Source organism: Palaemon carinicauda, chromosome 19 (genome assembly GCF_036898095.1).
Source record: "Palaemon carinicauda isolate YSFRI2023 chromosome 19, ASM3689809v2, whole genome shotgun sequence".
NCBI classification, from domain to species: Eukaryota; Metazoa; Arthropoda; class Malacostraca; order Decapoda; family Palaemonidae; genus Palaemon; species Palaemon carinicauda.
The window spans coordinates 1847451-1910404 of record NC_090743.1 but is presented as its reverse complement, the minus strand read 5'-3'; the positions used below and the strand labels follow the sequence as shown (position 1 = coordinate 1910404).

General features: G+C 37.3%; 2 protein-coding genes across 3 annotated transcripts; both read left to right on the top strand.

Annotated features, from left to right (window-relative positions):
- The first annotated feature begins 16572 nt into the window (after positions 1–16572).
- LOC137658105 (uncharacterized) lies at positions 16573–26277 on the top strand. 2 transcript variants are annotated; one of them, XM_068392798.1, is made up of 9 exons: positions 16573–16611; positions 17059–17211; positions 17964–18101; positions 18737–18913; positions 19502–19750; positions 21231–21314; positions 24388–24597; positions 24820–25453; positions 25499–26277. In XM_068392798.1, exons 1-7 carry the CDS (start codon positions 16588–16590, stop codon positions 24535–24537), a joined length of 975 nt encoding a protein of 324 aa, XP_068248899.1. In that variant the 5' UTR covers positions 16573–16587; the 3' UTR covers positions 24538–24597; positions 24820–25453; positions 25499–26277. The 2 variants fall into 2 exon arrangements, with proteins under 2 accessions (XP_068248899.1, XP_068248898.1); XM_068392797.1 differs by having other exon boundaries at positions 24820–26277.
- Positions 26278–33093: 6816 nt separating this feature from the next.
- LOC137658104 (probable methyltransferase-like protein 24) lies at positions 33094–45957 on the top strand. The gene is made up of 5 exons (XM_068392795.1): positions 33094–33308; positions 36423–36624; positions 42707–42877; positions 44514–44609; positions 45676–45957. Exons 1-5 carry the CDS (start codon positions 33205–33207, stop codon positions 45886–45888), a joined length of 786 nt encoding a protein of 261 aa, XP_068248896.1. The 5' UTR covers positions 33094–33204; the 3' UTR covers positions 45889–45957.
- The last annotated feature ends 16997 nt before the right edge of the window (positions 45958–62954 follow it).

Sequence of the window (62954 nt, the reverse complement as noted above, 5' to 3'; positions counted from 1 at the left end):
GACTGGGGTTCGAGTCCCACTCAAACTCGTTGTGAGATAAGGTTGAAGGTTGTGGTGGCCTGTTGGTAACGTCCTTGCCTTGAGTTTCCCAGACTGGGGTTCGAGTCCCACTCAAACCCGTTGTGATATAAGGTTGAGGGTATGGGGGAGCCTATAGGTCTATCTGCTGAGTCATCAGCAGCCATTGTGTGGCTCCCCTTGGTACTAGCTTTGGTGGAGAGGGGGCTTGGGCGTTGATCATATGTATATATTAATTGTCTCTAGGGCCTTTTCCTGCTTGCTAAGGCAATGTCACTGTCCCTTAACCTCTGCCATTCATGAGTGGCCTTTATCAACCTTTAATATTTATCTCTGTATTTATTCATTTACGTTTTGGGGGGCAAAAACCTCACTAAAAATTAAGATTTTTTGTGACAAGCAATAAAATGATTAGAGTTTGGGAGAGCTAGGAATGGAACTACTGATCAGGAGAGACTAATGGAGAATAATAGAGAATCTATCACAGTCAGGAATCAAAGATAGATTTACCCTGGAAGATAACCATCTTCTTATAAAAACTGCCTAAAATCTTAACACCTGTTTAAGTATTACCCTGAAAGATAATCATCCTCTTAAAAGAGCTGCCTAAATAATTAATTAGATAATTAATAATTAATAATAAGTTGCATAGATCTCAAATGTTGAAAGTATGATTCGTATGATTCTCTTATAGATTGATAAGGACATAAACTGTCTCTCTGTTTGTGTGTTTATCAGTCCAGGATGTGTAAGAGAATAAGTTGTGATTACTTGATGATTTATCCAGTCTCATAATTAAGAATTTTATAATAACCTACGTATTGGAACTAGCGAGAACTCGGCGTCAGCCTTCCAGCTAGAATGTCAGGAATGACTTAATGCCTCGTCATTCCAGCCACACACAAAGCGAGTCTGGAACAGAGAGTCGAGAATGGAATCTCTTCCAGGGACACTAACGCCGGCTGACATTCACTTTGGTATATCTCATTTTCATCCAGGAATCTAGAGTTCCAGTAGGAGAGAGAGAGAGAGAGAGAGAGAGAGAGAGAGAGAGAGAGAGAGAGAGAGAGAGAGAGAGAGAGAGATTTTCTTTCCTTTTCCTCATGGAATCTGTTTATGAACTCATCATGCCATTACATTTTATAATATATATATATATATATATATATATATATATATATATATATATATATAATGTGTGTATATATGTATGTATATATATTAATATATGTTTATATATACATATATTATATGTATATATATATGTATATATATGTGTATATATATATATATATATATATATATATATATATATATATATATATATATAATGTGTGAGTATTTATATACAGTATGTATGTATATATATATATGCCCATTAAATTGGTGATTTCTACTTCTTTAAATATACATCAATACATTCAACATATGGATACATATGGATACATGTGTTTTTTACTTAATACACATGTGTTGCTGTGCTTTAGAATGATGAAATCTGCCAAATCATTCGTGGTTAAAAATATCATTACTTATCACGAAAAATACAGTATTTTTCATTCCCTTTAAGAACTGGAATTAAAAAAAAATAGTCAGCGTCATTTTTTTTTTTAGAATCTTCCTGGAACATTTTAATGCCAGTCAATTAACCTAATATTGGTTATTTTTCTCTAATTACCTTCAATGGACTTGTAATTTCATGAAAAAAAAGTAGAGACAGTTATTGAACTGAAATATGAAAAATTATGTATTGTTAAATAGAAGCAGTTTCATACTCTTGTGCTTCTGAATCCAGAGTTTCATAAATTCGAGCAATAATTGTCATAGGTTTGGCTGTTTCATTCGTTCACTTACGGCAGTGAGTCAAGTGAAATGGAAATGTATGGTATTTAAAGGAATATTGAAGGACTTTAATCAAGGAACTCTAATAAGGTGTTCTTTGAAGAAATAATCTCTGAGAAAGCCTCCTGTTTGACCATGGCTCCAGGAACGCCTTCCTTTTCTTTAAGCATAAGCGGCTAGCTGGCATACTACAGTGATTTAACCATATAGAAATTAATGGCTAATTTTACACACTGATGTGTAGGGGAGCGTTCATTGTTTTTTTACAAATTACTTCCTGATGGTCGCTTCTGTTCTTAGCTGCTCTCATTTTCAACCTGCTACTTTACCCTGGTTTGCATCCTCCTCCTTCCATCTTGCTCTATAAGCTATGCTAACTTCCATGTTCCCCATCTCCATATAACCAAAGGTGCAGGAATTGAATCCAAGTTTTAAGTATCAAACAGTGCCGTCAGTAAAATGCGCATCAACTCTATTCCATCTCTGTCACTAGGGTAGGCTACTCTGGTCTTCTTCAATAGATTGTTTGATCTGCTACATTTATAATCTTTTGGTTTTTCCAATTTTGATTGAGTGGAACTTGGTAGTTTCATCCTAATCTGATACTCTGTATGCATTTGTGCATGATAATTTATTTTCATCTACATTAGTCTGTTCATCTCTATTCTGGAATACGCATAGGCTAAGCCTAATTCCTCATAGTATGCTGTTGTGTGGATAAGTTGCAGATAGCTATATGGATAAAGGTGCCAGGCTCTGAATGAATCGCTGTCGGATATCTTCTTTTTGGAACTGTACCAACCGTGTGTCACTCCGGGGTCACCAATGTGACGAGCCGAGAGAAAGTTGCTTTCATCCTGTCTTTGAGTCACAACCTTCTCTTGGCCCGTCACATTGTCTCGTAACCGTAGGTGGGTATAGAACCCACCATATTGTAATATAAATAGACAACGCCATCGAATGATTTTTACGTAAGGATACCCCATCCACCTACTACATATCCCCATGGTTAGGGCCGTGAGCACACCTCACACGGTATAATGTAACTAATACAATACATATTGGTCTTTACTTGTGTCCCTCAGCACCTAGCTGCACCTTCTTTTTAACCTTCTACTTTTCATTCATTCCCGGTTCCTTTATTCTATCAATCAATCTTAAACTTTACTGCATGGTAAAAATGTCGGTTTTTCCACTAGTATTAAGTGTTGCTAGACCTCCTTCACCCCATGGCTGTTTTAATGCCCTGAATTCTAGGCGATGTCAGGCAGTGCAGCCAGTCGGGACTACGGTCCACACCGAAACCCAAAGTAAGGCCCTTCAAGGAAGGCAACCGTGTTATCCCATACGAATGGGAAAAAAATCACGCTAAAAGAAGAAGAATTCCTTTAACTGTTCAAGGTCTTATCAAGAAAACGATGATACGATGATGATGATTACGAGAGCCATTGTGAAGACTTTCATGGCTCCATTAGTTATACCTGACACAGGATCTGCGAATATTATTCGCTGGAGTTGCATAACAACAAAGATTCTCTGAGGAAAACGTGCATAAACGTTTATGTGATGTTCAGACAAGAGAGATAAGGTGACTTGGCAATTGTGAACGTTTTCATAGGACGTTAGTAAAGCATGAGAGACATATGAAGTGAGAAGATATTAACCTTTTTTAACACAGTTAAGTTGTTTATGAATTTGTTGCAATTAAGAAAATATATTTTGGGCAATTTAAATGCGCAATGAATATTTGTATGACTTGAGAATACTAGAGATATTTCTAATAATGATCTTAGACCATATTAACAGGAAGAACATTGAAAATTTCTTTCGATTCTCTCACTGGTAGATTGATAACTTCATATTTCCTTCTCTCTCTCTCTCTCTCTCTCTCTCTCTCTCTCTCTCTCTCTCTCTCTCTCTCTCTCTCTCTCTCTCTCTGTAACCTTGACTGGTGAACTCAGGGTTAACCACCTGACCAATCTTCCATTCCATTCACTTCTAATCTCATATTCCCCTCTCTCTCTCTCTCTCTCTCTCTCTCTCTCTCTCTCTCTCTCTCTCTCTCTCTCTCTGCAACCTTGACTGGTGAACTCAAGGGTTAACTACCTAACTAATCTTCCATTCCATTCACTTCTAGTCTTTGGAGCCAGATTCTATCAAGCGAGATTTTCAACAATCAAGAGATCGGTCATGTCTTGATGCAATAATTAAAGTATGAATGAGGGAGCGACTGTTCTCGTTTCTTCACTAGACAACGCACGGTTAGGAAAAAACTGTTAAAATTCATAGTTGACAGCCCAAAAATATTCACTATAAACATTTTACATAAATATTCATCCTTAAAATAACCTTGAAATAAAGGAAATCTTTACTAAAGACTTCGATAATATCTAGGTTGCCCAAAAATATTCACTATAAACATTTTACATAAATACTTATCCTTAAAATAACCTTGAAATAAAGGATATCTTTACTAAAGACTTCGATAATATCTAGGTTGCCCAAAAATATTCACTATAAACGTTTTACATAAATATTCATCCTTAAAATAACCTTGAAATAAAGGAAATCTTTACTAAAGACTTCGATAATATCTAGGTTGCCCAAAAATATTCACTATAAACATTTTACATAAATATTCATCCTTAAAATAACCTTGAAATAAAGGATATCTTTACTAAAGACTTCGATAATATCTAGGTTGCCCAAAAATATTCACTATAAACGTTTTACATAAATATTCATCCTTAAAATAACCTTGAAATAAAGGAAATCTTTACTAAAGACTTCGATAATATCTAGGTTGCCCAAAAATATTCACTATAAACGTTTTACATAAATATTCATCCTTAAAATAACCTTGAAATAAAGGAAATCTTTACTAAAGACTTCGATAATATCTAGGTTGCCCAAAAATATTCACTATAAACATTTTACATAAATATTCATCCTTAAAATAACCTTGAAATAAAGGATATCTTTACTAAAGACTTCGATAATATCTAGGTTGCCCAAAAATATTCACTATAAACATTTTACATAAATATTTATCCTTAAAATAACCTTGAAATAAAGGAAATCTTTACTAAAGACTTCGATAATATCCAGATTGCTAAGACGTATGTTAATAAACCTCTCTCTCTCTCTCTCTCTCTCTCTCTCTCTCTCTCTCTCTCTCTCTCTCTCTCTCTCGTGTTTTCTTTCTGATATTTTTGCCGGTGTATCCAAAAATAAATATCTTACAACGAATGTATTTCCATGTGAGTTTAATGCTTTCATGTTGTGTAACTTTAATGTCTTCAGCATCATATGGAAAGGGACTGCATTGGCAAATAACTATGAATATTCTGGCTTCTAAAGATCAGGGTCAGCCTCCGGAGAGAGAGAGAGAGAGAGAGAGAGAGAGAGAGAGAGAGAGAGAGAGAGAGAGAGAGAGAGAGAGAGAGAGAGAGAGAGAGAGAAAATGATTTGGGTTCCATGACCCATTGCAATTTAAGAGATGAAATGGTGGGGAGTGTTGATTTGTATATGAGAGAGAGAGAGAGAAAGAGAGAGAGAGAGAGAGAGAGAGAGAGAGAGAGAGAGAGAGAGAGTATCAGGGTCAGTCTCTGGAGAGAGAGAGAGAGAGAGAGAGAGAGAGAGAGAGAGAGAGAGAGAGAGAGGGTGGAGGGCTGTCAGGCAATTTACTCCAGAACACTTTTCCAGGCTTTTTAAGAGGCATGAGAGAGAGAGAGAGAGAGAGAGAGAGAGAGAGAGAGAGAGAGAGAGAGAGAGAGAGAGGGGGGGGGCGGCTTAGGCAATTTACTTCTGAACACTTTTCCAGGCTTTTTAAGAGGCATTTCTCGGTGGGAGGGACCTCAGCAGGGAATTCCATAGACTCCAGGAGTATTAAAAGGTCATAAATCACACAGTTCCAGGAATCGAGACTTCTCAGACGGTTCCAGTTCGTCGTTCTTTACAATTCTTAGGAATATGGGAAACTGGAATCTTTTCCTGATGGCAGAGGAAGTCTGGAAAATCAGGATTTGGCTTAAGTTTACATTTTCATTTTCTCTTATTGGTTCTTTTGGAATTTGATTTGTTTTTATGACGTGTTTTAAAAGTTCTTCAATATTATTTTCGTGTTATTACGTTTTTTTTAAAGTTCTTCGAATATTATTTTTGGTTTATTACGTTTTTTTTTAAAGTTCTTTGATATTATTTTTGTTTTATTGCGTTCTTTTAAAAGTTCTTCGATATTATTTTTCTTTTATTACGTTTTTTTTCAAATTCTTCGAGAATATTTTCGTTTTATCACGTTTTTATAAAAGTTCTTCGATATTATTTTCGCTTTACTGCGTTTCTATTTTAAGTTCTTCGATAATATTTTTGTTTTATTACGTTTTTTAAAAGTTTTTAGATATTACTTTAGTTTTTTACGTTTTTAAAAGTTCTTCGAATATTATTTTAGTTCCTATTCTTAATATTGTTTGTTTCCTTACAATTTTTCTAACTGATATTTAATGAAATTTCCTATACAAGCGAGTAGGTTAATGTTTTTTCCCTCAAAAAGACTTTTCGACTCTGACCTATTTCTTCAAAGTTTCAAGCGGATTTAAGGGTAAAAAATAAAACTTATTAATTCATATAATTTTTATTGTAACATTTTTCTTTCTAAACTATGATAAAAATAAGTATAAAATTTTCCTCTGATTTTGATGAAACTTTATTGAATGTTACTTTTTGAACTGATAAGTATTAAACCTAAATAATTTTACCTAAAATCTAACCCACCATCCTCTGAAAAATTCCCCTCCCCCCCGAAAAATTCTCCCTACAAAATTTCCACTCTATTAAATTCCCACCCCACCAAATTTTCAATCTTTAATTTTCACTACGCCAAAATTACACATTTCCCAGCCAATACATTTCAATGTTATGATAGTTTGCACAACGATTAATCCAACGAAGTAATAATAATAATAATAATAATAAAAATAATAATAATAATAATAATAATAATAATAATAATAATAATAATAATAATAATAATAATAATAATAATAATAATAATAAGGATAGGGAAGTGGGGAAAATGGGGAAAGGAAGAGTACCCCTGGATACAATCCAATTTATAGCTCAAAGGCAGGTACTCGGGATGGGAAAGATTAAGGAAATAGGGAGAAAGAGAAGTACAGGAGAAGAACAAAAGAGAGGGGCAGACCCTCTTGCGATATTAAGGAATTGGTATTATTATTTCAGTTATTCTAGTTTGCCCTGCTGGTTCTACTTTGAGTTGTTGTTACCTTTCTCTGCAATTAAAGTTAATGGTCTTAAAATGTTATTAAAGTACACTAATAGAAATTTTAAAATTCTTCCATTATATAACATCCCATAAAGAATTTACTTTTTTTTCTATAGCTACTTTATTTTTTATTTTTTTTTTATTTATTTATTTTTTTTTTGAGTATCCGAGCTTAATATGCGTAACTTTTGTGCCATAGTTTCATTCTAAATTATTTTAAAATGTTATTAAAGTATACTAATAAAAAAAATTAAAATTCTTCCATTTTATAATTTCCCATAAAGAATTTACTTCTTTTTCTATAGCTACGTTTTTTTTTTTCTTTCTTTTTTTTTTGAGTATCCGAACCTGATATGTGTAACTTTTGTGCCATAGTTTCATTCTTAGGCAGGTCCCACACAATTTCCATAGCTCACTTTGAAGTGAAGTGACAGATGACCGAATAGCATCCGGAGTTCTTCGCTTTGTCTCTCTGTTCACTTAATAGCCGATTATTATTATTATTATTATTATTATTATTATTATTATTATTATTGTTATTAATACTTGCTAAGCTACAACCCTAGTCTGAAAAGCAGGATGTTATAAGCCCAGGGGCTCCAACAGGGAAAATAGCCCAGTGAGGAAAGGAAAAAGGGATCAAGAATAAATTTTAAGAAGAGTAATAACATCAAAATAAATATCGCCTATATAAACTATATAAACTTTAACAAAACAAGAGGAAGAGAAATTAAATAGAAGTGTGTGCCCGAGTGTACCCTCAAGCAAGAGAAATCTAACCCAAGACAGTGGAAGACCATGGTACCGCTATGACACTACCCAAGACTAGAGAACAATGGTTAGATTTTGGAGTGTCCTTCTCATAGAAGAGCTGCTTACCATGGCTAAAGAGTCTCTTCTACCCTTACCAAGAGTTGTTAAGTGTATGAGGACACAGGAGAATCTATAAAGAATAGGCCAGACCATTCAGTGTATGTGTAGGCAAGGGGAAAGAACCGTAACCACAGAGAAGGATCCACTGTAGTACTGTCTGACCAGGCAAAGAACCCCATAACTCTCTAGCAGTAGTATCTCAACGGGCGGCTGTTGCCCTGGCCAACCTACATTGCATGTTCGTGCCTGAGGATTTATCATAAGTTATAAATGAAGCGTAATTGTGTCATCCGAAAATTTTACTACTTAATTTTCATTACCATAATATTAGAGTCTATTATAGATCGTAAGAAATCGAACAATAATGAAATCGTTAGAGTAATTGTTGTTTCGGGCTAAGATTATGATTGGACGCTGCAATTTATGACATGAATAATGATATTAAAGCATGAATAATCTCACATTGTCGACTCTCCAATCACTTCGTTATTTACAAATCAAACATAAGTGACTCGTTCGGTCACTTATCTTTTTTGTACTCAAATATTGGGAGATTATTTTTTCTCTGTCCTTTTGTCCTTGATCATATCACGACTGAACTAAGCATTCATTAACTGTATTGCAGTTTTAACTATACTCAATTTTTTTAATGAGGGGCATTTGCGCCGACTCGCAGCGGTGCCCTTTTAGCTCGGAAAAGTTTCCTGCTATCTGATTGGTTAGAATTATCTTGTCCAACCAATCAGCTGTTAGGAAACTTTTCCGAGCTAAAAGGGCACCGCTGCGAGTCGGTGCAAATCGGCCTCACTATAAAGAATCGACTCTAGTAGTAATCCCAAAACAGCACTAAAATAATATGTCTACTTGTTTACTTACTTACTTGTTTTGGGTTTAAATCCAACCCTCCACTGAAGTCGAGTGAACTACTTCTCGGGCGGGTCCATATTAATCATCTAACGAAACATTTTCATTATAACTTATACAATTCTTTGATTGTAGCATCTTCCAAATCATATGATCTTGTGAAAAGTAATGTCTTTTGGAAGGGGGAGGGAACCGGTTCATTTCTATCTATTCAAACTTAGCAGGTTGTTTTGATGATTCACTATCTGATTAGGCTGTTTTGATGATTTGCCATCTGATTAGGATTGGAATAACACCTTGTGGTGCTCTTTGATATAATCTGTTTGTGCTCAAGTCTGTAATATATAATATTGGACCATGTAAGTGTTTACAGGTTTAAAGGCCACTCGTGAACAGCAGAGGCAAGCGACAGTGGCAATGCCTTATCAAGCAGGACAATGATCTAGAGACTGACCACATATATGATCAGCGCACAAGCCCCCTCTACACCAAAGCTAGGACCATGGAGGGCCAGGCAATGGCTGCTGATAACCCAGCAGATAGATCTATAGGCTCCCCTAAAACCCCCATTTTAGCTCACAAGGATGGTGAGGTTACAGCAACCAAAGGAGCTAATCAGTTTGAGCGGGACTCGAACCCTAGTCTGGCGATCACCAGTTAGGGACGTTATCACATCGGCCACCACAGCCACGAAGCATTACTTTAGAGTCTTTCCACTTTGCTGTCACTCTCCTCTAACTTGATATATATTTTGATCATGTGTCATCCCCAGCACATTTCATCACCCGAATTTTCATCATCAATACATTAAATTATCACCCGAGGTTTCATCACTTTTGTCTGACCAGATTGGATTTTATGCAATGTATTATTAGAAGGCAAAAGACACAAGAATATTTTTCTAAGTACTATATGACAATAAATATAATTATGAATTTTCATTCTGAAATTCATAATACCATACTTATTATTATGATGATGATTATTATTATTATTATTATTATTATTATTATTATTATTATTATTATTATTATTATTATTATTATTATTATTATTATTATTCCTAATACTAATACTAATGCTAATACTATTACTATTACTATTACAACTACTACTACTACTATTACTATTACTATTACTATTACTATTACTAGCTAATCTACAACCCTAGTTGCTTAGAGCTTCGTCTTTTATCTTGTCATCCAAGAAATACACAGCAAATACTCTTATGCGTTTTTGAATATTTATAAATGCATAACCTTTTTTTTGGAGACGGATGAGTTCTCTTCAAATTTCGATTTCATAACATTATTTCCTTCTTAACCACATTCATTATTCATGAATGTGTTGATTATTTTATAGTAAATAATTTACGAATAATCCAATTTTATTAATTAAATAAGCTAATGGAATAAACTATATAATTCAAAACAATTCCTGAAAATTGGCTTTAATCCCACCAGCCAATAGGATAAGCGCTTTCGAAGCCTCTTGGCAGGTAACAAAGCTTTTAGCCAATAAGAAACGACTATAGAAAAGCCAGACAGTGGAGGTGACTGGCCAAAGCACTAATTTTCCTACTTAAAATTTCAAGAACGCATTGTGCTTCTGGAGCTGTGGACGAGCGGTGGGCCAGGTGAGCTAGTGGTTAAAAATACGATGTGTTTATTATTTTTCTTTATATTAGGGTCATGTTTTCGTTTTTATAAGTGGTAAAATGCTCGATTACAGTCTATAGAATTATCCGATAATATCGAAATATCCATTTTCGTCAAGGACGTAGTCTGGTAGACGGTGATGTCTCGAATGTTTTAGTCGGCCATGACACCTTGAAGCATTTTGACTCGTCATTTTTTTATTATTTTTCTTTATATTAGGGCCATGTTTTCGTTTTTATAAGTGGTAAAATTCTCGATTACAGTCTATAGAATTATCCGATAATATCGAAATAGCCATTTTCGACAAAGACTGGTACTGGTAGTCGGTGATGTCTCGAATGTTTTAGTCGGCCATGACACCTTGAAGCATTTTGACTCCTGTCATTCTTTATTTTAATATTCCGAGCTGCCAAAGACAATGGTGTTCATATTATTCAATCTATGATCCTGAGACAAAATTGCAGTGTCAATACCACTTAAAAGTAGTTGATAATTAAGAATAAGGGTTCAACGTAGCACTGTTTTCAGTAGATAAGCGCCAAGGAATTATTAGGCCATATTAGGAAAAATTTGAAATGGATTTTTAAATGGATTTTTTTACATTTTTGTATTGATGATGGCGCTCAAAATAGTGCAAACTTAATGATGTATCTATTTATCATAAATATATACATATTTCGCCTAATTTCTCGTTCGAGTAGGCTTCGTAAATCTTATAAAATAGGAATGTATATTTATACATAGTATGAATACTAACACGTTTAACATGCACTTTGGAGTCTATTATAACTATTTGGAATCTCTGCAACTATATTTTTTTTATAGAAATGTTATGAAAGGTTTACCAGGTTAAAAGATAGGGTAAGAATACTTGTTACTTGTTTTGGGTTTAAATCCAACCCTCCACTGAAGTCGAGTGAACTACTTCTCGGGCGGGTCCATATCAATCATCTAACGAAACATTTTCATTATAACTTATACCATTCTTTGATTGTAGCATCTTCCAAATCATATGATCTTGTGGAAAGTAATGTCTTTAGTTTCTAATTAAATTCAATTGCTCCCTTTAAGTCCTTCATTTCAGTTGGCAGTTTATTATGTCTAAAAATACTGTTCCTCCTCAAAAAAAGTGGTCAGCTTTAGATAAAGCTCCTTACTAATTCGTCAGTATAAAGTTATCAATTATTAACGGCGGAACTATTGTATAGAAGTACCACATACTCCAGCCGTCTCCTTTAACAATTGCCTTGGTCTTCAGGCTGAAGTGTCAGCCACGCCCCCTCTCTCGTATATCCAGGTATTTCGTTACCTTAAAATATATCGGTTTTAGCTTTATTGAATAATAAGTTTGTTGTGACTAGATGGATTATAAAATTACTGTATAATGTTTTTCAATTGAAATTTATTATACAAAGCTCTTCACGTAAGACTTAACATGTTTAAAATATTCTAAATTTTGAGTTTTTTTTTTTTCTTCTTTTTTTTTAGTAACTAGATTAGTTATACAATTACTGTAATGTTATATTTTCGCATTGAAATTTATTATACAAAGCTTTCCAAGTAGGACTTGGGATGTTTAAAAAATTCTAAATTTTGAGTGTTTTTTTTTTTTTTTTTTTAGTAACTAGATTGGTTATACAATTAATGTAATGTTATATTTTCGCATTGAAATTTATTATACAAAGCTTTTCACGTATGACTTCGGATGTTGAAAAAAAATCGAAATTTTGTGATTTTTTATATTTGCCAATTTTCAGTATATGTACGTTTTGTTATTTTCCCGACGGTAATTTACGGTTTCACGATCTACATTGGCGTATCGTGTACTATTTCCGACTGGCGTATAGTGACCTTTTAGTTGGTATCCCTCTGTCAATTTAGCGCAAACGGTTTTGTCCAGTTTTGCTGGAAACAAATATGACGGACGAGTGTTGTCCGGTTGTGAACTGGAAAGTTTGACTCTAAAATTTATTATCTTGGTCAGAAGGTTATATATTGACATACGTGTATTTATTTATCTATATTTGTTTCCTTGTGATTCACGTGTATTTATTTAACTATATTTGTTTCCTTGTGATTCACGTGTATTTATTTATCTATATTTGTTTCCTTGTGATTCACGTGTATTTATTTAACTATATTTGTTTCCTTGTGATTCACGTGTATTTATTTATCTATATTTGTTTCCTTGTGATTCACGTGTATTTATTTATCTATATTTGTTTCCTTGCGATTCACGTGTATTTATTTATCTATATTTGTTTCCTTGTGATTCACGTATTTATTTATCTATATTTGTTTCCTTGTGATTCACGTGTATTTATTTATCTATATTTGTTTCCTTGTGATTCACGTGTATTTATTGATCTATATTTGTTTCCTTGTGATTCACGTGTATTTATTGATCTATATTTGTTTCCTTGTCATTCACGTGTATTTATTTATCTATATTTGTTTCCTTGTGATTCACGTGTATTTATTTATCTATTTGTTTCCTTGTGATTCACGTGTATTTATTTATCTATATTTGTTTCCTTGTGATTCACGTGTATTTATCGATATTTGTTTCCTTGTGATTCACGTGTATTTATTTATCCATTTGTTTCCTTGTGATTCACGTGTATTTATTTATCTATTTGTTTCCTTGTGATTCACGTGTATTTATTTATCTATATTTGTTTCCTTGTGATTCACGTGTATTTATCTATATTTGTTTCCTTGTGATTCACGTGTATTTATTGATCTATATTTGTTTCCTTGTGATTCGCTTAACACAAAAACTATTAGACCGAATCTCGTGAAATTTGGTGGGATGGTTGGCCATGATCCAAGGACGATTTGATTAGATTTTGGGAGTGATTGGGTCAAAGGTCAAGGTAAAGAAAGAGTAAAAGGTTTTTTATACCATGGTCCATAGGTCAAGGTAACGAAAGGGTAAAAAATTTATTTTTGTTATATCGTGGTCAATTTTCATCCGATTTCCATGAAACTAGTCTCAAAATGTACGTAATTAGCTTGCCTATTTTCTGATGTGGCGTTGGCGAAAGTATGCGCTCTACCGAGGGCCCATTCTACTCAATTATTTTTATTTCCTTCGTTACTATTTCCGTAAGTAGAGGTATTTGAATTTGGTTGTATTAAGTGCTCTGAAGCTGTACTGTGTAGGGTTCCTCCTGTATACAAGGAAAGGAGTAACCCTTAGTGTATACTGTACAATTAACTGATTTTTTAGTTCCTGTACTGTATAGGGTTCCCATGTATACAAGGAAAGGAGTAACCCTTAAAGTAAAAGCAAGCAAGCAAAGGGGTAAAGCTAATTGTTTACGTAATGGGAGAAGTGATATTAAATGTTCGAGCATCGATACGCAAGTGCATTAGTGTTACCACAGGCAGCTGCTACGTTATTTTGCGTATAGCAACTGTCTTTTGATATGATCAGTAAACTCGGCGAGTTTTTTATGCAAAGTGAGTAGGAATTTCAGATTTGACAGCAGAATCTTTGGAAATTATGCTGGGGGTTATAAAATGACAGAATGTGCTTCAAATTTCGTTAAATATTTCGCTTGCATATACTTACTTGCTTACCCTTCCTCCCACTCCCTCACACACTTGCGCCCTCCCTCACCCACCCGCTCCCTCCCTCACCCACCCGCTCCCTCCCTCACCCACTTGCTCACTCCCTCACCCACTTGCTCACTCCCTCACCCACCCGCTCCCTCCCTCCCTCACCCACCCGCTCCCTCCCTCCCTCACCCACCCGCTCCCTCCCTTGCCCACCCGCTCATTCACTTCCTCCTTCACTCACTCACCCACTCATTCACTTACTCCCTCGCACAATCCCCCACTCATTCACTCGCTCCCTCACTCACTCACTCACCCACTCACTCACTCACTTACCCACTCTTACCCACTCACTTACCCACTCTTACCCACTCTTACCCACTCACTCACTCACTCCCTCACTCCCTCACTCCCTCATTCACTTCCTCCCTCTTTCACTTCCTTGATCCTGATCCTGTCACACAGTGCAACTCTAAACACTACAGGACCTCCAAGATCAGTTTGTCGTACTTATACGCTCCTAGTTATTTTGTGTATCAATGCATAATGTGTGTTGTCACATCCACATTATCAAAAGCGAGTAGAGTCCCCCTCCACCCCCCCCCCCCTCTTGCCTCCTCTCAGAATATGGAAGAAAGCATGCGTGTGAAGGGGGTCATTTCAGCACTCCTAGCCTGGTCGAAGTCATTGCCTCAGCCAACGAAATTGGAAGGAGGCTGTGTTTTCGGTCGTGTGTGTGTACTTGCTTGTTTGTTTGTTTATTTGGTTGTGGGAGACTGGCGAGTATGGTTGGGGTGGGAGGACAGGAGAGCCTGGGGGGCGGGGGGGGGGGGGCAGATATGAAGGGCGAGTCGTCTTTAACGAAATGAATTACTCGCACACCATTTGAGATTCATTCGTTGCTTTAGTAATGACTTATAAACCTACATATTTCTCTCTCTCTCTCTCTCTCTCTCTCTCTCTCTCTCTCTCTCTCTCTCTCTCTCTCTCTCTCTCTCAGGAAAATAATTACCGAAATTTTAACACGAGCTTTAATCAGTCAACAAACTTAATTGAACATACTCTTTCTCGGAAATGCTATAAATAAACCATGGCTGATCGAATTCATTTGAATAAAACAATTTCATTAATTAAATCTATCATAATCCAGTCGACAGACAACGTTAATCACCTCATTATTTATGGCTTAGAGCTTATCGTAAAGGGCTGTTGGTTCTCAGTCTGTTTTTTTCCGACTGTTAAGCAAAGGTCGTCTACCCGTAGTTTCGTTAAAGTTGGGAAGTGCAGAAATTACATTTGTAGAAAAAAAATTGCCTTCGTATGTGGCAGCTTTCAAGTAAAACCTGAAGATTTATCTTTTTAGAAAGTGTTATAATAGTGACCTGAAAACTATTAAGACTGAATACAAATGCTTGCTAAATAACTGATAAGATACAGAGCAAAATATTAACTGGAAAGAAATTATTTTCACACACCAAGGCCCGCCTGAAATGACTTTAGTGTCTGATGGAGGGCGAGAAATAAACCCGTAAAAGTAAGTATGTATGTATGCCGACAATAAGTCCTGTGCGCTGGCGTGCACTTACATTGGGGATTTAACCACTAACCCTGGGGTATTTAACCACGAATTCTGGTTATTTAACCACATATCCTGTGGGTTTTAACCCCAAATCTTGGGGTAAAATTATTTACGCGTTAAAAAACGATACAAAAACCCTTTATCACAAAATTTAACAGGTTAAGGTTTTTTTTTTCGAATGAAGACAAGACGTTTTAGGAAAACAAATCGAGATTGTTGTAAATTTTATCAAAATTGGTAATACTCTGATATATGTTAGAAATTGCAATTCAATCTGTCCACAAATAATTTGATAACGGAATTATATTTTGGGATGTCCAAAATTTGTCTGGGGAAAAAAATCCAAATATTTGCCGCTGAAGTGTCCAAGTGTCCTTCAGAAAAATGTCCAATCCACATGATGAATTGTTAAAATAAAACAACAACAACAACAACAACGATACTGAATTACTAATACGTGAACAGGAAGTTTTTACTATACTCGAGGAAGATCCGACTTACTACAGATGACGTGGGGATAGTCGAAGAGGAAAAACTTCCATTAAAATTAGTATAACCACATATTCTTCAATAACTTTTAAAAGAAACGAAGCATATGCACATAAAGCACATCTTTCTCAATATAACTCAAAAGGGATATTAAAATTAGCTGTGGCAGAGACCGTTCATTTAGCAAGATCAAAAGAGGAAAATGATATTTTGCCCCTAGGGTCTACGAGAAAGAGACGCGTCATAATTTCTCAGTATATTTCCTCGATCTTCAGTGGCGCTCGGCGCATGCAGTACAGACATTCACGGAGACTTAAAAGACTTGCTTGGGAGTTCATTTTCCCCTCTTTAGGATTATCAAATTCGTACGGCAATTTTCGTGTATTTTTTAATTTTTTACGATTGTTAAACAAATCGATATGAGGGCTTACGACGATTTAAAGGTAAGGAAAAGCTAAGGATTTTTCTGTTTATTTATTTTAATGAATGTGAACATATATATATATATATATATATATATATATATATATATATATATATATATATATATATATATATATATATATATATATATATATAATATATAATATATATATATATATATATATATATATATATATATATATATATATAATATATATATATATATATATATATATATATATATATATATATATATATATATACAGTATGCATTCGTATTTGCATCTCGATATAAAAAAAATCGAAATTTTTAAATAACCTCCAAATAGCATTCCATCGAAAATTAATCCTAATATAATACCTGAATATTCTAAGCCTCCTTGTTCTGAGATTCAATAGTTCACACTAACGAGGTCGAACATCTAGAGAGGTGTCCAAATAATCGCACTCGCCTTTCCACCCAACAGAAAAAGCCTTGGTGGCAGCAATGGCTGGCCAAGAGAGTCATAGCTCTATTGGTGTTGGCTTCGGTAGCCGGATTCGTCGTTTACTATTTGGCATTCGCCTCTCGCAAGTTTGAGGTGATCCAGAGTCCCAGCTTTGATGAAAAGTTAAAAGAGGTAATAAAGTTTGGTTTTTGAGTGAATATGCATGTGAGGAAATACAAGGGGTACACGTAGCACCCATTACAGGAATCTTAGTTGTGTCAATAGCTCGTGTGTCTTGTTTGAAGAGAAAAGCAGAATTCAATATCTCTTATATTTACATTTATTTTCTGTTATATTTGTGAGGAACATTTGCTTCTGACTTCCATGCACTGCAGGTATCTTTATCAAAAAAAAAAAAAATAGCAAAAATGTGGCAGCTTTCAAGAAAAACCTGAAGACTTATCTCTTTGGAAAGTGTTATAATAGCGATCTGAAAACAATTAAGCCTGAATACAAATGCTAGTGAATAACTGAAAAGATACAGAGCAAAATATTAAATGGAGAGAAATTATTTTCACATACTAAGGCCCGCCTGAACAGACTCTGTATCTGATGGAGGGTGAGAAATAAACCCCTTAAGTAAAAGTATATATATATATATATATATATATATATATATATATATATATATATATATATATATATATATATATATATATATAACTAAACCCACCTAACCCAACTGTATCGATTTGCAATAACCTAATTTAAACTCCTCTTTACTTTAAATGACATATTCTGACCTTAACAGTAACTCATCAACCTCCTTTCACCTCTTCTGACCTAACCTATACTCTCGCTGCAGGGATCTTCCCACCCCGGGACCCCAATTGCATGCATCCTCCTGGACGTGATTAATCCAACGTTCTGCATCCCTCTCACAGGTGTGCGAAAAGCCCATACTTCCTATGTTGGAGTACAGGGGCGTTCAGAGCTTCTTCCAGTACCTCTTGCATCCCGATTCGGATTACTGCTACTCGTGGGTCGAATTTGGCGGAGAGAAGATACCTATCCCCTCACAGGTACGAAATTGCATGTGATGCTTGAGGTTTATTTTGATCTGCCTTGAATAAAACTTACAACAAAATGACTTAACTTTTGCAATGGGTCAAATCCCTCCTCTTAAATAAAGGATCTAAATCAATTGGTAAGGAAGAGTATTAAGTAACTTAAGGTAAACACCATAGCGAGTCTATCTTATCTTACTGAAACTGAGAATTTACTGAAACTAACTCTATATGAGTTTAAACTAGGTAGTTAACGAAGGTTCCAATTCAGCAACAAAGAAAGAGCAATGAACAGTCCAAGGTGAATCATCCTAGGCACCATAGTTATTTCTTTTTAATTTCCTGGACCATACAGTGACTGAAACTCATTGTATTCAATTAGTAACCCACGTTGAACTTCTCTCTACTGTATAGTGACTGAAATGAATTACGTTTAACAAGTAACCTAGGACTCTGAAACTCAGTGTATAACAAATAGCTTATGGTGAACCTTCCTGAACCATGTAGTGTCTGGAACTCATTGTCTTTAGCCTAAGGTGAATCTTCTCAGACTGCAGTGTGTCTGCAACTCATTTTGTTACAAGTACCAAAAGGGGAATCTCTTAAGACCATAGTGTGCCCAAAACTCTCAAGTATGGGATCCCTTTCAGAGTGAACGTGAGTGTGCCGATGAAGTGAGAAAGTCCAAGTACGCCTGCTTCAACGACGAGTACAAGATGACTCACGATCCTTGCCTGATCTACAGTTTTGACAAAGATTTCGACAATCAGTTCGAGAGAGACATGGATATGTTCAGCTGTGAGGTACACGCCTTTGATGTTAATAAGGTAAGGTATCAACTGAATGAGTATTGTTTTAATATCATGATTGGCAAGATATAATAATTCAGTAGCATCACGAAATAATTTCATAAAATAAGGCATTTTCTCCAATATTATTGTTATGCATTTCAGTGTTGATAGTCTGATTTCTCAGACAAGGTCTTGGTCAATATTTTCTGGTCATAGAAATAAAAATCTAGATTTATGCTAAGCATATTTCAATAATGAATTGCCAGATTTCTTCATCGTATTACGATAAAGATGACAAAACCCAATCAATGAAAGAGGTAATAGCATTCCTGAAGAGAGTTTTAGCACAAATTTTCTAAATCTAAAGATTCACGACTGAATTACTTTAAATAAAAGCATCGTATTGCACATACCGAAGGTTTATGGGTTGGGCGTATCAAAATACAAAGTTCTGATATTAATGTCCTATGTTTTATCAGCAAACTCACCCTTGTGCAGATTTGGCGCTTCGAACCAGCCAGGCAACCACTTTGATGCTACTCATCAATGGAAACTGTGAGGTCAGTAACTGGAAACAATCTTAAATCTAGAAGTTTATGCATTCCTCCCTTCACATATCTCCAGGTGAAAGAAGCTGAGCACGTCCAGCGGACTGAGTTCTGGAAGGAACACGCCTGGACCATTGGGGAGTACCCATATGACAAACCACAGGAGGGCGGCAGCGTGGAGAGAAGGCGATCCCTTGATTTCATCACTACGGCCCTGCAACACAAGCAGCGGGAAATCAAACTTATGAAGAGCGACTTGGAAGGACGGGAATGGATCCTGCTGCGGCAGGTTGTCACTCATTCCCAGACCCTCGATATAAAACAGGTAAGAAATGGAAATCGGATCAGATTTATAAATTTAGGCTACATAGCCCAGACCTGGGGCTTGTGGGGCCACTCAGGGCCTTGGGGCAAATGGGGGAAAACCTTACGACTGCGCTGAAGCAAAGTTAAAATTTATAAATCTGGGCTACATAGCCCAGACCTGGGGCTTGTGGGTCCACTCAGTGCCTTAGGTGCAAATGGGGGAAAACCTTACGGTTGAGCTGAAGCTAAGTTAAGATTTATAGGTTTGGGCTTCCTAACCCAGACCTGGGGCTAGTGGAGCCACTCAGTGCCTAGTTGCAAATGGGGGAAAACCTTACGGTTACCCTGAAGCTGAAGTTAAAGGTTGGTGCTATCTTCCTAGGGGGAGAAATGAAAATCCAGCCTCTGATTTATCTGAAAAGTACAAAAATAACGTCCATGTGGACTGCTGTATGGCTTTATGCATCTTTTCAGTGTTGGTGAAATCTTTGAGAGTATCTTAGAGCTTCTTTATTATAGGAAACTTTTCCTCTTAGTAGTTTTAGTTCTTATTTGCCTGTTGTACGATGAAGTTGCAGTGATGGATGCTTTGTTCAATGTTAAGTCATATGCCTTTATGGGAAATTATTCTTAAATAAAAGGCATAATAGTATACTCTTATTTCGAAAATGCTGACTGTCTCAGGGATACAGAAAAGCTTGATTAGAACAAATTCTAGCAACTGGATGGAGTTCCAGCAATGGGCCTGATGCAGCAACCACATTCATAAACAATAAATGGCAAACAATTTTAAGCACAGACAAAGTTTACGGGTTTGAAACATAAGGTTCAGCTACTTTTGTTTAGTCCTTAGCATTAGTTTCTCATAAAATTGGAATTATTTACCTTATGTATTTTAGTCCAAAGGCACCATTTTAAGTCTTGTGATCCTGCCAGTGATTAGTCTTATCCGGCTCATAGCTTTTGGCCAGGAGGAAAACTGGCTCTACTGCAGAGAAATATTTTTTCCCGCCTTTTTATAGCCAAACTATAACAGATATGAACATCTGGTTTGTTGTGTTATGGCGAAGAAATATATACCATTTTTATGATGTAAGTGAAATATCTTTGCAATTCTTAAAATTATTATAAGTAAAAATAATTATTATGCAAATCGGTGTAAATTTCTTAAAGTATTCATAAGCATATAAGAATGATATATTTAGATGTAAATTGTGTAGATGTGGCTGACCTATCACGCTGTAGTAATTACTTTGATATGAATTTGATTGGCAATGAGGCTCGGTTTAATATATATAAGGCTAATTTTTTCTTAGGGGCACAATGATGTCATGCGTCAACCTCCTTGTATTCATGTTTTATTTGTAATTACCTAAGGAGTAAAGATAGACCAGAACTGAAAATGGCCATTGAAAAGTGTGCCTCTGTGTATGTATGTATAAGTTGTGATCATCTTTACTAATTTCATAGAATCAATGCCTTTGTTATCTCCCGTGTAGTTAGCTGTCCGGCTTCACATCCCAACCAGCGTCAACATGATGTCGGGAGAATCTCGCCATGAGTATTTCGGCAAACTTTACCAGGTAAAGCGAATACTGTACAAATGTTGTCTTTTTTTTTTATTTGTTGCCTTTCTGGTTGAATTAGCTTCACTGTTCAACTCTGCCTACATCTATGGGAGTAGGTTGGCATTTTCTTTTAAACTGTTATTGATAGAATTTTGAAATATTCATTGAACCCACAGTACCCATTGGCTATGAAGGCAGTGATTTGTTGCCTTTCTGGTTGAATGAACTTCACTGTTCAAGTGCCTACACCAATGGGAGTAGGTTGGCATTTTCTTTTAAACTGTTTTTTATTTGTTGCCTTTCTGGCTGAATGAACTTCACTGATCAACTCTGCCTACACCTATGGGAGTAGGTTGGCATTTTCTTTTAAACTTATTGATTTGTTGCCTTTCTGGTTGAATTAGCTTCACTGTTCAACTCTGCCTACATCTATGGGAGTAGGTTGGCATTTTCTTTTAACTATCATCTGCATCTTTAAATACTAGGACAAAACTTGTCCCCTTAATGCTTATCCATCCCTTTACCATGTCAAGTCATGAAAATTCTTTATGATACCCAGAGAAATACTTGAATACCTTTTATAGAACTGCTAACTAAATAATCATAATTTTCTATATTTTTCCAAGAGATGACTATTGCATAGGCCCCCATTACGCTGATCTTCGGTCACTCTAGGTTAAGTTAGGTTAGATTAGGTTTATGTTAACTGAAATTTACCCTTTATTATGGAAGCATGTTTTTCTTTCTCTGTTATAGAGATTTATCTCTCAACCTTTGGTTTGCCAGCTGATTTTACTTCAACTGGTTGAATGAGTGGCAACATTAGGTATTCCTGATATTTCCTCCCGCTACTTCCCATTCCTCTTCAGATGTCTTTTTTTCATCAAAGGTCAGAGTTTTTTTTTCTGGAAGAAAAAATATTTCGTTTAATCACACATCATCCTCACCTCTTCAGTTAACATGACTTGTTTTATGGTTTGTATGTGACTGATATATTTCAACGTTGCTACTGATCTTAAGATATTTCTTATTTTCTATCAATTACTTATAAAGTGCCGGTATATAGTTTTATTTCCTATTCCTTTATTTTCTCCCCTTACTTGGCTACTTTCGCGATTGGAGCCCTTGGGCTTTTAGCATTAAGCTTTTCTAACCAGGGTTGTTTCTTGGTTAGTAATAATGTCACCCAAAACGCTGTTTAGGGATCACCTCCCTGAAAAGGTGGCTAAGAGTTTGGTTGGGTGCTTTATACAATGAGTCTTTTTAGACCTTTCCAACGAGCCCAGGAACACCTTAATTGTTTGTGGTTCCTGAGATACGCATGCCTCTTATTTTCGCGTTCTGTCCCTTATACCTTGACGTAGTGCACTGATCTTCCCCACCGCCATACTCAGGACCTCGAGAGACTTTCCAACATGCCCAAGAACACCTCTTAACTCCCTGTGTTGCTGAGGTACACATACCCAGTAATTCATGGTTTTCGCGTCCCTACCCCTTACAGGGAGGGGTATGCCCATCCTCACACCCCTATATGTCTCATGACCTCAAGACCTTTCCAAAGAGATCAAGAACACCTCTATAACTCTGTGTAGTTCCTGAGATCCACTTGGCCTTTATTTTACGGTTTTCGCGTCCCTACCCCTTTCAGGGAGGGGTACGCCCATTGCCACACACCCTATACGTCGCGGGACCTGGAGACCTTTCCAACGAGCCCAAGAACACCTCTTAACTCCTTGTGGTTGCTGAGAAACTTTTACTTTAATAAAGTCTATGGTTTGTGGGTTTTTTTCTGTTAATATAGGATCTTACAGCAAGACCCCTAGGAAAGGAGAAGAGATTGGGACTTTTACGGGGCGGGGGTTCTTGCCAGGCCCATGAATAACAATACTAATAGTTGGTAGTATGTTGGCCAGGGCACCAGCCACCCATTGAGATACTACTGCTAGAGAGATATTGGGTTCTTTGACTGGCCAGACAGTACTACATTGGATCCTTCTCTCTGGTTGCGGTTTATTTTCCCATTGCCTACACATACCGAGTAGACTAGCCTATTCTTTACATATTCTCCTCTGTCCTCATAGACTTGGTAATACTGAGATCATCAAATAATTCTTCTCTCAAAGGGTTACCTACTGAATGTCATTGTTCAGTGGCTACTTTCCTCTTGGTAAGGGTAGAGGAGAGACTTTATCTATGGTAAGCAGCTCTTCTAGGGGAAGGACACTCCAAAATCAAACCATTGTTCTCTAATCTAACGTAGTGCCATGGCCTCTGTACCATAGCCACTGTACCATAGCCACCGTACCATGGTCTTCCACTGTCTTGGGTTAGTTCTCTTGCTTGAGGGTACACTCTGGGCCACTATTCTATCTTATCTTCCTCTTATTTTTTTTAAAGTTTTTATAGTTTACATATGAAATATTTGTTTCAGTGTTGTAACTTCTTAAAATATATTATTTTAGTTTTTAATTGCTTCTTATTTCCTTGTTTCATTTCCTCACAGCTATTTTCCCTGTTGGAGTTCTGGGACTTATATCATCTTGCTTTTCCAACGATGGTTGTAGCTTGGCAAGTAATAATAATAATAATAATGTTAATAATCAGACCTTCTCTCCATTACTAATATTATCAACCTTCCAGCTTGGTTATAGGTATTGTTTCAGTCACTGCTTCTTTCAGCTTAAGGCAGTTGCTACCCTTTTTTCCTGACTTATACTCGTAGCTATGCCGCAACTTTCCGTTGTTACATGTAGGCATTCATAGTCCCTAGATTGCAAGGTTCATTAAATCTTTCTTGACTCTTATTTCAACTTAAAAGTTTTGGGTATTTTTTTCCCAAATGTGGGATCAATACTACCTTTAATGGTTAAGCTCACCACTTTTTACTTAACCCCATTCCCTCTCTTGTTTCCATAGATATAGTTTAAGTTGGCTTATTTCATCAATTATTAGAAATTACTTTTATAAACTAAAACTAAATACCAAGTCTTGATTGATAACTATAAACACTACTGAATTTACTCCAGTAGTGATTCTCACATTATCATATATACATTGGAAACTTCTATCCCTTCGCTTTCCTCGGCAGGTATTCCAAGGCCTGAGCTGCGCCGGTTACAAGTACGTCTTAGGACGCCCAATCCGGTACTACAAAGGAACTCTCCGCATCCCAGAAATGACCAACCAGACCTATTTCCCGGCATACGAGGTCAACTGGGTTAAGGTTAAATCATCTTAGTGCAAGAACTGGGAGGTCAACTGGGTCAAGGTTAAATCATCTTAGAGCGAGAACTGGGAGGTCAACTGGGTCAAGATTAAATCATCTTAGAGCGAGAACTGAGAGGTCAACTGGGTCAAGGTTAAATCATCTGCGAGCGAGAACTAGGAGGTCATCTGGGTCAAGGTTAAATCATCTTAGTGCTAGAACTAGGTCGATAATGACAAGGTTAAATCATTTCAGAACGAGAACTGGGAGGTCAATAATAACAAGGTTAAATAATTTTAAAGCGAGAACTGAGAGGTCAACTGGGTCAAGGTTAAATCATCTTAGAGCGAGAACTGGGAGGTCAACTGGGTCAAGGTTAAATCATCTTAGTGCGAGAACTGGGAGGTCAACTGGGTCAAGGTTAAATCATCTTAGTGCGAGAACTGGGAGGTCAACTGGGTAAAGGTTAAATCATCTTAGATCGAGAACTGGGAGGTCAACTAGGCCAATGTTAAATCATCTTAGTGCTAGAACTAGGTGGTCAATAATGACAAGGTTAAATCATTTTCAAGCGAGAACTGGGAGGTCAATTGGGACAAGGTTCAATCATTTTAGAGCTAGAACTGAGAGGTCAACTGGGTCGAGGTTAACTCATCTTAGAGCTAGAAGGGGGAGGTCAACTGGGTCAGAGTTAAATCATGTTAGAGCAAGAAATGTAAGGTTAACTGGGACAAGGTTAACTCATCTTAGAGCATGAACTGTGAGGTCAAGTGGGTCAAGGTTAAATCATCTTAGAGCAAGAATTGGGAAGTCTACTGGGTCAAGGTTAAATCATCTTAGAGCAAGAATTGGGAGGTTAACTGGAATAAGGTTAAATCTTAAAGTGAGAACTGGTGATAGTGTCAAGGATAAATCATCTTGGTGAGAACTGGGGGTCAACTGAGTCAAGGTTAAATCATCTTGGAGCAAGAATTGAGAGGTCAACTGAGTCAAGGTTAAATCATCTTGGAGCAAGAATTGGGTGGTCAATTGAGTAAAGGTTTAATCATCTTGGTGAGAACTGGGGTCAATTGAGTCAAGGTTAAATCATCTTAGAGCAAGAACTGGGAGGTCAACTGGGTCAAGGTTAAATCATCTTGGAGCAAAAATGAGATCAACTGGGTCAAGTTCGTACCGTTCTGTGTCATAAACACACTACACTAATGGTTTTCCTTTTTTATTTTATCACTCGCTCTTCCCTGCACTATTGGTTGTTTGATTTTTGTGCCGTTCTTGTTCACAAGTCCATGTCTATAACCTCGACGATTGATTAATAAAGTACAGTTGCATTCACCTCCCCTTTGTTAAAATGTAACTGCTCACTCGCACAATTGGTGACCCCAGAGTGACCAAATTGTGCGAGTTAGCAGTTAGGTTGTAACCGAGAGGTGAGGTGAATGCAACTGAACTTCATTAAACAATCAGAGTTTATATACACGGACTAGCGAGCAAGAACGTCACAAAATTCAAACAATCAAACATGAGCTAGGGTGCTTACACTGGCTAGGTATTAACAGTACAGGGAGGAACGAGTGATAGGATAAAAAAAAACCGTTAATGTACGGGCATGTATGACACACGTGCAGTACATGACATTTACTAGACAGAAATGCAACATAAATCATATACATAGAAATCACCCTAAAAATAGATATCTTCCACACACAAAAAAAAAAAATTAAAAATTAAATATTTCATGTAGAAATGTACAAAATATAATGTAAAATAATTTCACTCATCTCTTCTTATGACCTCTGGAACTATGATACAGAATACCGAAAGGGGAAAAAAACATAATATCGGTATTCCTCAACCTCATCAATAACCTCCCTCTGGTTGCGGCCAATACGGGCCTATCTGGCGGGATAGGGGTATTATTATTATTACTACTATCCAAGCTACAACCCTAGTTGGAAAAGCAAGATACTATAAGCCCAGGGACTCCAACAGGGAAAAAATAGCCCAGTGAGGAAAGGAAATAAATAAATGAAGAGAACAAATTAACAATAGATATTCCTTCATTATCATTATTATTATTATTATTGCTTACTAAGCTACAACCCTAGTTGGAAAAGCAGGATGTTAGAAGCCCCGGGGCTCCAACAGGGAAAATAGCCCAGTAAGGAAAGGAAACAAGGAAAATAAAATATTCTAAGAAGAGTAACCACATTAAAATAAATATCTCCTATATAAACTATAAAAGCTTTAACAAAACTAGAGGAAAAGAAATTAGATGGTTTGCTCAAGTGTACCCTCAAGCAAGAGAACTCTAACCGAAGAGAGTGGAAGACTATGGTACGTAGGCTATGGCACTACCATGAGATTAGAGAACAATGGTTTGATTTTGGAGTGTCCTTCTCCTAGAAGAGCTGCTTACCATAGCTAATGGGTCTTTTACCCTTTCCAAGAGGAAAGTAGCCACTGAACAATTACATTGCAGTAACCCCTTGGGTGAAGACTTATTTGGCAATATCAGTATTGTCAGATGTATGAGGACAGAGGAGAATGTGTAAAGAATTGGCCAGATTATTCGATATGTGTAAGCAAAGGGAAAACTAACCGTGACCAGAGAGAAGGATCCAATGTATTACTGTATGGCCAGTCAAATGACGTCATAACTCTACAGAGGTAATACAATAGAATTAGCAGAATTGTCCCAAACAATCCACAAACTAAAAACATAACATTTAAAAACATAACAATGACAAAATAGAGGAAAATTAAAGAAAGGAAGAAGCATCAAGTTGAAAAGAAGACTTGGATCAGGGTGTCAACAGATATTTATGTAAACGGGTGAAAATGGATATCAGTATAAGAGGGAAACAAAAGTAGCAGAGGATTTCTATACAAGAGTAATATAAGAATTGACTTTTCCAATAGAAATAATGTAATCTGAGCTGGTACCAAAAGTAACGGTATAAGTAAAGAAAGCCTGAAAAGACTAAGCGGAAGAAGATGGTCCAACAAATGATCTAATATTAGATGGATGATATCTCATGGTGATAAATCTCGCCAAGATTTACACACAATGATTGCAAGACTGCTCTATATGTTCAGCTTGGGAAAATATCATATCACAGAAAGAAAGGCACGCAAGACCTGTAAAATTACCGCCTAAGAAGTTTACTGTCTGTAATATATGAAATATTTACAAGCATTATATTTAGCAAGATGGAGAGAAAGCGAGACTTTGCCAAGAGAACAGGCAGGTTTTAAAAGCGGATATTCAACAACTGACCATATCCATGTTATTAACCAGCCAATGTAAAAAAATTAAGACTGACAAACCATATTATATTTAGCAAGATGGAGAGAAAGCGAGTCTTGCCAAGAGAGTAGCTAGGTTTTAAAAGCGGATATTCAACAACTGACCATATCCATGTTATTAACCAGTCAATGGAAAAATTAAGAATATGACAAACCACATATTTAAGCAAGATGGAGAGAAAGCGAGACTTTGTCAAGAGAACAGACAGGTTTTAAAAGCGGATATTCAACAACTGACCATATCCATGTTATTAACCAGCCAATGGAAAAATTAAGAATATGACAAACCACATATTTAGCAAGATGGAGAGAAAGCGAGACTTTGCCAAGGGAACAGGCAGGTTTTAAAAGCGGATATTCAACAACTGACCATATCCATGTTATTAACCAGCCAATGGAAAAATTAACAGTGTATGACAAACGTATGGCTCTTGCAGACTATGAGAAAGCTTATCACTGTGCTACTGTGCGCCTAGACATTATAATAAACTGCCAACTGAAACGAAGGACCTAAAGGGAGCAATTGAATTTAAGAAGAAACTAAAGACATTACTTTTCACAAGATCATATGATTTGGAAGATGCTACAATCAAAGAATTGTATAAGTTATAATGAAAATGTTTCGTTAGATGATTAATATGGACCCGCCCGAGAAGTAGTTCACTCGACTTCAGTGGAGGGTTGGATTTAAACCCAAAACAAGTAACAAGTCATACAGAAATTTAATATATGATAATCCGTTAACGTAAATCGTTAGGAAGCAGGTCACTAGATTCGTGACCAATGGTCCCACCATTTATTTTTATGCCCAAAGTTAGAACAGCTAAAGAATGTAGAAATAAGTTTAGGTATGCTGAAAAATCCTAGCAGGGATCTGGCTACATTTATAGATAGGGAAATGAATATAAAAGAAGAGTTTAAGAAGCCCAAACTGATTACCACAACAGGTTGCCAAAACTGATGATAGCAAGGTGTTATCCTATCCAATTTCAAAGTAGAATGGAATAAAAGTAAAGATTGAGAACCTCATTATGATATTAATTTATTTAAGGCACAGATGATATAAACTTAATAACAATAATAAGAATAAGCTTAGAAGCTTTGCACCTATCTATAAAGAGATAGAGTGCCCGCAAACTTATTTTGCGGAGAGCAATAAGGAACCAGGAACCAGGAACCAGGAACCTCGAACCTGGGAAAGAGTTTGTTTGTAAACGACTGGTGCCATTAGTAGAATGTCAATTGCAACTATGTACCCTATACTGAAAATCATCATCATTGGAGCCCTTGGGCTTAAAGCAGCTTGCTTTTCCAACTAGAGTTGTAGCTTGGCTAGTAATAAGAATAAGAATATAATTTGTCTTTCGGTACGAATTCACCTGGAATTTTATCCTGTTAGCTTGTCTTTAATTTGAAGGTGAACATTTTAGCACAGTGATAACTGCAGTGTACAGCGATTGAAGATAGCTGAATTGAAAAGGCTAAATTGACCAAAGTGCTTGTTAGACTGTCAACTGGTACACTGACTTGTAATTCTTACACTGGAAGCTGTTGCTTTGAAATATATATTGTTCAGTTAAGGGACTCTTAGTAAATGGTTTTCCCTGCATAGATTCTGTGGGGGTATGTAGTTTATTGGGACAGGCGCCATTAGTAGAATGCAAACTTAATCATTTTTGCGCCCCGCTCCCCAGGTCAATGCTGAGGGAGGTCAGATAAGCACTGGGGGATTCGATGTAGAGTAACCCTGATTGCGGCAAGGGAGCCTATAGGTCTATCTGTTGAGTCATCAGCAGCCACTGCCTGGCCCTCCTTGGTTCTAGCTTGGCCGCTGATCATATGTTACAAGGTCAGTCTCTAGGGCATTGTTCTGCTCGATAGGGCAATGTCACTGTCCCTTGCCTCTGCCATTTAAACCTTTAAAACAACGAAGGAAGATTGTTTTCAAAACCATGGGTCTTTTAAGAAACGAAATGAAAAGAAAAAATCGAATCACAACGAAATGCAATATTTGAATCCACTGTTTCTCAGAATGTTTCGTTCTAAATTCGAATCGTTTGATCACAAAATTCCCAAGATGGCTACCACCTATCTCCTAGAAGGAGCACCATATCCCCATATGGCCAGGTGGCTTATCTACCTCACCCTTGGAAGCAGGGTATGGAGAGTTGGACGCGAACCATAGTCGCGTACCCTCGTCGCTGCTGGGTTCCCACTACGCACATACGATAGTGTGATTATCTATGTTGACATTCATTTGCCTGATATCTTTAAATGTACAGTAACTAATGTGTCCACTCCATCTTATTTGACTTGGTCCAAATTAACGTTACAATGTTCATAATAAGTCTAGAGTTGAGACTTGAAAATAAAAAAGTGTTCTTTCGGTGAATGAAGATGATTATAAGTAAAAGGCTCTGTTCATTTATGTTGAATAACTCTAAGATAAACCTGATCATGACGTAACAGTCGTCTATTTGCCACCGCTTCCAAGTAATTATGAACTGTTTATTTTAATTGAAAATTGTTCACACCACAAGCTTTTGACAATGTCAGAACTTTTAATAGTAATAAAAGCCTTTCAAAGTTGAGGAATACATGACACTTACGTTAGAACACTTATAAGATATCTATAGTTTATGGGTATTCCATCAATCCTAAAAATAGATATAGCTAGAAAATTCTAATTGCAAAAAGGGGCTAGACAAGGAGACTCCATCTCTCCTAAATTATTGACATCATGCCTAGAAGTTTTTAAGAATTTTGATTGGGAAAATGTAGGAACTCTCATTGATGGGCAATACCTTAACAACTTAAGATTTGCAGTTGTTAGTTCTATTTAGTGGATCACGGATTTTGATAGAATAACGACTTAAAATTCAGCAACCTTTTCAAGCGTATCACAAATGAGTCCAAAGGAAGCGCATACAAACTGGAATTGAAAAGATACAACACTACTCAATGTGGTCATTTCTTTACATACAAAAGAGAAAATATATGAAACAGGCTTCCAGCGGATGTAGAGAACAGTAACACACTAAACTAATAAAAAAATATTTAGACAGGATCATAAAAACTCTAAACGTTTAAACTAATTCCACACTTAGGGGCAAGTGTTTGAGACATCGAAAATCCCTGTTACTGTCGGAGTTGGCAACGTAAGCAAACTTACTGTGCACGGATATGAAAAAAAAAATTACTATTGAGAGAGAGAGAGAGAGAGAGAGAGAGAGAGAGAGAGAGAGAGAGAGAGAGAGAGAGAGAGAGAGAGAGAGAAACTCAAACGATATTCTCAAAATAACAATATTGCTTGCAAATACAGGAAAGTCTGTTTAGAAATGAAAATCTAATTTTAGGTTTTCCTCTCTTTCAATAGTCGTTGGCTGGGGCTAGTCGACGGAAGTGTCGCCATAATTTGAAAAAAGGGAAAAAATTGTCGTAGTGAAAAAGTCAAAGGATTTGTCAAGTGAAATATATTAAAATATACAAACTAATAGAAATTTTGCAGTGACAAATTTTCTCAAAATAACCACTGGTGATCCAGTTGTGTTTCTATATTTTTAGAAATTTTGCTAAGTAATAAAATCTAGTTTATAAAGCATAGAATGACGAGAACAATGAAAAATATGGCACCGTACATGTTGATCCTGATGACAGTGGCTTTCATATTTATGTATACGAAAATGTAAGTATCGCAAAGGGACCTAGGTGTGGAAAGGAGTGTTTCGAACTGCCACCTGAGTCACTAAATACATAGCTTTTATACTGTTGTCTTCTTCAGCATTGAAAGGTCTCATTAATTACCAACATAAATTGACCTTTTACTAGAAAAAAAGATTATTATTTGTAAACTAGTGTATACAACCCGTCAAAAAAGACTCCTAAATATTTAGATATGCACACATATTCAACCCTTTAGGTTGTTGTGGCCTGATTGGTAACGTCTCTGTCTGGTGTTTGCCAGACGGGGGTTCGAGTCCCGCTAACACTTGTTAGTGCCATTAGTGTCTGCAACCTTACCATCTTTGTGAGCTAAGGTTGGGGGGGGGTTTGGGGGAGCCTATAGGTTTATCTGCTGAGTCATCAGCAGCCACTGCCTGACCCTCCCTGGTCCTAGCTTGGGTGGAGAGAGGGCTTGGGCGTTGATCATATGATATATGGTCAGTCTCTAGGGCATTGTCCTGCTTGATAGGGCAATGTCACTGTCCCTTGCCTCTGCCATTCATGAGCGACCTTTAAACCTTTAAACCCACTTCTAACTACAACAGTTTTGTTTGGGCAATATGCGAGAGATTGTTGTTTTCTGAGTGACTGCCGTCCAGCGTGACAGGAATGTAGGTTTTTGGAAGCCTATAGATCTACCTGATGAGTCATCAACAGCCATTGCCTAGCCCTCCCTGGTCCTAGCTTGATGGAGAGGGGGCTTGGGTGCTGATCATATTAAGTAGTTTCTAAGACACGGTCCTGCTTCTTGCCTCTACCATTCATGAGTTGCCTTTAATCTCATGATTGGTGTTTTAAGTTAAGAACAGATGGCGTGGCAAAATTAAGAATATGTATGTATTTATTTATTCATTTATTCATTTTATTGATTTATTTATTTATCTTTATTTCCTTGTTTATTTATTTAATTATTTATTTATTTATCTTTATTTCCTTATTTATTTATCTTTATTTCCTTATTTATTTATTTAATTATTTATTTATTTATCTTTATTTCCTTATTTATTTATTTATCTCCATTTCCTTATTTATTTATTTATTTATCTTCATTTCCTTATTTATTTACTTATTTATTTTTAATAATTTATTTAATGTTTTATTTATTGATTTATTTATTGATTTATATTTATTTATATCTATTTATATTCATTTATATTTATCTATGTTTATTTACATTTATTTTTTTGTAACTTGGTGAATACATCGTTGGTCAGACGTTTCAAGTTTGTTGTTCGAAAATCCAATTAGTGATTCAAGAGGAATATTTAAATATATGAACTACCAAATGAAATTGAAAATACTTTGAAAACGGTTCTTAAAACAGGGAATATTCCTACAATTCCTTAAAGAGTTCGTGATTATGAATTCAATTTCCTGCTTATGATTTCTCGACAGATATTCAATTCTTGAATTGTTTATTCTATTTACTTGACAGTTGAATAGCCTCGCTCTTTTTCTAGTCGCTGAAAAACCCTTTATCACAACTGTCCTTTTCATTCCAGCTCGGTTGACGAACTCAAGAAAGCAGTTGGGCTGGAAGAAGCAGCAGATCAAAAACACTTGCCTCAAACTCAGTCACAGTTCCCGGTCATCCATCCTCGTAATGACTACAGCGAGACTGTTAAGTGTGACTGTCCATGCAATTGTACTTCTTGCAGTCACTGCCAGACTATGGACTTGAGTCGTAGGGCGTCTGGTACCAAGGAAGCGCTCCCAGGAGCATCCAGGAGGAAGAAACCTCACTTCTATTACAATGGTCTTCAGCAGTTCCTTGAGTGAGTGATATTTTGCTTGTTCAAATGCTTCATTAGTAGTATATAGATATTATTGATATTAGTAAGGCTAATATGTTACATGGAATATGATAAAAAAGCCATACACACGCACGCACACACACACACATTATATATATATATATATATATATATATATATATATATATATATATATATATATATATATATATATATATATATATATATATATATATATATATGTATGGTGTGTTTGTGTTACTGTAAATATGCGAAATTCGTTATCATGCATAATTAAATTTGCCCACTAACGGATATTGCAGTTATTATACATAATCACTGAAAAATTCCAGTAAATATGCATAATTCATTAAGTCTTGGTAATTTTTCAAAATAACGGTTATAAACTTAGCATGCAAAATAGTTAATAATAGCTTCGTATCAACTAAACATTTAGATGGCAACGGTGTTATATTGGTATTATAATATTGGATAAATGCTATCTTTCTTTTCGTCGTGACAAGCACTCGTAGTTTCAAGCAATGTAGGAAAGGAATCAGAGCTCTTATTCGTCCCTCATTAAGGTTGAAGAATTGACACAAGCAAAATCTGTGGCTTGATGCAGCGAGAGAAGATAACTTCATGATTTTCAATCGATTAACTGAATGTGTAGATTGTCAATTGCAACTATGTACCCTATACTGAAAATCATCATCATTGGAGCCCTTGGGCTTATAGCATCTTGCTTTTCCAATTAGGGTTGTAGCTTGGCTAGTAACAATAACAATAATATAGTTTGTCTTTCGGTACGAAATCACCTGGATTTTCATTTTGTTACCCATCTTTAATTTGAAAAGGAAAATTTTAGCACACCGATTACTGCAGTGTACAGTGATTGAAGATAGCTGAATTGAAAGGGCTAAATTGACCAAAGTGCTTGTTAGACTGTCAACTGGTACACTGACTTGTAATTCCTACACTAGAAGCTGTTACTTTGAATTATACATTGCTCAGTAAAAGGACTCTGTAAATTATCTTCCCTGCATAGATATTGTGGGGGTATGTAGTTTGTTGAGACAGGCGTGAACTTTCTTATTACTTGTCAAATAGATTTTCTTTTTTCTTTTTTTTTTTTGTGGGGAAGTTGTTTTCTATCTTGGTCTGAAATACGACATGAAGCTAGTTTTACGATATAAGAAATATGTCAGTGTTACCTTGCCTTAGTAGTGAAGCTGGTTAAGAAGCAAGCACTTAAGTTAAGACTTGGTCATAAAGTAAGCAGTCTAATGGGGGTTACTTACTTTACTTTAAGGCCTGCTTTTCCGGTCCTGTACAGCAGGGGAACCCTACTCTCTACATGACCCCCAGTCATTTTATCATGTTTGTTCGAGATCATTCAACATTTCACATCACTTATTGATCGCTTACTGGTCAATCGTCACCATCGAAGCACTCGCAGAATAAGAAAATTTTCAGTTTCCTCTTGAAAGCCTTAATATCTTCATAATATCTCCAATCATTCGGATGTCTCGTGGGAGCTTATTGTATAGTCTCTTGGCCTCATATTTAAAGCCTCTAGAACTTACAGCAGACATTTATTCAGGTTCCAATAGTTTGAAACCATCTATAACTATTCTCGTGTCAACACGATTTGTTGGCTGCACAATATGTAGCAATTCTCTTAGATAAATTGGATGACCATTTCTAATAACTTGGTGGGTTATTGTACATATTTTAAACTCTAATTCTCACTTTATCAGGCAACTAGTGTAAATCAATTAGTATAGGAGTGATAATATTTTGAAGTGGGACACCTTTTAGCAGTCTTGCTCCTCTGTTTATTATGTTTTGTAATTTCTAAAGTACTTTTAGTAAATTGTAGTAGGTGGAGTTACAGTGGGCAATCCCGGTAATAACTCGGTTTATCACAAGTTCTACAGATTGTTCATGCAAGTTTTTTTATCATAAAAGCAATGTTTCTGAGATGATAACCAGCAGTTTTTACTATATTATTTATTTGAGCATTGGAAGACAAGTTACAGTCTTTACTAAATATCAGGACTGAGTCGTTATTTGTTTATTTGAATATCTCCAAATTTCTTATGCTGTTTTTCTTTCCTACCACCATAAACTAATATTATTTCATTTATTATTAGTTGTTTGATTGTCATCCATTCCCTAACTCTGTCAAGAATTCGATTTAGAGTTTCAGTAGTGTCGTCTATATCATTTATGAAGTAAAATTGTGTATCATCTGCAAATAGTTTGAACTTTACACCGTGCCTTTGTAGTATTTTCGTTAAACCAATAGTATAGATGCAGAATAAGATGGGGCACAGTATACTCCCCTGAGGTACACCTCGGTTTAAAGGTTCATATAACGAATAAGAGTTTCCAATTTGCACACAATAATTTCTGTCAACCAAGTAGTCTTTAAAGTATTCGAATACTTGATCTTCAATACCGATGGACCGTAAATCATTTAGTAGCAATTCATACACAACTGTGTCAAAAGCAGCACTAAGATTGAGTAATATCAAAATACCACATTTATTTTCAGGCATCATCTTCAACATATCATTTACAACAGAACAGATGGCTGTCTCCTTAGAGTATAATTTTCTGTAAGCAGACTGGTTGTCTGGTACAACTTCTAATTCTTCTAAATGACTAACTACTTGTTCAAGACTTGTGCAACAAAGGATAGATTCAAAATATGAGTTTAATTCCTGATAATCCAGAGCACTTTTCAGAACTGGCGTGAATATAGCCATTTTCTCACATTTGGGAAACTTGCACTCATCGATGCTTGCATTTACTATTTTCCTAATCATATCACCTAGACTAGAAAAGTTTTGTCCAGGTACATCAGATATTGACATTGGATCGATCTCCCAGGTTGCAAGGTAGATAAGGATACAATCCCTTGGTTAGGTTAGGTAGGAAACCTTAGGTTAGACTGGGTTTGTTTCCCTTTTAAATTTTCCTCTTTGGTCATAGCGAAATTTTACACCAAGTTTGTCCCAATGAGCGATAAAGGCTCTCGGTATTAAAATAACCATGACCTTCAGAATTATAATTCACACTGGATCTGTATTACAATAAACTAATAATGATCATGGTTTCTCTTTCCAGCTATGCAGAAAACCCGCGAGTCAGGTGTCCTGAGATGAGATACCTTGGAGGGCACAGAAGAGACTCGGGTGAAAATGACGGCAAGAAAGCGGTGTGTTTCGCTCCTTTGTATAATATAACTCCGGGCAACTGCCTTGTGTATTCCTTTGGTATCTCCATTGACTGGAGCTTTGATGATGCTATCGCTGGCTATGGCTGCAAGGTAATAATTAATTTATATTCGATTTGCCCCACGAAGAGACATTGAATGCATGGTCTCTTCTGGACTGCACCTCAGAAGTCATACTCTACCGGTAAGCTATAATTGTCAATTTGTCACAGTGGCTGGTTGGCTGCAGTACAATACCTGTACAGTACAAGAATGAATATTCTTGGGATGTTCTGATATTTTGCACTCTTTTCAAGATATTTTTTCACTGGAATGAGCTAACTTAACTAGGCTTAGTCAACATTGTTATTCATATTTAGAGACCAATTACCTCAGAGTCTGCTCTCTTAATCTCTACTTAAGGTTTAGTCGGATTAAAGAGTTTTCTCCATCTCCACAAAAGCTCGCTTCTTTCTTGTCACGCGGTTTAATCTCAGTTTTGTATTGCTTCTTATTTTAGCAAATGCTGTTGAGGGGAGAAATATATTCAGTTGTCATCAAGATCTGGTAATTTCGTATTTCTTCACATAGATTATTTTAAAGCTAAAGTACCTGGCAGTTAATAATTAATGTATAGTTAAACTTGTTGAATATTAATTTTCAAAGTCTGTAACTTATAAGAATGTTCTAGTTCATAGTTTATCATATATACCTGAATCTATTTAACGTATATATTTTCTTACAAAGCTCTGATGTATTTCATAGTAAGACTTTAGCCTCATAGGGAGATGGTGCCTCTGTGCACCTCACACAGTGTAGTGTACTATAGACATTATTAGAGGGACTTTTCAGGATCCATAATGCCTCTAGCCACCTAACTTTTAGCCTTTTACTTGACCAATGTTCCCACTCTGTATCTTCCACCTGTAAATTCATAATGAAAAACTTCCTTGGGGATGTCACAAATTTCTAATGAGTTAATTCAATGTATCAAACAATTCTCTACATAGTGAAAACAACTTAATTTTATTTGTTATATGAGGTATTGCTGTTTTTCAGTGACATTGAATTAGAAAAATTCATCTGATCAATGACCCCACCTTTACCTGCATTACAAAACACCATTCGAGCCTAACGACATAAACTTTGTGGTAGTCAGTAACCATATAAATGCGCAGTTCATCATCTGTTTCATCCCTTGTGCTATCTAAATTTGGTTTGTTTCATAACTGGAATATATACCTACGCTATTTATATGGATATCACTTTCGGTGAAGCTGAAAGGGCGAGCCATTACAAAGTTAGCGAGGGTTAGCCACCTATTCCGCTGGTCAACAGAGGGTGGGGGTTAGTAACTAACCCCCCCCCCCTAGCTCACTCACCAGTGATAATACTTCTTTACTTTTGGCTCGAACGATGAACGGTTACTACCGTTCTTCATCCGATCTTTTTGGACTGCCATTAATCTATTTGTGCTTTCTCTTCCGGATGTGTGTGTGTTTGTGTGTGCAAGTCCCTGTGCCTTCCGGTCATGCACACCTGCCCTGGTCCCAAGTGCCGCTCCTGCAGTACTTTTGTCATCCGAGGTTACCGATCCTCACCGTCTGTGTCTGGCTTGTCGGGGGCAGCGTTGTACAGGGGATAGTAAATGTATTGATTGTCGGGAGTGGTCTGCCTCCCAGTGGGAAAAGTTTGGGTGACGGTGGAAGAAGTCTAAAAGAGACTATTTTCCTTCTAAGGTTTCTTCAAAGCAGAAGAAACCTAAAGCTGCTGCTTCCACTCCCCGACTTTCCTCCAAAGCTTCTACTCGAGTGCTTCCCTCCGGGGATTGATCGAGTAGTAGTGTAGACCCTTTAACACTTGGTCAACCCTAGTCCTCGAGAGACTGTGTTACTTACCCTAGCGAGATGGCCACACCTCTTCCCCCGCCTCTTCCCCCGGTAGAGACCTTGCCTCTTTTCTCCTTTGTCCCAGGTGTGGCCGTCCCTTGGTTTGCCCGGTCTTCCTTCCAAGGTGCTGCTGCTTGGACTACTTCAGCGAGGTGTGGGATTGCAGCCTTCTTCCGAGTCTGCGGTGGATCCATTGCCTCTGGTTGAGATGCTCGTTTCCGAGGCTTCGTCTGTTACTCTGCCTGTGGGCTCCACTCTTGCCTCTGCCTCTGCTCCGTCAGCTGCGTCGAGGCCTTCGGGGAGAAGCAAAGTCCAAAGCGTGTCTTTCCAGGGAGTGATCACCTCCCTCATTTGCAATCCACTGACCTGCTGCCCTGCCTGACTCCGTGGAGGCTCGTAGTCATGGTCGCCGCCCTCGACGAACTCGCACTCCTCTACACCTCGGTTACGCTTCTTCACCTTCAGTGAAACATCGACTGTTTGGTTCCTCAGCTTCCTCTTCAAAGGATCCTCCTGGTTGATCTGATTCTCGTCCTTCGGTCGTTACCCTGAACTCTCCTTCTCGACAACGAATCCTGATTCATGACACTTTGATGAGGTTTCGTTCGCAATCCTCTTCTGATAGTGGCTGCCCTGCAGTAGATAGTCAGTTGGCTGCTCGCCCATCTCCGGCTCACAGCTCTCCGACCCGCCAATCTTCTAGACCCCGTTCTCGTGCTTGCCGTTCACCAGCTTATTGCTCACCTGCTAACCGATCGCCTGCTCATCATTTGCCAACTCACAGTTAACCTGATCGCCAATTGCCTGCTCGCCGATTGCCTCCTCACCCTTCACCTGCTCACCGATTGCCTGCTTACTGCTCACCTGCTTGCTGATCGCCGACATCAGCTTTCACCAGTTACCCAGGAACCTTCGTTGTCACTCTCGGCTCTCGTCGACAGCTCGTCACTCCTCTTCAGAGGAAAAAGGTAGACTACGACCCACCACTGATCTTCTAGGCACTGTTCGTGATCTCATCGATCTCCGGCCAGGCACCGTTCGCCAACTCTTTGCCGATCGCCGACCCATCGGACTACCTGAACGGTAGCCTTCTTTGCGCGAGCACAGCGCACATAGCAACACTGCAAGCGAAAACAAAATTTAAAAAAAAGGGCAAAACATCAAGGTCCCTTGCAGTTTTTTAGGGCCAATTTAATTTTTCTCTTGAAATTCGGCCATATTGTGCGGAATCCATTGCTAAGGGACAAAGAACATAAGAAATGGCCCTATATTGCAATTTCATTGAAATACAGTGATTTGGCAAGTATTAATCCTTTTACCTTATATGGGAGAAATACAGTGTTTTGCAATTTTAATCACCAATTTAAGATTGGAATTGCAATAAATCCCTATCTTACTGCAATTTAGCAACATTGCAAGCAAAAAAAAAAATTAAAAATGGCAAAACACCAAGGGCCAATTTAATATTTCAATTGAAATTCGGCCATATTGTGCGGAATCCATTGCTAAGGAACAAAGAACTTAAGAAATAGCCCTATATTATATTTGGATTGCTATACAGCGATTTGGTAAGCCTTAAATGCATTTTGAATAAATATAATTCTTATTACCTAGTATAGAGAAAATACAGTATTTTGCCATTCTAATCACCAATTTTCGATTGGAATTGCAATAAATCCCTTATTTTACTGCAATTTAGCAACATTGTAAGCAAAAAAAAAGGGAAAAAATGGCAAAACACCAAGGTTAACCCCTTGCAGTTTTTAGGGACAATTTAATTTTTCTCATGAAATTCGGCCATATTGTGCAGAGTCCAATTCTAAGGAACAAAGAACATAGGAAATGGCCATATATTGCAACTTGATTGCAATACAGCGATTTGGCAAGCCTTAAATGCATTATAGATAAATATTCTTCTTACCTTGTATGGGGAAAACACAGTATTTTGCAATTCTAATCACCAATTTATGATTGGAATAGCAATAAAGCCTTATTTTATTGCAATTTAGCAACATTGCAAGCGAAGGAAATTGGAAAAAAGGGCAAAACACCAAGGTTAACCCGTTGCAGTTTTTAGAGAATTTAATTTTTCTCTTGAAAAAATTGCAATATATGGCCATTTCTTATGTGCTTTGTTCCTTAGCAATGGATTCCGCACAATATGGCCGAATTTCAAGAGAAAAATTAAATTGACCCTAAAAAAAATGCACAGGGTTAATCTTGGTGTTTTGCCCTTTTTTCATTTTTTTTTTTTGCTTGCAATATTGCTAAATTGCAGTAAAATGGGGATTTATTGCAATTCCAATCTTAAATTGGTGATCAGAATTGCAAAATACCGTATTTTTCCCATATAAGGTAAAAAGAATATTTATTCAAAATGTATTTAAGGTTTGCCAAATCGCTGTTTTGTAAGCAAATTGCAATTTATGGCCATTTCCTATGTTCTTTGTTCCTTATCAATTGATTCTACACAATATAGCCTAATTTCAAGAGAAAAATTAAATTGGCCCTAAAAAATGCAAGGGGGTTAACCTTGGTGTTTTTCAGTTTTCTTAATTTTGTAGCTTGCAATGTTGCTAAATTGCAGTAAAATAGGGATTTATTGCAATTCCAATTATAAATTTCTCTTCCCCTTTGTTCCATTTGAATTTTTTATAGTTTATATTTGACAGGTCTGTTTTAATGCTGTTACTGTTCTTAAAACATTTAATTTTAATAGTTCATTACTTCTCTTGTAGTTATTTATTTCCTTTCCTCACAGGGCTATTTTTCCCTGTTGGTGCCCTTGTGCTTGTAGCATCCTACTTTTCCAACTAGGATTGTAGCTTGGCTACTAATAACCATAATAATGATAATTGGCTTTGCTATATAATTATGAAAATCCAATTTTTGAGATAATAGATTTATGATAATGTTAGTCACATGGATTTTACAATGATGTTAGCTGCTCAAGTATATAACAGAGGTTGCTGTATTGTGAAATATTATGGGAAACCCTAATTTATAATACCCTTTTCTTATAGTCAATACCTGTCTATATAATTCTTTGTTTTTAATTTATGTACATTCCCTTTATTTTCATTTTACTAAGCCAGTTGGTACAGTATATTGATCTTTGTCTTTGATTCATGTTCATTTCCTTTATTATTATCATTTTACTTAGCCAGTTAGTACAGTATATTGATCTTTGTCTTTAATTCATGTTCATTTCCTTTATTATTATCATTTTACTTATCCAGTTAGTACAGTATATTGATCTTTGTCTTTAATTCATGTTCATTTCCTTTATTATTATCATTCTACTTAGCCAGTTAGTACAGTATATTGATCTTTGTCTTTAATTCATGTTCATTTCCTTTATTATTATCATTTTACTTAGCCAGTTAGTACAGTATATTGATCTTTGTCTTTAATTCATGTTCAATTCCTTTATTATTATCATTCTACTTAGGCAGTCAGTACAGTATATTGATCTGTCTTTAATTCATGTTCATTTCCTTTATCATTATCATTTTACTTAGCCAGTTAGTACAGTATATTGATCTTTGTCTTTAATTCATGTTCATTTCCTTTATTATTATCATTTTACTTAGCCAGTTAGTACAGTATATTGATCCTTGTCTTTAATTCATGTTCATTTCCTTTATTATCATCATTTTACTTAGCCAGTTAGTACAGTATATTGATCTTTGTCTTTAATTCATGTTCATTTCCTTTATTATCATCATTCTATTTAGCCAGTTAGTACAGTATATTGATCTTTGTCTTTAATTCATGTTCATTTCCTTTATTATCATCATTTTACTTAGCCAGTTAGTGCTGTATATTGATCTTTGTCTTTAATTCATGTTCATTTCCTTTATTATTATCATTTTACTTAGCCAGTTGGTACAGTATATTGATCTTTGTCTTTAATTCATGTTCATTTCCTTTATTATTAACATTTTACTTAGCCAGTTAGTAAAGTATATTGATCTTTGTCTTTAATTCATGTTCATTTCCTTTATTATCATCATTTTACTTAGCCAGTTAGTACAGTATATTGATCTTTGTCTTTAATTCATGTTCATATCCTTTATTATTAACATTTTACTTAGCCTGTTAGTACAGTATATTGATCTTTGTCTTTAATTCATGTTCATTTCCTTTATTATTATAATTTTACTTAGCCAGTTAGTACAGTATATTGATCTTTGTCTTTAATTCATGTTCATTTCCTATATTATTATCATTTTACTTAGCCAGTTAGTACAGTATATTGATCTGAGTAGCCTATTCCTCGTTTTACATAATTCCATTCATCCCAGGTATTTTCCTTCGACCCCACCATAAAGCTTCCGGACCACAAAAGATCAGATGGCGTCCACTTCTACAACCTGGGCATAGGAGCTGAAAACCAAACTGTGGGTTCCGGCAAAAATAAAGTACGTTTCATGAGTCTTAGCGGCATAATGGACATGCTGGGACACACTCACGAGGTAAGACTGATGCTTGATCTTTAATTTGATTGGCGTGGAAAAATTGATATTATTGAACAGCTGAAAGGTGTGGATTCATTAAGATTGTTGTTTTATCACTAGTTGAAGTCAAGCAGCATTGGTTTAAGGTCATTACTTTGATTGGTAAGTACCATTCGATGCCAGACACAAGTCCTGGCGAGGGAATAGTGCCATCAGTGTATGACAGAGACATCTAGTATAAATAAAGGAGCAATTGTTAATTCTACACCAAAGAGTGTAGATTCAAGGGTAACCCACTATTCATGTTCCTGGGTTGTACCAGAAATGGATTTTTATTGACCTTTTGATCTTTAAAGGGAGTTTTCTAATTTTGACCTTTTGATCTTCAAAGGGAGTTTTCTAATTTTGACCTTTTGCCTTTAAAGGGAGTTTTCTAATCTTTTTAATTCCTTTGTCTCAAAATAGGTTTCTTTTTCATTTCGTTCTTTCTCTTTGTCATTTCGTTCTTTCTCCTTAATTACTCCTTCAAAAAGAATGGTGTTCAAACCGGCCAGGGAAAATGTATGTAATGAAAAACTCTTGGGTTTAAACCTTCCCTGAAGACGGTAGAGCTGGAAAAAAAAAAACATATCTCAAAGATTGAGGTGAAAACCTACAGCAGAGACCCACTTTTTTTGTATTCAGTTGCAGCTTCTTACCAGCACTCTCCACTTACTTCCATCCTTCTTATTGCATTCTTTAACTGCTTTCCTCCCCTGCAAGTCATTAGCTAGGTTATCTTTCCACCTGAAACTTGACCTCCCTCCTTCTCTTCCTTCCATGTGCTATATCCATGAGCTTTTTGTAAACATTGTCCTCTTCTCTGCATAACATGACCAAACCACTATAGTCTTCTAAGCTGATTCTTCAAAATGTGTAAAATCATAATCGATAGTGTTAGTAATTATGGTAAAATGCTGTAATTGTGATTAAATTATTCTGATATAAATTTTGGCACTGTTCCTAATATGCACTGACTTGACTAGCAGGTTCTCTTACGGTTGCACTGAACTGTAGTGGGTTCTAGTGCCTTGCCTTTAGCCTAGAACTGACTTAATGGATTCTAGTGCCTTGTCTTTAGCCTTAAAGTGACTTAATGGGTTCTAGTGCCTTGCTTTTAGCCTAGAAGTGACTTAATGGATTCTAGTGCCTTGTCTTTAGCCTAAAAGTGACTTAATGGGTTCTAGTGCCTTGCCTTTAGCCTTAAAGTGACTTAATGGGTTCTAGTGTCTTGCCTTTAGCCTTAAAGTGACTTAATGGGTTCTAGTGCCTTGCCTTCAGCCTTAAAGGGACTTGATGGGTTCTAGTGCCTTGCCTTCAGCCTTAAAGGGACTTGATGGGTTCTAGTGCCTTGCCTTCAGCCTTAAAGGGACTTGATGGGTTCTAGTGCCTTGCCTTCAGCCTTAAAGGGACTTGATGGGTTCTAGTGCCTTGCCTTTAGCCTTAGTGACTTAATGGGTTCTAGTGCCTTGCCTTTAGCCTAAAACTTCCTTGGGTGGAATGAAGTCAGTGTGTGGTGAAGGAAACTGATTTGATAAAAGGGATGTGAACAAATACAGCACTTTCAAGTAACATGAAAAAATAAAGTGCTGTGAGTGACACTTCTTTCTTTCAGATAATTGATTATGTTAAACTGGACATCGAGAGTATGGAAGCTGGCCTCATCCAAGCATTAACAGATGATCCCCAGAGATTGTTGCAAATTAAGCAGGTATGTTTCAAGTTTTTATTCCTCAGTCATCACTATTATTATTATTGTGACTAAGCTACAACCATGGTTGGAAAAGCAGGATGCTACAACCATGGTTGGAAAAGCAGGATGCTATAAGCCCAAGGGCTCCAACAGTTAACATAGCTTAGTGAGGAAAGGAAACAAGGAAATACAGACGAGTGTGCCTGATTGTACCCTGAGGAAAGGAAACAAGGAAATACAGACAAGTGTGCCTGATTGTACCCTCAAGCAAGAGAATTCTAACCCAAGACAGTGGTTTTGGAAGACCACGGTACAGAGACTATGCTATGCCACTATTCCAAGGTTGAGAGAACAATGGTCTTATTAGGAGTGGTGTTCTCCTTGAAGAGCTGCTTACCATAGCTAGTGTGTGTCTTCTACCGTTACCAAGAGGAAAATAACCTATGCCACTATTCCAAGATTAAGAGAACAATGGTCTGATTAGGAGTGTCCTTCTCCTTGAAGAGCTGCTTACCATAGCTAGTGTGTGTCTTCTACCCTTACCAAGAGGAAAATAACCACTAAGCATGAAATAATACAAGTTTCTTTTATTTCTTGTTCTGTGTGTGATTACATGTATTTTTGGAGCATTCAGTCTATAATTAATATGTACACTTATAAAAAATAAGCAGGTGAAATACATATACTTTTTTAGTAATTTTAATGAGTTTATAACATTTTAATATTTTGCTATTGCTTTAAGTTTTTGAGTTACTACATTTTTCTTGTAAATGGATTGATAAAGTTAAAAATGTTTCAAAATTACTATACTTTCAATGCTATAATATAATGATAATTTTTTTCTTTTTTTTTTCTGAGATTACTTTTATAATTTTCAGAACTCAAAACGGAGATAACTACTTCTATTATTTTTAGTATCAATTTCTCTTATATCAGTTACAGAACCAATTCCGCTTTCTTAGTTCAAAACATTTAACTTATTTGCATATGAGAAGTTTTACTTCTTCAGTTTGTTGTTCAAGTTTAAAAAAAAACCATAATTTTACTGTTTAAAAGAAAACTATTTTATTTTCCTTATTTTCAGCTTGGAATGGAAATACACCCAAACAAATACTTCCACGAAGACTTCTACAATCTATTTGTCTCCCTTGAATACCTGGGATTCACCACCTTCGATACTCGCCCGGTCTTGGTCCAGGAACTCCTATTTGAACATCCAGACTTCCCAGGACATAATATTTCCACCTGTTACGAGATGGCATTTGCTCAGGTCGAGTATTCTTCTTCTTCTGCTTAAGTCTTCTCCTTCTGCTTAAGAAGACTAAAATGTTCTTCTTCTACTTACGTCTCATCTTCTTCTGCTGCTTCTGCTTAGTCTTCTTCTTCTGCTGCTTACGACTTATCTTCTGCTTAGTCTTCTTCTTCTACTGCTTACGAATCATCTTCTGCTTAAGTCTTCTCCTGCTGCTTAATTCTTCTCCTGCTAAGTCTTCATCTTCTTTTTTGCTGCTTAATTCTTCTCCTGCTAAGTCTTCATCTTCTGCTTCTGCTGCTTAAGTCCCCTTGGGAAGTCACCGGCTTCCTTTTCTTCTCAAGTTGTCTTCTTTATCACGGCTTCCTTTTCTTCTCAAGTTGTCTTCTTTGTCACCTCCTTCTGCTTAAGCCTTGAAGCTTCTTCTGCTCAAGTCGTCTTCGTGTCTTCTTCTGCTCAAGTCGTCGTGAGCAGTTTTCTTCTAATCATCTTCTGCTCAAGTCGTCTTCATCTTCTTCTGCTCAAGTCGTCGTGAGCAGAAGTTGTCGTGAGCAGTCGTCGTCTTCTGCTCAAGTCGTCGTGAGCAGTCATCTCCTTCAGCTTGAGTCGTCGTGAGCAGTCTTCTTCTGCTCGAGTCGTCGTGAGTCTTTTTCTGCTCAAGTCATCGTGAGCAGTGTTCTTCATCTCCTTCAGCTCCAGTCGTCGTGAGCAGTCGTCTCCTTCAGCTCCAGTCGTCGTGAGCAGTCGTCTCCTTCAGCTCCAGTCGTCGTGAGCAGTCGTCTCCTTCAGCTCCAGTCGTCGTGAGCAGTCGTCTCCTTCAGCTCCAGTCGTCGTGAGCAGTCGTCTCCTTCAGCTCCAGTCGTCGTGAGCAGTCGTCTCCTTCAGCTCCAGTCGTCGTGAGCAGTCGTCTCCTTCTGCTCCAGTCGTCGTGAGCAGTCGTCTCCTACTGCTCCAGCGTCGTGAGCAGTCATCTAATTCTGCTCCAGTCGTCGTGAGCAGTCATCTTCTTCTGCTCGAGTCGTCGTGAGTCTTTTTCTGCTCAAGGCATCGTGAGCAGTGTTCTTCATCTCCTTCAGCTCAAGTCGTCGTGAGCAGTCGTCTCCTTCACCTCCAGTCGTCGTGACCAGTCGTCTCCTTCAGCTCCAGTCGTCGTGACCAGTCGTCTCCTTCTGCTCCAGTCGTCGTGAGCAGTCGTCTCCTTCTGCTCCAGTCGTCGTGAGCAGTCGTCTCCTTCTGCTCCAGTCGTCGTGAGCAGTCGTCTCCTTCAGCTCCAGTCGTCGTGAGCAGTCGTCTCCTTCTGCTCCAGTCGTCGTGAGCAGTCGTCTCCTTCAGCTCCAGTCGTCGTGAGCAGTCGTCTCCTTCAGCTCCAGTCGTCGTGAGCAGTCGTCTCCTTCAGCTCCAGTCGTCGTGAGCAGTCGTCTCCTTCAGCTCCAGTCGTCGTGAGCAGTCGTCTCCTTCAGCTCCAGTCGTCGTGAGCAGTCGTCTCCTTCAGCTCCAGTCGTCGTGAGCAGTCGTCTCCTTCTGCTCCAGTCGTCGTGAGCAGTCGTCTCCTTCTGCTCCAGTCGTCGTGAGCAGTCGTCTCCTTCTGCTCCAGTCGTCGTGAGCAAATCATCTTCTGCTCACTTCTGCTCAAGTCGTCTCCATCGTCTTCTGCTCAAGTCGTCTCCGTCTCCTTCTGCTCAAGTCGTCGTGAGCAGTCGTCGTCTTCTGCTCAAGTCGTCGTGAGCAGTCTTCTTCTGCTCGGGTCGTCGTGAACAGTCTTCTTCATCTTCTTCTGCTCAAGTCGTCGTGAGCAGTCTCCTTCAGCTCAAGTCGTCATGAGCAGTCATCTCCTTCAGCTCAAGTCGTCGTGAGCCAGTCGTCGTGAGCAGTCAACTTCTTCTGCTCCAGTCGTCGTGAGCAGTCATCTTCTTCTGCTCCAGTCGTCGTGAGCAGTCATCTTCTGCTCAAGTCGTCTTCGTGTCTTCTTCTGCTCAAGTCTTCTTCGTGTCTTCTTCTGCTCGCGTCGTCTTCGTGTCTTCTTCTGCTCGCGTCGTCTTCGTGTCTTCTTCTGCTCGCGTCGTCTTCGTGTCTTCTTCTGCTCGCGTCGTCTTCGTGTCTTCTTCTGCTCGCGTCGTCTTCGTGTCTTGTTCTGCTCAAGTCGTCTTCGTGTCTTCTTCTGCTCAAGTCGTCTCCGTCTTCTTCTGCTCAAGTTGTCTCCGTCTTCTTCTGCTCAAGTCGTCGTGAGCCGTCATAGTCTTCTGCTCAAGTTTTCTTCATCTTCTTTTGCTCAAGTCGTCGTGAGCAGTCGTCTTTATCTTCGTCTTCTGCTCGAGTCATCTTCGTCGTCTTCTGCTCGAGTCGTCTTCGTCGTCTTCTGCTCAAGTCGGCTTTGTCTTCTTCTGCTCAAGTCGTCTTTGTGTCTCGTCTTCGTCGTCTTCTGCTCGAGTCGTCTTCGTCGTCTTCTGCTCAAGTCGGCTTTGTCTTCTTCTGCTCAAGTCGTCTTTGTGTCTTCTTCTGCTCAATTCGTCTTCATCGTCATCTGCTTAAGTCTTTTTCTTCTTAAGTCGTCGTCGTCTTCTGTTTAAGTCTTCCTCTTACGTCCCCGTCATCTTCTGCTTAAGTCTTTTTCTGCTTAAGTCGTCGTCGTCTTCTGCTTAAGTCTTCGTCTTCTTCTTCTTCTGCTCGAGTCATCTTATTCCTTCTCAAGTCATCTTATTCTTTCTCCTCATCTTCCTTCTTCTTCTTCTCAAGTGTTCTTTCTTCTCACGTTTTCTTTCTTCTCAAGTCTTCTCCTTCTTCTTCGTAAGTCTCTTCTTCTCAAGTCATAGTCGTCGTCTTCTTACTTCTCCTCCTTCTTGAGTGTCTAATCATGTCTTCATCGTCTTCTCAAGTTGTCAACGTCTTCTTCTCAAATTGTCGTCGTCTCCACAGCAGCTGCAGTCATAGGACCAATATTCATGAATACAATCTAATAAATAATTATAAAGATGTGTACCGCAATAATGTATTAACTACTGTGTATTTTTCACTAAATAAAATGCGGGACTCAAAATGGAGACTATATTATTTTACCCCTTTATTACAATCATTATTACTATTATTGCCATAGAGAGATACTTTCATAAACATATCCAACTAGAAATTGAGGCTGTTCACCAGTTCAATTTAGAGTAAAATCTGTTGGTACTTAACCCCTCTCTTTGGTTAAAGATTGTATAACATTTGACTTAAAATCATTTCATCCAAGGAGATGGAAAAACTTAGAAACATTTTGATCTTACTTATGTAAACGTGCAGGTGTTTATATAGCAGCTCAATTAATGTGAGCTATGGTTATTAAAACATTTTGCTGCAGTTAAAATGCAATGCATTTTGTAGGTCATACAATGGTATGCTGTGAGGATGGTTCTGGGCAATCATTGTTGTATCTTTCTCATAATTACCTGGTAACTTTTCAATGGTTAATGGGCGCCTGGAGTAAACCTTGAAAACCTCCTCCTTTGGAGATGATGATCATGTAGAAATGGCTTCTTTTTAAGATTAAATTCCTCCAGGTTGTTTAGACATCATCTGTCTATGGTCTGTTTTTATTGTTGCGATACTGGAATTATTTTCACCATATATATATGTTTCCCATGTGATAAAACAAGTAGCAAGGTTCCTAGGACCCCATCCTTTTTTCCCTTGCTCACAGCAGATGTAGGTTTGCCCCTTTACAGCAGGGTGGCTGGGTAGGAAGGAAGGCTGGGAACATTCCCTGGACATAGGAGACGTTAGTTATGCACTGCACCACTGGGCCATAGAGCCCAATTTAGGGACTGGCCGGAGAAGTCGTTTTTAAACTCAAAATTTTAAGTGTTCTGGAATGAAGGATGAAATGAGCAAGTGACCCTTTATCTGAAATTGAAAATATTATAAGAACTTGGCTGGTCATGATGGCATAATCACAAAAATGTTAAAGCTGGACCCATTTACATTGGCTCAAGCATTAAAGAATACATATCAATATTTGTGTACCACTCGAGATAAGCCAGATGTTTAAGAAATGGGAATAGTTTTGGAAATATGAAAGATATTTAGATTTGAAGTGTGGAAAATGGAGAGGCATTAACATTATTGCTATAGTACTCTATTAATATTCCTGAACTTAATCACAAAAACTCTTGAAGGGGTAAATATGCAGGATTTAGTAATAGTACAGAAAAAGCTGTGAGGAAATTTTCAGGCTGAGACATAAAATCCAAAAATGTGTTAAGTTCTTCTGATAACATTAACAAAGTTATTCATTGGAAGATCCTGAGAAGCTATCTATCTATTTACCAAGGCACTTGCCCCAATTTTGGGGGGTAGCCAACAGCAAAAAAAAAGGGAACAAAAGCGGACCTTTCCTCTCTCCGCTCCTCCCAGCCTGACGAAGGATTCAGCCAAGTTTGGCTGGTTCTGCTATAGTGTCACAGCCCCCACCCTCCCACGTTATCCACCACAAATGAAGTCTCACATGCTGAATACTGATGCTACCTCCGCGGCCACCAAGGCGACCGGAGGAAGCAGCAAGGCCTACCAGAACTGCATCAAAATTGCTCGCCATTCATTCCTATTTCTAGCACGCTCTCTTGACTCTCTCACACCTATCCTCCTCTCATACCAAGGAGGGGTATGGATAAACTTAAAAAAATTTTGATTAGAAAATGTAAACGTGCAGGTTTATGTAGCAGCTCAATTAATGTGAGCTATGGTTATTAAAACATTTTGCTGCAGTTAAAATGCAATGCATTCTGTAGGTCATACCATGGTATGCTGTGAGGATGGTTCTGGGCAATCATTGTTGTATCTTTCTCATATTTACCTGGTAACTTTTCAATGATCTCCTGGAGTAAACCTTGATAACCTCCTCCTTTGGAGATGATGATCATGTAGAAATGGCTTCTTTTCAAGATTAAATTCCTCCAGGTTGTTTAGACATCATCTGTCTATGGTCTGTTTTTATTGTTGCGACACTGGAATTATTTTCACCATGTATATGTTTCCCATACGATAAAACAAGTAGCAAGGTTCCTAGGACCCAATCCTTTTCCCTTGGTCACAGCAGATGTAGGTGAGCCCCTTTACAGCAGGGTGGCTGGGTAGGAAGGAAAGCTGGGATCATTCCCTGGACATAGGAGACGTTATTTATGCACTGAACCACTTGGCCATAGAGCCCAATTTAGAGACTGGCCGGAGAAGTCACTTTTAAACTCATAAGTGTTCCGGAATGAAATGAGCAAGTGACCCTTTATCTGAAATTGAAAATATTGTAATGAATGAATGAAAAGCACTTGGCTGGTCATGATGGCATAATCACAAAAATGTTAAAGCTGGACCCATTTACATTGGCTCAAGCATTAAAGAATAAATATCAATATTTGTGTACCACTCGAGATGAGCCAGATGTTTAAGAAATGGGAATAATTTTGGAAATATGAAAGATATTTAGATTTGAAGTGTTGAAAATGGAGAGGCATTAACATTGCTATAGTACTCAATTAATATTCCTGTCTCAAAAACTCTTGAAGGGGTAAATATGCAAGATTTAGGAATAGTACAGAAAGCTGTGAAGAAATTTTTAGGCTGAGACATAAAATGCAAAAATGTAATTATTATTATTATTATTATTACTATCCAAGCCACAACCCTAATTGGAAAAGCAAGATGCTATAAGCCCAGGGGCTCCAATAGGGAAAAATAGCCCAGTGAGGAAAGGGAATAAGGAAATAAATAAATGAAGAGAACAAATTAACAATAAATCATTCTAAAAAAGTAACAACGTCAAAAACAGATATGTCATATACAAACTATAAAAAGACTCATGTCTGTCTGGTCAACAAAAAAGCATTTGCTCCAATTTTGAACTTTTGAAGTTCTACTGATTCAACTACCCGATTAGGAAGATCATTCCACAACTTGGTAACAGCTGGAATAAAACTTCTAGAGTACTGCGAAGTATTGAGCCTCATGATGGAGAAGGCCTGGCTATTAGAATTAACTGCCTGCCTAGTATTACGAACAGAATAGAATTGTCCAGAGAGATCTGAATGTAAAGGATGGTCAGAGTTATGAAAAATCTTATGCAACATGCATAATGAACTAATTGAACGATGGTGCCAGAGATTAATATCTAGATCAGGAATAAGAAATTTAATAGACCGTAAGTTTCTGTCCAACAAATTAAGATGAGAATCAGCAGCTGAAGACCAGACAGGAGAACAATACTCAAAACAAGGTAGAATGAAAGAATTAAAACACTTCTTCAGAATAGATTGATCACTGAAAATCTTTAGAAGACTTTCTCAATAAGCCAATTTTTTGTGCAATTGAAGAAGACACAGACCTTATATGTTTCTCAAAAGTAAATTTGCTGTCGAGAATCACACCTAAAATTTTGAGTCATACAAATTTAAAGAAACATTATCAATACTGAGATCCGGATGTTGAGGAGCCACCGTCCTTGACCTACTTACAAACATACTTTAAGCTTTGTTAGGATTCAACTTCATACCCCATAATTTGCACCATGCACTAATTTTAGCTAAATCTCTATTAAGGGATTCACCAACCCCAGATCTACATTCAGGGGATGGAATTGATGCAAAGAGAGTAGTAGCATCTGCATATGCAACAAGCTTGTTTTCTAGGCCAAACCACACATCATGTGTATATAGTATGAAAAGTAATGGGCCAAGAACACTACCCTGTGGAACACCGGATATCACATTCCTATACTCACTATGGTTCCCGTCAACAACAACTCTTTGAGATCTATTACTTAAAAAATCAATAATAATGCTAAGAAACGACCCACCCACTCCCAACTGTTTCAGTTTGAAAACAAGGGCCTCATGATTAACACGGTCAAAGGCAGCACTAAAATCAAGGCCAATCATACGAACTTCCTGACCACAATCAAGGGATTTCTGTACAGCATTGGAGATTGTAAGAAGGGCATCACATGCTCCAAGGCCTTTACGAAAACCAAATTGCAAACTAGGGAGTAGATGATTACCTTCAGCAATCCTATTACGACGTTTTGCCAGAAGACGTTCAAAAACTTTAGATAATATGGGAGTTCTGGAAATTGGGCGGTAATCAGTGGGACTTGAGCTACCACAAACACATTTACATAAAGGAGTAACATTACCAATTCTCCAACAAGTGCTAAACGCTCCTCTTCTTGCTAACTTGCGCAAAATAACATAACTTTGGAGCTAAGAAATCTACTGTCTTTATAAAATACAAAGGAAAAATACCATTTGCGTCTACACCTCCATAAGCATCAAGGTCCATTAACAGAGCTTTAATCTTACGAGATCAAAAAGCTACACTAGTTAGTTTAGCCTCAGGAAAACAGGAATGAGGAAGTTCAAGTTATTAATTACTCTGTTCACTGTCAAAAACATCAGCCAAAAGGGTCGCCTTTTCCTTTGGACAGTGAGTGACTGAGCCATCTGGTTTAAGTAAAGGAGGAACTGTTGCATCTACACCAAAGAGTGCAGATTTAAGGGTAGACCACCATTTATGTTCCTGAGTTGTACCAGAAAGGGTTTCTTTTATGGTTAAATTGTACTCCTTTTCAGTTGAGGCATAAACTCTCTGGGCAAAAGCTGGAAGCTGAGTATAGTTGTTCCAGGTCAAATCTGATCTGTTACCCTTCCAAAGGTGATAGGCCTCCTGCTTCTCCAAATAAGCACATCTACAATCCTCATTGAACCACGGTTTGTCCTTCACTCGGTACCTTAGCACACGAGAAGGGATACGCCTGTCAATTATGTTGACTAGATTCTCATTCAAAGGGACAACATGATCTACACTATTATATAATTGTGACCAATTCAAGTACAAAAGATCATGCAAAATCCCATTCCAGTCTGCTTGGGATTTCATACAAATTTTACAAGAATATGATATATCAGGGACAGGCTGCTCAGTCTTTACTAATAATAAAATCAAGGCATGATCAGATGTCCCGACTGGAGAACCAACCTTACTAGTTATAACGCCAGGGGAGTCAATGTATATGAGGTCCAAGCAATTACCAGACCTGTGAGTAGCTTCATTTATGATTTGCTCACAGCCTGATTCAGAGGCAAAGTCTAAAGCTCTTAAGCCATGGCGATCGGTAGGAGAGATAGAACTTAACCACTCCCTATGGTGAGCATTAAAATCACCAACAAAGACAAAAGAAGCCTTTCTATCATCTTCTTGTATCTTAGCCATAAAGGTAAGAAGACAATCGAAGATAGAATCATCCATGTCTGGATTCTGGTGGATCGAACACAAATAAAAGTTGTTATGCCTGCCACAAACTTTTATTACCCGAATCTCATGACATCCACATTGATGACAGGACTTATGAGAAGCAGGGTACTCGGTCCTAATATACACCGCCATTCCCCTGGCCCTAGGGATGGCATCACGTTTCAACATTATTGTTGTTCTGATAACGTTAACAAAGCTATTCATTGAAAGATCCTGAGAAGTTATCTATCTATTTACCAAGGCACTTCCCCCAATTTTGGGGGGTAGCTGATATCAAAACAAGGGAACAAAAGCAGACCTTTCCTTTCTCCGCTCCTCCCAGCCTGACGAAGGATTCAGCCAAATTTGGCTGGTACTGCTATAGTGCATCAGTCCACCCTCCCCTGTTATCCACCACAAATAAAGTTTCACATGCTGAATCCCCTACTGGTGCTACCTCCGCGGCCACCAAGGCAACTGGAGGAAGCAGCAGGGCTTACCGGAACTACGTCACAATTGCTCGCCATTCATTCCTAATCCTAGCACGCTCTCTTGCCTCTCTCACACCTATCCTCCTCTCACTAAGAGCTTTCTTCACTCCATCCATCCACCCAAACCTTGGCCTCCCTCTTATACTTCTCCCATCAACTCTTGCATTCATCACCTTCTTTAGCATACGCCCATTTTACATTCTCTCAACATGGCCAAACCACCTCAACACATTCATATCCACTATAGCTGCTAAATCATTTCTTACACCCATTCTCACCCTCACTACTTTCATTCCTAACCCTATCTAAATGAGATACACCAGCCATACTCCTCAGACATTCTATTTGTCTCTCTGTCACTTTCATTCCCAATAACCCCTCCGATCAATAAATCATAGTTGGTACAATCACTTTCTCATATAGAACTCTCTTTACATTCATGCTTAACCCCCTATTCTTTACCACTCCCTTCACTGCCCCCACACTACATCCTTCATTCACTCTCTGACGTACATCTGCTTGCACTCGACCATTTGCTGCAACAACAGACCCCAAGTACTTAAACTGATCTACTTCCTCAAGTAACTCTCCATTCAACATGACATTCAACCTCGCACCACCCTCTCTTCTCGTACATCTCATAACCTTACTCTTACCCACATTAACTCTCAACTTCCTTCTCTCACATACCCTTCCAAACTCAGTCACTAATCGACCAAGCTTCTCTAGCGAGTCTGCAACCAGTACAATATCATCTGCAAACAACAACTGATTTACCTCCTGTTCATGATCACTTTAGTCTATCAGTTTCAATACTTGAACTAGCACTCGAGCATGCACCTCTCTCACCACTCCATCAACAAACAAATTGAACAGCCATGGCGACATCACACATCCCTGTCTCAGTCCCGCTCTCACTGGAAATCACTCGCTCACTTCATTTCCTATCCTAACACCTGACAACACTGAGGTTACTAAACAATTCTTCTTCGCTCAAGGGGTTAACTACTGCACTGTATTTGTTCTGTGGCTACTTTCCTCTTAGTAAGGGTAGAAGAGACTCTTTAGCTATGGTAAGCAGCTCTTCTAGGAGAGGGACACTCCAAAATCAAACCATTGTTCTCTAGTCTTGGGTAGTGCCATAGCCTCTGTACCATGGTCTTCCACTGTCTTGGGTTAGAGTTCTCTTGCTTGAGGGTACAATCAGGCACACTATTCTATTTAATTTCTCTTCCTCTTGTTTTGTTAAAGTTTTCATAGTTTATATAGGAAATATTTATTTTAATGTTACTCTTCTTAAAATATTTTATTTTTCCTTCTTTCCTTTCCTTACTGGGCTATTTTCCCTGTTGGGGCCCCTGGGCTTATAGCATTTTGCTTTTCCAGCTAGGGTTGTAGCTTAGCAAATAATAATAATAATAATAATAATAATAACACATGCTTTACTGCCTATGTAGAAACTCTTCACTGCTTGCAACAACCTTCCACAAATTCCATATAACCTCATCACATTCCACATTGCTTCCCTATCAACTCTATCATACGCTTTCTCTAGACCCACAAATGCCTAACCGTAAAAATCTGATTCATACATCCCCTACCTCTTCTAAAATCACCGTTATGACTTGCCAGAAAAATATGTATCCTTGAAGAAAAAAAAATGTTTTTATAATGTTGATGGTCAACTATCTCAGATCCCTATAGGGTTTGTTCTGGGAAGGGTGTGTGGAGCAAAGAGATAGGGAAATTTTCTATCTGAGTTTACTGGTCTAAAGCCAACTAACTGTCTGACAAATGTGATTAACGATACATCTCGATCTTGTCTTTCGAAAGTACCGTAGTTGCTTACAACCGATTGTTTGCTTGACAGCGATCAACTAGGAAGGTATGCTGTTATACGCTAGAGATACTGATTACTCTAGTGTTTACCGGTCCGTATGCTGATACCTGTCCGGGAATTGAATTGAATATAGGATTTAGGCATTAAGCCAAGCACTGGGGCATCAAAGGCCATTCAGCGCTACCTGACCGGGAGTAAACCTGGCAGTTCCATTCATGATTAAAAAGTGAATGGAGCCAGGTACTGACAGGATGCTACAAAAACCCTGAAGTGATATTCACAGTAGGCCCCATGATGATGCGGGGAGTAAAGGTGAAAAGAACAATGTAGCACATAACTTAGTATTGCTAACATTATTGCACAAGACACACTGTAGGCAGTGAATCACCTATGGATGCTTTTCTTTGTAATGAGAGAGTGAGTGAGTGAGTGAGTGAATATTTTAGGCATCCTAAAATTTAAATACTGTAGTATTAATTTAAACTAGCTTCTTTGTTAAAAGAAAACTAATCACAGTGTTTAATACCATAATATTCACTGATTGGTCTCATTGCTTCCAGTCCTCTTATTACTATGTTCCTGCTCCTTTTCTTCTTTCTTGCTATCCAACCTCATCTAACTTTAGCTTCATTGTGTGACTGTTGAGTTTGACCTCAATTGCATGAAAGGGGGCAGCTGAAGGGGATCACATGCCAGGTGCCTGCCAACATTTATAAATCCAGTCTGATCCAGCCACAACTTAAAGGAGCACCCGCCAAATGGATGATCATAGTTGAGGAGAAAAACTAAAATATGAAAAATACCGAAAAATACAAGACAACTTAACCCTTTTACCCCCAAAAGGACGTACTGGTACGTTTCACAAAACCCATCCTTTTACCCCCATGGACGTACCGGTATGGCCTTGCAAAAAAATGCTATAAAACTTTTTTTTTCATATTTTTGATAATTTTTTTAGAAAATTCAGGCATTTTCCAAGAGAATGAGACCAACATGACCTCTCTCTGACAAAAATTAAGGCTTTTAGAGCAATTTAAAAAAAATATACTGCAAAATGTGCTGGGAAAAAAATAACCCCTTGGGGGTTAAGGGTTGGAAATTTCCAAAGAGCCTGGGGGTAAAAGGGTTAAATGAGCACCCGCCAAATGGATGATCATATTTGAGGAGAAAAACTAAAATATAAAAAGTACTGAAAAATACAATACATACCTGAATGGAGAATCGCAACCATTGTGCGTTAAATCTGTTAAAATCAGCAAAGTTTATAAATCAAGGTTCAACACATTCAGTATAAATAAAAAAAAAAAACTTTTTATCAGGAAAAAGACAAAAATATTTGTTAAGCAAATTAATATATATTGACAACATCTGAAAATATAAAACTATATACCAGTAGCTCAACTCGCCACTATAAAAAAAGCAATAAAAGAATTCTAGTATAACTGTGACCTGGCTACAATCTGAAACTACTTTCTCTCCAGAGATTAAAATGGAAGGTTTCTTTTTAACAATAACAACGCATCACCATATATGTTACATTTTAACAAAAAAAAACACAACCACTGAGAAACAACATTGGGATCATAAAACTATATTAACAGTATAAAGATAAAATTTAAAAGTATTCAACCAATATAAAGAGAACGCCGAAGGTCCTCATCTTACAAACTCTCAGATACAAACAAATCCAGCTGAAATTATAAATCTCAGATATAGTATCAAAAGTTCATAGTAATATACTGTAATTAAACAAATTAAAAGCAGTAAGCAAGACGATTGCAATGTGGAATGGAACTATTTGTTGATTTCCGCAGCTGAAAATTGTAGGCATGAGTTAGATGAAGCCTACCCTAGGCTAAAATTTTGAAAAATTTGACTTGCAAACAGCTTCTTGAAACCTATTAAGTTTGTAAGTTGATGCTTTTCTTGTATCAAACTTTACGAATGCAGTTTCTATTTTCTTGCTCTACACCAGTGGTTCCCAAACTGGGGGGCGCGCCTCACTAGGGGGGCGTGAGGACGATACAAGGGGGGCGTGAAGTCATCTGCTCAAAATTTTTTGTTTAATAGAATAAAATCATTAAAAGAACAAATATCTGTCATTACATAAATTGTGCCTTAGTCTGATAAGTATTTCCAAATATTATATGCCATGTTTTCAAAGGATCTATTCTTAAAATTGCAACTCAATTTTGCCAATTTGCTAATGTTCAAACTTTTTTTCGGTCACTTTGAACCAAATGTTTCGTCTTTAGTTACTGGAATGTACTATTATTTGTTTGAGTGGCTTTCATTATTAAAATGTAATACAAACAGAAATCTGTTTCCCTGTACAATGCTAAGAAATAAATGTAAGAATCATTTCATATAAAGAAAAAGAAAGGAGTGGCGGCGTACCTGTCTACTGGAAGCAAAAAGGGGGCGTCAGGTAAGATAGTTTGGGAACCACTGCTCTACACTTTGCGCTTATTAAGTACTGCCTCCAATAATTTATCTGACTTGGACAAAATCATGTTGATTTGTAAAATAAGTTTAGTGCTTTTTGATCCCCTTTGACATTCAAGGCCTTCCCTTCCCAAGTATAAAATTTTAATATTTGTGTAACAAAATATGAAAGACAAACCTCACTTATGATTATTAACCTTTTTACCCCCAAAGGACGTACTGGTACGTTTCACAAAACTCATCCCTTTACCCCCATGGATGTACTGGTATGTCCTTGCAAAAAAATACTATAAAATTTTTTTTTTTCAGATTTTTGATAATTTTTTGAGAAAATTCCGGCATTTTCCAAGAGAATGAGACCAACCTGACCTCTCTGTGACAAAAATTAAGGCTGTTAGAGCAATTTAAAAAAAATATACTGCAAAATGTGCTGGGAAATAAATAACCCCTTGGGGGTTAAGGGTTGGAAATTTCCAAATAGCCTGGGGGTAAAAGGGTTAAAATATCTTGGAATGATAATTAAAATATATTGGAATTTCTCAACCCCTCTCCAACTATTCCAGTTCCTGCTGCCATGGGCTTACTGAATCCCGAATGTTAATTATTTCAATAATGAATCCTACCTGCAAGTCACATATAAACAGTATCTACAGACACAAGCTTCTCTACGTTAAAAGGGAAAAAATAGTGTGGAACCACTAAAGCCCCTCATCTCATTTAATCTATGTCTTAAGCCCTGTCCACACTACCGGGCATTCCCCGACGGGCAAACAGTGATACCAGGCCACAATAGTTAGTGAAAATGAGGGTTGATGACGTCAGAATCGGGAAAACTAAAGGCAGGGATCTGGTAACACTGTATGATGCCAGAACCCTGTCTGTGGTTTTCCCGCTTCTGACGTAATTAACCCTCAATCTTACTAACTATTGTGGTCTAGTATCAATGTTTGCCCATCGGGGACTTCCCGGTAGTGTTGACAGGGCCTTACAAGCGTGGCAGTCAACCTTTGTCTCTCCCTGTGAGGTGTTGACTTTGTTATAGTTTGATTTTATGTACAGTGAAACTTGGTTCAAGATTATCTATGCATATTCTCTGCATTTAAAATTTTGCACTAAGTAGATAATAGATATTCAACTCCAAGAAATTTTATCAAAACTCAATCTATGTACCAGCATGTCAAACTATGAGGCCTTTCACGGGTTGAAAACCAAGTTCCCCTCGCTAAAGGAAATAAATCATTCGGATGTATAGCTACATTGCAAAATTTTCCGGGAGCAATTTTCCATTGGTTTTGACCGGCCCCTTCTAGATAGCCTAACAATGATTTGATTTAATGTATATGCAAACTATTTTACACACAAGTAGAAACGTCAGTTCTGACATGACTTAAAAAAATATTCATACACAGACACAACAATACATCTATAAATTTTCCTCCTATCAAATATGGTTAAACTATTCAAATATATAAACTATTTTCTTGTACTGTAAATACAATTTGTCAAATTCAGACACATCCAAATCTATTTCTCGGAAAATACAGTGTGCACCTTTGTTGGGAAATGTTAACAACCACATATCTTAAATTGCTTTCACTTCCTATATCAACTTCGTAAATTATTTCAAATTATGCCCGTTCTATCTACATCCAACACCTTATACAACGAGAGGTTTTGTACGCTATAGGGTAGCACCCACAGGGCCTCTTGGCTGGTCACTTCAGTACAAGGAAAACTTGAAACTTTCCTTCTTAACCCTTTTACCCCCAAAAAGGACGTACTGGTACGTTTCACAAAACTCATCCCTTTACCCCCATGGACGTACTGGTACTTCCTTGCAAAAAGATGCTATTTACATTTTTATTTTTGCATACTTTTGATAATTTTTTGAGAAACTTCAGGCATTTTCCAAAAGAATGAGACCAACCTGACCTCTCTATGACAAAAATTAAGGCTGTTAGAATAATATAAAAAATATGTATAGCAAAATGTGCTTGAAAAAAAAAAAATCCTGGGGGTTACGGGTTGGAAAGTTCCAAATAGCCTGGGGGTAAAAGGGTTAACACAGATAATATTTTATGATATCATGACCTCTTGAGTGAGTCCATGGCATCTTAAAGGAAACGTTCTTCAAGAGCCAGATCAAGAACGTCCCCGACTTACAAACATTCGGAATTACGAACACAAATCCAACTGAAATAATGTCTGATATCAAAAAGTTCAAAAGGAAATGCTATAATTAAACTACTATATAATTTAATGTAATAACCAAGATGAAATGTGCTGACCTTTACAGCTGAAAATTGTATGCATAAAGAGTTCGGTGAAGCATACCAAGGGAAAAAATCTAACAAAATTAGACTTGCAATTAGCTTCTTGAAACCTATTATGTTTGTAAATTGAGGACACTCCGTTCCGAGGGTCATGCGAATGTCAATTCTCGCACACAACAACGACAAAAAAATGACAAGAAACCCCCTCTTTCAATTGGGGTTCTGCTTATAAAGTTATATTTTTTCCTGAAAGTTCTAACACTCCTTGACTTTTAGCACTATATAACCACTTTGCACAGTACAGGTATATATAGCGTGTAAAAATACAGGTCTTTATATTTTTATATGAACACTTTGTACAGTATTAAAACAGAATATCGCTGCATTTGATGGCATATAAGATATATTGAAATAACGCTAAAAAAAATAGGCCATGGGAGTTACCTGGTAGGCTAATATTTTTCTAATCTCAAACTATTATAGCGTAAAGGTACTGAAACCTAGTCTAATTACTGGTAATCTAAACAATAATATGACAAGTATCCTCGAAATTGCCGACTCCTTAGTAATACAATACAGTACAGTTTTCTAATTACTGGTGCTTTAACAAGAATTATCTCTAGTAATTTTAATATCAACATTTCTGTAACTTGTTACAATATTTTGGTATTACTAATCATTTAGCTCAACCATCTGCATTTCTAAAATTTCTCCGCTATCAAGATTATAAACAATATCTGTTCGAAAAGACTACAAGTACGTGCTAAAAGTTATCAACTTATGCAATTTGGTTTCTGCAGATATCGATATATGAATTTGGGCAATACCTATGGCAGAGCTCTAGGATCAGGGGGACCATTCTGAGGAAAATCTGTCGATGAGAATGTTTTAATTTTCAGCAGGGGGACCATTCTGAGGGAAATCTGTTGAGGAGAATGTTTTAATTTTCAGCAGGGGGACCATTCTGAGGGAAATTTGTTGATGAGAATGTTTTAATTTTCAGCAGGGGGACCATTCTGAGGGAAATCTGTTGATGAGAATGTTTTAATTTTCAGCAGGGGGACCATTCTGAGGGAAATCTGTTGATGAGAATGTTTTAATTTTCAGCAGGGGGACCATTCTGAGGGAAATCTGTTGATGAGAATGTTTTAATTTTCAGTATGTATTGTCTTTACTTATACTAATTTCCCTATTGGAACCCTTGGGCTTGTAGCAATCGGCTTTTCCAATTGGGTCTACAGTATACGATTAATATTATTGATTAAGACATTATTCATGCAAGTGATAATTGGCATACGTATCAGTTTTCTGAATGTTACAGTTTATGTATAATACAGCTTATGGGTTAATGACATTTTTTTAAAAGTAGGTTTGCATTAATTTGTACTTCCACGTTCTACTACTAGTACATCTTCCATATAACTTTTTTGACGTTACAGTAATTGATCGTTTGACCACACAAATAGGCTTGAGGGAATGCAGATATGTCCAAAGTGCATCTATGGGGATAGCAGATAGCGTAGCTCAACCCTGACTACCGAATTCCAATGTATACTTAACCCTGACTAGCCAATGGAAAAAGTTTACTAAGTTTATGTATTAAACATGAATCACTCAAAAATATGACACTTTACCTATAGTCAATTTCTTTTAGCGATGCAGATTTGCACCGACTCACAGCGGTGCCCTTTTAGCTCGGAAAAGTTTCCTGATCGCTGATTGGTTGGACGAGATAATTCTAACCAATCAGCGATCAGGAAACTTTTCCAAGCTAAAAGGGCACCGCTGCAAGTCGGTGCAAATCTGCCT

Bases quoted from the DNA above. Each gene is read 5' to 3' on its own strand.
- LOC137658104 (XM_068392795.1), top strand. From the start codon at position 33,205: ATGGACTTGAGTCGTAGGGCGTCTGGTACCAAGGAAGCGCTCCCAGGA. The intron at 33,309-36,422 runs GTGAGTGATATT...TTCTCTTTCCAG, and splicing joins GGTCTTCAGCAGTTCCTTGA to CTATGCAGAAAACCCGCGAG. The intron at 42,878-44,513 runs GTAAGACTGATG...TCTTTCTTTCAG, and splicing joins TGCTGGGACACACTCACGAG to ATAATTGATTATGTTAAACT.
- LOC137658105 (XM_068392798.1), top strand. From the start codon at position 16,588: ATGAGGGCTTACGACGATTTAAAG. The intron at 18,102-18,736 runs GTACGAAATTGC...GATCCCTTTCAG, and splicing joins AGATACCTATCCCCTCACAG to AGTGAACGTGAGTGTGCCGA. The intron at 19,751-21,230 runs GTAAGAAATGGA...TCTCCCGTGTAG, and splicing joins AGACCCTCGATATAAAACAG to TTAGCTGTCCGGCTTCACAT.